Here is a 60,948-nt window from a genome sequence, read left to right as displayed (position 1 = left end):
GCCGCTCTCTCTCTCTGCCGCTCTCTCTCTCTCCCTCTTTCTCTCTCTCTCTCTCTCTCTCTCTCTCTCTCTGCCTCTCTCTCTCTGCCTCTCTCTCTCTGCCTCTCTCTCTCTGCCTCTCTCTGCCTCTCTCTCTGTCTGCCTCTCTCTCTCTCTGCCTCTCTCTCTCTCTGCCTCTCTCTCTCTCTCTGCCTCTCTCTCTCTCTGTCTCTCTCCCTCTCTCTCTCTCTCTCTCTCTCTCTCTCTCTCTCTCTCCCTCTGTCTCTCTGTCTCTCTCTCTCTCTCTCTCTCTCTCTCTCTCTCTCTCTCTCTCTCTCTGTGTTCCTGTGTCTCTCCATTGGAATTGAAGGGTCTAAACCTCGATGGTGGACAGTGTCCAAATGATGATCCTGATGGTCAATAAATCACTTGGTAAAGCCTAAGTCACATTTGCTCTACGGCGAGGATACGGCGGCCGTACGCCCTCTGAATTGACAGAAACGTGCAGCGGCCGCAGAGTTTCTGCGGTGGCCTCAGGATGGCCCTATGCCGTTTGGCTATCTTTTACAGGCCGTAGGGGTCGCCGTGGAATTATAACGCGAAGTTATAACTTTTTTCATTTCTACGTTCGCAGTAGCAATTCGACAAGCCGAAAAAAAAAACTGGTAAAAAAAAATTAACCCTTTCGTTACTGTCCTTTTGGCCGCACATTCGCCTTAGGGCCCCCCTGCTGTCGCCTTGCGGGCACCTTGAGGCTTCCTTGCGTCTGCCTTGAAAATTCTATGGCCGCCGCAGGGCCCCCTTAAGGTCACCATGCGACATCAAATCAAAGACCATATGGCAACCCCACGTTTTCGGTCTCCACAATTTCTAAATACGCCGTGCGGCTCCCCGAAAAAAAATATGTGACTGCTACATTGTGTGACCGTGGAAATACTGCGGCCGCTGTATAATTGCGAGTGGCCGTACATTTTGGAGACCCCACGGCCATCATGGCGAATGAGACTTAGGCCTTAGCTAAAGAAATTATTTGGATATTCAGCGATATCTCTCTCTCTTTTGCTCTCTCTCTGGAATTGCAATGAGTGGTTTTCCCCTCCATTTTCAGAAGTCTTATGACAAGGAATTACACTGGATGGTTTGCCAACAGTCGTTGTGGCAGAAACTTGGCCAGGTTGATGGTGACAATCACCCATTGTTTGTGAAAGACACCTTTGGATCTTTAACATCCAGCAGCAATCAGTCGGCAGACGATTCCCCAGCTTAACATCACATCCAACGGATAGCGTCAACGACTGACACATATACCACCCTGTTGTTTATAGTCTGGTCGGGAAGCAAACCCAGCTGAAACATCTCAAAAGGCGAGGGCACTATCTCTACCAACCCGTGATTTATTAAATTACAATCCAATTATTACAGAAGTGCTTTCTTACATGCTATGTCAATTCAGCAATTTAAGGAGAATTCTCACAAATATAACCTTTCTACTGCAGGCTAAACTATAAATTACACTTCGCTGATGCATTGCATGGATTTTGTGAAAACATGTGCAATGTACTTTTAATTAGAGGTTTAGTTTAAGAAGAGGTATGTAAAGGATTTTTCAACCACGGTAATGTTGTTTGTGGAGTAGATGGAGAAATTTCAACGGAAAGGTCGGATTAGGATTGTATAGAGTAGCATCGTCTGTTGACGAGCAGCAGACATCTCGATGTAAATTAAGTGGGAAAACTGTCAGCTTAAGATTGTCACGTGTCACCACACAGGGGACGGGGGCGGTGCTGTCTTAATTAGGTCAGGATTCTGGGCAATTTCTCGCAGTATGTGATTGCGCCCGTGACCTTTTCCTACATTTTTGCATTTACAAAGCCGGCTATAAAAAGGAACGACGCTTTAACAACAACAACCGACAGGCCATGCCCCAAGGATGGGGATTGGTTAGGCCTAAGTCACATTTGGCACGGCGGCCGTAGGGTCTACAAAATCTACGGCCACTAGCAATTATAGGGCGGCCGCAGTATTTCCACGGTCACACAATGTAGCAGTCACATATGTTTTTATTTTTCGGGTAGCCACACGGCGTATTTAGAAATTGTGGGGACCGAAAACGTGGGGGTGCCGTACGGTCTTTGATTTGATGTCGCACGGTGCCCTTAGGGCATCCCTGCGGCAGCCATAGAATTTTCAAGGCAGACGTAAGGTAGCCTCAAGGTGCCCGTAAGGCGACCGCAGGGGGGCCCGAAGGCGAACGTGCGGCCAGACGGACGGTAACGAGTGGGTATATATACCAGTTCTTTTTTTACTAAAATAAAAATATAACAGTTCAGAATATACTTGTACGGTATATATAACTGAATATACTATAACTATATATATATATATATATATATATATATATATATATATATATATATATATATATATATGAATATACCAGATCAGAGTATAGGCAAACACCTATACTCCGATCTCTAGCGGTAGCGCACGGTGGACGCACGGTCGATGCAGACTGCCACGGAGGCCGTACGTAGGACGCACGGCAGGCGTAGGGGAACCGTGCGTCGACCCTGCGTTACCCGCAGGTAGTCACACAGACCGCAAGGCCATCATACGTTGAACACAGGGACGCCTTAGGACTACCCTACGGCGACCGTGGAAATAGTGCGGCCGCCGTAATTTTTTGGGGGTTGGCAAAATTCATTTTTCATTGATAAGAGCCTACGGCAGCTGCACGAATAACGCAAGCCCACCGTACGCCCTAGGTACGGTCGACGTGGAACACATCTACGTCATAGCTTGGCTTGGCGAATTTCTACGGCCAAAGTAGAAATGAAAAAAGTTATAACTCCACGCTATAATTCCACGGCGACCTCTACGGCCTGTAAAAGATAGCCATACGGCGTCGGGCCACCCTGAGGCCACCTCAGAAACTCTGCGGCCGCCGCACGTTTCTGTCAATTCAGAGGGGGTTCGGCTGCCGTATCCTAGCCGTAGAGCAAATGTGACTTCGGCCTTAGTGTGATGTGAGAGGAGAGGAGAAGGCATGATCGAAGAGGAGAGCAGGGAGTTGTGTGAGGTACACAATGGAGGCAGAGGGTCTCGCTGGCTGGCTTCTGCTCGACATGCCGAAGAAGGCTATGTGATTCTCGTGTCTGTGCTTGTGAATTTGCCTGTCTGCTGGAGCAGGACGCAAGACATTTCTGTTCGACGGAGTTAAAAAGTTGTACGTTTCTAAGGAGAGGAGAAGAGAAGCAGATGGCGCCTCATTGCCTTATCTGGAAGGCCTCAGAAATTGTCCCGTCGTATGGTCAAGGAGAAAGGCGGCGACCATTTGCGGTGAGTGGACCTGGTATAAGAGAGGAGCTGGGGTCGGCATATTCGTTCATGAGAAGAAACTGTATGAAGGATTGTGGTCTCTTAACAAAGAAGGACCACCCGCATTAATTACCACGTAGGTCTCCCGCTCAGAGAGCAGCCTGGCACCATTTTGGGTGCGGCTTCCCACGCGCTGGCTACGCAGTTTGACGGCACCAAGCTCCTAAAAGGATCATCTCTGGATGAAGCTATGTGCCAGAATAAAGGGAGGGACTTTCTTTTATTTTATCTTTCCTCTTGTCTGTTTTTGCAACTGTGTATGGAGGCATCTCAACTTTAGGCGTTAGTTTACCTCACATTATAATTATTACTCTTTTGACTTATTTCCATTATAAATATTTGATTTATGTTCATTAAACCCTTATTTATTAAAGATTGCTTAAGTCTGTCTATTTATTGTGGGTTCGAGTATAAACCCTCGTCCTCCATCCTGGTGAGCACGTCTGGTACGTGTTTCACCGCCTCCCATCCCACATGCACATTAATCTCGAAGGATCACGTGTTCACCTCCAAGGTATAACTGTTCGGCTATCCGTCCAGCTCGGTGTTAACGACCCGTCCACTACATCTGGGTCGGTGGAATTAACTTACCACCCGGACACGACAGTGACATGCCAATTTTATTTTTAAAACCAGAATTGGTCTGGATAATGGTTTATAGTTTGTATTTATTACTTACAAGTCAAGGTTTAGATGGTTGTGAAGATTTATAGCACAGTTGTAATGATCTTCTGCCTAATTAGCAACGACAATAACAGAGGAATAAATCGAAAATCAGGATTAGATTCTGCATAATCATAACCAACCACCTGTGAGGTCATAAAATGCCAGCAAGTGGAGAAATCAGGGAAACAGGTTACAATGTGTAAACAAGACCAAGCAATTAACAATGCATAGCCCTGTTGGGGGTGTATGTAGATTACTGTAGATCTGAGAATGAAAGATTTATATTAAGGTAGATCTGTGTGCACACTCTTACATCGACACTGCACACAGATGCAAAGCTAATAAATGAATTCGAGAGTGCTGTCATAAACATCGCATGCAGCACAAGTTGATTCAGCTTCACCTTCAGGTGCAACTGATCTTCATCGTGCTTTCCTTAAGGGATTCCAGGTAAGGTCTCCACGTATCCCATTGCACGCGTGTACCAAATCCCTGTCTATTTGCCTTCTTCTGCCAAAACCCATTGAGGTTAGCACTGCCACATCTACAGGAGAGTGACAAACAGGGAAGAGGGTAGAGAAATGGAGTTGGGGGCAGGGTGACACGATCGTCAATTCAAACTTCAATTATATTTCATTCCCAAGTAATAGATTATAACCTTTGATTATGGCATTGGATTACTGGGAGTGCAATAACTTCTAAAATGAACAACAATATCTCAAGTATATCACCATTTGGCACAGCCTATGAGTAAACAGCTATATCAAAGATTCAAATGAGTTACCGGCTGAACCACCAACCACCTCCATGCTCTTCAACACAGCTGTTAAAAGCAATGTCTCCATAAATGCAAGGGGAGCAGCCATCGTTGTCTCGATCTTCCGTACTGAACCCAAAATGATTCTGGTCAACCCCAGGAAAGGCTCCACGGAAGGCATCACCTGGAAGGTTGCATCAGGACGTGCAATGGAAATGCCAAAATCAGTACCAGTTGTTCCTGCATAAAAAGTGGACTGCTGGTCTTCAGACCCTAACATTGTACTTGGAACTTTCTCCGCAAGTGTTTCAAACTTTGGGTGTCAAGTTATAAACCTTTAAAAGTACCTTTTAAACTGTACCTGCAGAGATTCCCTATTGCTTTATGGCTGCAAAACATCGGTTTATAGAATGCCAGAGGCAGTACACTTGCAAATGTGCTTGTAAAAGTGGCTGCAGAAACTTTTCCTTTTTGAAAAGCCAGTCTGCATTGTATTACACAATTGCCAGCATAAGAAACTTTAAAATTATTTCATATCAAGAGGTCAAAGCACATATACCACGTCTCCCCCCGCCCCCCCCAATCCCTCCCTCATCAACCCGTCACTCACACACACAATTGCCAAGAATTATTTTATTTCTCATGACACAAACTTGAATGTAATATTTTTTAGCTTTCTCGAGGGAATCTCATAAAGAGGGAAAAAATTATAGAGTGAATTTTAGCAACAACCAACGTTATCACTCATGCAAAGTCTCACTTCCATTTTTGTCAGTCTCACCCAACACTTTTAGGAATCCTCACCTGCATCACCTGAGTAGTTTCCCAAAGTAAGCCGGTAGCTTGCATCCGCATCATCTACATGAAAGAGACTGTATTCAGCATGGGCAGTCTGGTTGTCAAAGTCCACAAGATCGACCCGCAGGTGACATTGCTTTCCTTTCGTCAGCAAGTGCAGTGTATTCAGACCAAGCCAGTGCTCTCCTGGATCACACAGCAGGCATGTGCACCATTAACTGGGGATAATTAGTCAAACTAGAGAAAGCAAGAGCATTTCAGGGCATTGGTAAAGTTTGAACTCAGATTAAAATATAAACAAGACTCTGGTCAGAATAACGATTACCGTCCGTGTTCGTGCATGATGACTCAGAAATGCATCAGTAATCTAATATCAGGGATGCTGAACAGGAACACAACACAAACAGAGGAGCTCATGAGTAGCAAAAGGGCGATAAGCTTGACATTAGGAGGACTGTACTACTCAAAAAACTTTGTTGGGAGCATTAAGTAATGCGAGAATGTTTGTAATTGTCCAACTGATGAAACCAACAATTTGGTTTCTAACCAAATAAATCTCTCAGTCACACCATGCTCATGTCCTCAACTTTAGTGTCGCTGTGGGTACTTCCTTCACCGAGATATTTGCAGCACCTGGATGTGGGTGCCATTACTCCCTGTGGCACGGCTACGTTGCTGATGAAGTGTGGCCTCTTATATATCAGGGCAGGGATTTGTAATTTGGCCACGGTGGCAACACATAATTGCCTACTTTTTTAAAAGAAATGTTCCAAGAGATGTTTTACGTCCACCAGCAAAATCTTAGAGCAGGTGGGATAGGCCAGCTTAACTTCCACCCTGAAACGCCGTGTCCATCAATGTTCATATTCATCTACTGGTATGTATTCAATCATCATATTCGTTCATGGCATTCATCGATAATCTTTGCCTTTTAAGCACCAATTCAACATTTAATATCGGTCAGACAGACATTTTTGGTCAACTTCCACCAAATCTCGGACTAAGGAACTGTCTGTCCAGTAGCCCTAAATGTAGTTGCCATTTTGGAAAAATCAACCAGGTATGTTGTCCTCAAAATTATCACATAACAATGCAAGTTACAAACCCATTTGAGAACCAAAACCCTTCCTGTAGTCTTCCCAAGGCCTGTCGAAGTTCTCGGATCCATCCTTTCGTCTCTGGAACACGGTCCACCCGTTCTTTCTCTCCATGGAGCAGAATGCCTGTTGATTAAAATTTTTGCAGATAGCAAGGTGTCACTTCATTATCATTGTCACGGTGCTCTGCAGGTGAGAAAACACAATGTCATTGGTTTCCTAACAGGAGCAAAACGTATGAACCTGGATTCTTTTGTTTTATCTCATCCCTTAAAATCGGGTGGTGTGTGCCAATCTTTGTCCCGTGCATGAAACAAGTCATTTCAGTAATCTCGTAAAGCCTTCTCATCTTCTGTCACACAGTTTGCTCATTTTGACGATGTCCTTTCAACAGAAGCAATCTCAATGTTCTGTGGAGACCCACTAAGGTGCTTTAAGGTTGCTTGGCCTAAGATTTATCTGCGATGAACATCTCAGTGAATGTTTTTTGTATTATTTGAAGGATTTTGTTTGAAAAATCTCTTTCTTTGAGGAATGCCATTTTCTATGCCATAGTTGAGTAGGATTTTCAAGTATAATTTAAAACAATAGGAACGTACCTGAAGAGGAGGTTAGTGCAGTAAGCCAAGTTAAAATGAGTGTAACACCTGCAAGTGATATTTTGGAGGGATTGTTAATTTTATGCCAAATTGGCAGGAAGTTGCAGAACGTTTCAATTGGAGTCCCTCCAGGCTCTCACACACTCAGTTGGCAATCATTTAATTTCATCCCCCATTCATACCCACTGTCTTTTCTACCCCCATGAACACAACACAACTTAAAGAACTTATTTACAGGTTACTGTTTCCTCCTCCCACCTCTCTGATTAGTTAATTCCCCTTGCTTATTGTGTCCAACTGTGGCCACATTCTCAGTTTGTTGCCATGTTTAAACACCTGTCAGAATCAAATGGAATTAATGTATTTGCATCTGGAAGCATGTACTTTAGCATCACACAAGTGCTTGAATCCGTGAAGGCATCAAATCGATAATCTATGTTACGGCCTGATAGTGATGGAGATACACATGTTGCTGATACAGGGGGTCCCCGCTATCCGTCCTTTTGCATGTAAGTCCATAAGTTACTTAGGAACATTTACATGATACATCCAACAATTCCCGCACTAACGTCCATTGGACGGAAGACCAGTAAGCACGCGTTCCTCCACACAATGCACTGCATCCTCTCCCTCTCAGACTATCTCATGATGTGCATTGTTGGACTTAATTCCACCACAAACTGCACAGTACTGCACTGTATTTTTTTATTTATCTTTGTGTACTTTACCGTGGTAATCGTTGAACAATGAGTGGTGAACTAAATGGTAACAAAAAGGGTGAACTTGCACATAAATGGCAACACAGTAGTGTAACTCTGGATGTCAAACTAGACATAGTGAAATGAAATAAGAATGGTGTATGACCAGCAGATATCGCTCGCTATCTTGGTTTGCCACAAACTGTTTGAACTATTTTAAAGAACATCGGGTAATGTAGCCTGTGCTGCAGGCATAGCCGAAGTGGGCGTGACAGCCATAGTGAGAGTAGCGACTGTGAGGTCCCGTGTGGACATCGTGACATGAGTGTATGTGCTGGCAGTCTGGCACAAAGGCTGGAGCGTGGGTCTGTGGGGGAAATCACGTACTTAGTGAGACCTGTAATGGTATTACATTGGTTTGAAATTGCTTTTGGATATGAAGCAGGAGTTCTGGGGCGCGGAGCATTATGGGTATGCGGTGGTGGGAGCACGACGCTATGATGATCCAGGTGCCTGAATAAACGATCATTCTCTTCAAACATGGCCTCTTTATATATTGTTGCGGTTATGGAAACCGCATGCCTCCAAGGCAATGGCATCCATCTTACAGTGATCCCCAGACAGTTATTTCATTCATACACGTGCAGTTAGAGTGTTAGACCTTTCCCTCATGTCTAATGAGTCAAACGGGACGAAGTGCGTTGAGTGGATCTCATAGTTATGTCCTCGGCCGGTCGCCAGAGCATGGCCCGGGAGTTTGGTGCAAGGCGATTCATGTCGCTGGTTTGGAGCGGGACAATTCCACAGCTCGGCGATGTCTCACGGGATGTAAAATAAGGCCGCTTCCGGCCGTGGCGGCTGGGTTGTGCGGTGGCCGGGTCGGGAGCATCCGATTCGGGTGATGACGCATCGCTTCGGGGTGGCACCCTGCCCTGCATCGCAGGGCTGATAAAGGACGGATCGCGAAGCCGTCCATAGTTGTCGTTGTCGTCCTCATCCTCTTTGTCTAGCCTGGGATTGATCTCTGCATACGCCTGCTGCTCCTCAACTCCCATCCGCCACTCCGCCCACTCACTCTCCACCTTTTCCGCCTACCCCTTGCTGCTGGCTCCACCCACCCACCTGATTCTGGCTGCCTCTCACTGCTGGACAACCCACTCGCCGCTGGCTCCACCTAAAGTCCTCCCTCATGCCTGATGGTCTCGCCCATTGTCTGGATCGGCGTAGACACTGCACCGGCACTGGAGCCAAGCAGGAGACGATGCGCCAACTATCAAGGAGGGATCGTTCAGCAGAGCGTGCCCCCAAAACGTACTGGGTAGCACGGTCGGTCAACCGTGCAAGGTATTGCGAACCTGTTAGCCTCATATCCTCTTCTATTTGCTCATTATCTCTTCTTCATCGGGGTGTGTGTGTGTATGTGTATGTATATGTGTATGTGTGTGTGTGTGTGTGTGTGTGTGTGTGTGTGTGTGTGTGTGTGTGTGTGTGTGTGTGTGTGTGTGTGTGTGTGTGTCATGACACCTGTCCTCGCTTAAGTTAAGATTGCAGAAGAATTATATCAGGATAAGTCTGCTCAGTGTCTGCTTTTGTAAGTTGCTTGTTTTATTGTCGCACCACACTTTTCTTTCCATCTCTACTTACATACAACAATAAACTTTATTAATTGTTCCACATGTTTTTCCTCGCCTGCCTGTTAATAAATGATTGTGTAGAAATGTTCCCAGCTCGTTTTTGTCTTTTCTTTTATTGATCCAGCATGGTCCATATCCTAGCCTAGCCAGGACTTTATTCCCAATGATCCGTTATTTTAGCCGGTACGTCCTTGGCAGTGTTGCTCGACTGCATCTGATCCGGTAAAGTGATCCGGTTCGGACAAGACATGCCGAGGGCATGTCCCCCGATAATTATGTCACGTGATTATAATTGGTAACCGATTTAGACGGAGGACCCTAAGGCACGTGGTTAAGTTATTGGCGTTCACGGTCGATTAGCGACCCGCCACATCACAGAGTTATCCGCTTGCGACGCCGTGCAGTTCCGGGAAGTCTGGTGGGAACCCGAGATAGCTTCCCCCCCAATTGTTCTTCTAACCCAGACCCCCGACCACAACGATAGATATATATATATATATATATATATATATATATATATATATATATATATATATATATATATATATATATATATATATACATGTATTGTCTAAGATTGGGGCAGTTGGGATTACACATTTTTCAAGAAGAGGAAGAAGAAGGCGAATCCAACCAGAAGTAAAAGCTTGATCGACTCCGCTAATTTGAGCAAAAAAGTGAGAGCAGACCCAGTCTCAGGGCAATGTTTCGCCGGCTTCATCAGGCACAATGGACTATATTTGGACATATATGTGTATATATATATATATATATATATATATATATATATATATATATATATATATATATATATATATATATATATATATATATATATATCACTAATAGCCTGGTGTTGGCGCAGTGGTTAGGGCAGCGGCTTGGGATCCAAAAGGTCCTGAGTTCAAGCCCCGTTGGGCCACTGAATTAATACACCAGGGGGTTGACTCAGCCTGTCATCCTTCCGAGGTCGGCGAAGTGAGTACCAGTGTACTGGGCCGGTGTATACCTAGTTAAAATAGGTGTACCATATCCCTGTGTCGTAAGAGGCGACCAGGGTTGCGTCAGGAAGGCCATCCAGCGTAAAACTTGTGCCAAATCACTATGCTGATCATACGGATGATCCGCTGTGGTGACCCCTAACGGGAGCAGCCGAAAGAAGAAGAAGAAGAAGAAGAAGAATATATATATATATATATATATATTTAAAACTCTCATCTTGTATGTATATATGTATGTATGTATGTATGTTCCCGAAATACAGCCAAAATGGTACACAATAGCACAAAAATTTAGGGCCACATTAATCACCATTCTCCTGTGGTGTGCAGTATCAAGTTTCGTTCAAATCGGGCAACGAAAAAATTATTAAAAAATCAATTCCCGATTCAGTCAAGTACTCTTCGGGAGAATTTAATCAATGCAAACAACCTTCGCCCCCTCACTTCGCCTCAGAAACCGCCTCACTTCATTTCCGGCAAGGCCATCCCAGACAGTGAACATATTGCGCTCCGACCCCACGACATGACATGAATCGCCCACACCGAAATTGGCACGCGAATCATCCTGCAAAATCCCCGGGCCGTGCCCGGGCAACTGCTCGAGGGTCCGCATGCCCGCTCGGGTGTTCGACCAGCATCGATCAACGCGCCCGCATAGCGTGCGCCAACGTGGCCCGCACTGTACATTCCTCGGCTCGATTGCAGCTTTGCTGGCCATAGAGACCAGAAGACGTTCACCAATCACCATCCATGGAGAATCCACTGCTGCCAGTGAGAACTGAAGGTACATCGCCATGGATAAATCCATGCACGTTTCACGAGCGGCGTATTTTTCTGCTTTCGAGCACATTCCATACAGTGCGCACGGTTCTGCCATTACACATGTGGTCAGCACTCGCATTCACACGACTCCGCTAGCGTGTGCATGGGGCGAACACCAATATGTCGGATAATGAGGTTGAAAAGGAACAAGCCGCTTCTACCCGCTCACTCGTATCCTGCCCAGCATGGCGTGGAGTCGGCTTTATCGGCCTCCGTACGCGTTTCGTGCAGCGTGGGCGTCATGCTGGCCCTGTTTCCCGTGCTGTGAAAAACACCATCCATGCAGCCTCTAAAGAGGTATTTATTCGCATGCCTTTTTAATGCAACCGGCAATCTTCAACAGACCATCGGAAGCCCGAGTCGACAACCCCGCACTGCCAAGTGCATATCACTCGCCGCACATGCCGGGTTTAGGGCTCGCCCGGGAACGAGGACCTGTGCAGCAGTTTCCTCACCGTGGCGCCGCACATGCTGATTTACCTCAGGAATAATCAGACGAAAAGAAGAGTGGGGATGAAATGAAGGAAAAAAATGATTGAAGCAACCCGAGCGATGAGGTCATCGCAACGCACTCCCTTGTTGTCCTGCGAAACAAAAGGAAAGGGGCTATCTACACGTATAATAATCGAATAACTGTCTTGGCACACTATCTGTTGTATGCATACGGTTCCTAGAACTGCAACAATATATATATATATATATATATATATATATATATATATATATATATATATATATATATATATATACATACATATATACATACATATACATATATATATATATACATATATATATATATACATATATATATATACATATACACATCTTCTTCTTCTTCTTTCGGCTGCTCCCGTTTGGGGTCGCCACAGCGGATCATCCGTATGATCCGCATAGTGATTTGGCACATGTTTTACGCCGGATGCCCTTCCTGACGCAACCCTGGTCGCCTCTTACGACACAGGGATATGGTACACCTATTTTAACCGGGGTATACACCGGCCCAGTATACTGGTACTCATTTCGCTGACCTCGGAAGGATGACAGGCTGAGTCAACCCCCTGGTGTATTAATTCAGTGGCCAAACGGGGTTTGAACTCAGGACCTTTTGGATCCTAAGCCGCTGCCCTAACCACTGCGCCAACACCAGGCTATATATATATACACATATATACATATATATATATATATATATATATATATATATATATATATATATATATATATATATATATATACATATATATATATATACATATATATATATATATATATATATATATATATATATATATATATATATATATATATATATATATATATATATATATATATATATATATATATATATATATATATATATATATATATATATATATATATATATATATATATATATATATATATATATATATATATATATATATATATATATATATATATATATATACATATATATATATATATATATATACATATACATATATATATATATATACATATACATATATATATATATATATATATATACATATATAAATATATAGATATATATAAATATATATATATATATATATATATATATATATATATATATATGTATATATACATATATATATTGTTGCCGATTCGCGCCCGCGGGCGTGCGAACGGCCACGTAACTCGAATCGCGGCACGTCGCCCACCGGACGGACAATCCCGTCGTGACCCTCTCGGACTAACGCCAGGAACTTGTCACGGGTGGGCCTTTCAGCCTCACCACGATCATGCCAATCGGCCCTCCGCGTGGGATAGGGTTGCTCGCCAAATTCGACCTACCTAAGTACCCACACGGAGGGTAGACCGGGCGATCGCACCTCGCCGCAGGTCGACTTCGGACACGGGCCACTTTAAGCGACCCGTTCCGTACTATCGGGATAACCGAGCGGTGTTATCGTCAACCCCGGCGGTTCGATTAATTATCGGGCGTTTTAGCCCACGACCAACCCTTTACGTGAAGCAAGATGGAGATTCAATAAAGGAAAAGACGAAGCGAAACGGGAAAAACAGTTCAACATAAAGCACATTTATTTCGCGATGAACGGAAAGCACACATATACAATTACACCAAAAGCAAATGCAAAAGAAGAAGAAACACACAATAATACACAAAAAGCAAATGTAAAAGCAAAACACAATGCAGATATACCACCGACTACCGAGCACACGGCAACACTTATACAGTTTTACTTCACAGACGGTGCCGACAACACATATACTCAAAGCAAAAGAAAAGGACCACCCTCAAGGATGATGGGGGCAGACGGGCCTGGGGCCGAGACCGCGTCGGGCCTACCCGTCTGATGAGCCGCAAAATGGTGGTGGCGCCCCGACTCCGCGGGCCTCGCGGACAGTGTCTGGAATGGGGTGGGAACGGGGCCCCCTTCTCGCACTATCTCAGCGCGGGGGGAAACAGGAGGGGGTTGTTGATGCTCGGGGGGGATGAGGATATCTCGCTGGCTCGGGTCCCGCGACGAGCGTCTCCACCGCGACCTCGGTCGCGTTACCGGCCTCTCCTCTCCGCAGCTCCCCGACTCTGACACGAGCACCCCCTCGACTGCCTTCGCCGCCGCCACCTCTCCAACTCTCCACAGCTCCGTCCAACTGCCTTCTCCGGCTCCTCTCTTGACTGGCTCTTCCCAACTCAACTCCGAACTGCCTTGACTGACCCAACTACGAGCAAACGCGGCCCTTTATAGCCCCCGTGGCTTCGCTCCTTCGCCTTCGACCCTTTACCTTCGACCCTTCACCTCTGGCTGGCTCCCCATTGGACCGAGGAAAAGTGGGCGTGAATGCTTTTTGATCCACGAATCTGCATATAGCGACCACACTCCGACGCACCTGGAGGCGGGGCCAAATCGCCCCACGCTCGCCGATAGGACGGAACAGAAGTGGGCGTGAGTCGTTTTTGATCCGTTTTCTTCGGAAAGGCTGTGCCTCTGCACCCGCTGCTCGGTGCGCGCCCTGCACGAGTCCAGTATCGGTGCCCACAAGCGGCGCGGGAATGGTGGTGATGCGATGGTTGCGAGGGCGAGTTGTGACGGTAAAGGTCGTGGCTGTTGTTGTGAAGCGGCGTTGCGGTTGGTGGTGGTAGTAATGGTAGTAATGGTAGTAATGGCGGCTGGTCCAAAATAAAGACAGTATAAGTAAAAGAAAAACGGCTATCTAAAAGGGTCGCAGCCCGCATGAATGACATTTTTTCCTCTAAACAACGGGTTTGGGCCTAACTACACATATACTTACAGAGATATCTCACCTAAGGGACCTGAAAGGTGGTTTGCGAATTTCGTCAACCACAACAATATATATACATATATATATATATATATATATATATATATATATATATATATATATATATATATACATATATATATATATATACATATACATATATATATATATATATATATATATATATATATATATATATATATATATGCCTGGTGTTTGTTTAGTGGTTAGAATGGTGGGCTTGGGATCCTCGAGTTCGAAGTTCAAATCCTGCTTGGCTCTTGAATTAATACCAGGTGGGGTTGACTCTGCCTGTCATCCTTCCGAGGTCGGCAAAATGAGTGCTGGCTTGCTGGTATCCTTTGTCGGAGTGGCAACCTGTCCAGGATTGTGCCCACTTGCCTGGGAGACTGCTTCGGCAGCACCAACACTCTGCACAGAGCATGGTCCCGAGGGATGTATGTATGTATGTATGTATTTATGAATGTACGTAGTATTAGCTCGAAAAAAAAGAAACTGATGAAAGCACAGGATCAAACACATTAGTTCAGTGACAATGGTGTAACTGCAATAAGCACTTTAAGCAATAACAGCTGTTCTATAAGAATAGAATCAATGCAATCTCAGGATCGCTTCAAGCCTTGCACAGTGCATTGTGACATCGTGAAATAAAACGATGGAAAATTGTTAAAGAATAACATGACCTTTCAAAAGAACTGTAAATACCAGCACATTCCTGGTGGGAAAGTAAATCAATAATAAACTTTACCCTCAGTTAAAATTGAACACCGATTTCAACATTTCTACATCGACTTACAAAGTCCATATCGAGCCCCAGCTAACATGAAACATTTTCACAATGCTTCGAAAAGGTTGTCACCAAATGGTATTATTAGTCCCCTCCTGGTTGCACCAGAGGGGACTTGTAGGTTTGGCTGCCATCAGTCCTTCTGTTCTTCCTGTGGGTTTTCAGATCTTTTTTTCGCAAACCCTTTAACATATTCAATTGAAACTAGGTACATCACAGTGAATATTGTATAGCGCTCACCAAGTGGCTTAAGCACTTCAACGAAGCGGTTGATAAGAAACGCTGGCTTGGCACGCAATCAGCAATCACCGAACCATCATATTAAGCATACACCTCCTGGAGATGCCTGAAATGTCAAATATGTCCGAATTGGACAAATTAACACTTTTCTTGGAGTCACAACTGCTGCGAAGTTCAATTCTGGAGCTTAAATTTGGTAATTCAGCTTAGTTTACGAGATTCTCAGGATTATCGCATGTGCGGAAATTAAATAAAGCGAAGAATGCTGGCGTCTCCAGGTGTTTATAAACATTGTAATGTATCCAGCGATTTGCAGCTATGATGAACAGACATTCGATAATATGAGTGAGGAAAGTGGGGGAAAAAAACTTTATCGTTCAGAAATTGTTGCGGCCTGTTCCAATTCAAGGCATGGTTGAGCGGGCTAAAAAACATGGTGGATTCAATCCCCAGTTAGGTAACCCAGGATAGTGCCCTAAAACCCCAGAGCGTGAGGTGGCCGAGGATCACCTGATGAAGGATATAATTAAATAAGGCTGTTAATTATCTTCAAAAGTAGTGTTTTAATTAACCCAAACACCCAATTTTTACTCTTGCACTTCCTTGGAGTTGTTTTGCGTATGCATGAAAAGTTTCGGGCTGATAGGTTTCATGGTTTTGGAGTTATGGAGGACACACACACACACACACACACACACACACACACACACACACACACACACACACACACACACACACACACACACACACACACACACACACACACACACACACTTATTACATTGATATTATAAAGCACGAGTGTCTGTCTCTCTGTCCCCGAATGATTCCTTCAGTTTGGGGCTAGCCCTGCCAAACCTTCTGTGGAACGTTTTGGGGTCCAACAGATGTCCTAAGGTGGGTGGGAGGTTTCGTAAATGCCTCAATACAATTATGATTTTGACTTTCGATCCATATGAAGCTACTCCCAATTCAGAAGTAAACACAATCAGGGGTTTGGCAGAAACTTTCTGTGATTTCGCAATATCTCAATACAATTACGATTTTGAGTTTCCACCTGAACGTCCCTGCTTTTATCCATTCTAAGGTGGGTGGGAGGTTTCATTTTTAAACGATGCTCACTGCCTCCCCAGTGCACATATTATGTACAACTTATCTCTGACATGTCCCTATTACATGAGAAAATATAATCTCCATGAGCACACAGACCATGCTATCGTAACATTTTCTAGCTATGGTCCCCTGCCCCCCTCGCCTCTCCATGTAACAATATAAAGAAGTGAATTTGAATGGGTGATTTGAATGGTGTTCTGCTTTTCTTTTTTTGACGGGTAAACAAAGCTGGGTGTACATCTATTCGCCACTCAGTAGATCTTTCTATTCTCATAAATAAAGACAGAAGAATGAATTTTATTTTAACAGCTCAATGGAAATTACCAGTTTATTCATCATTCGATAAAAAATAAACACCGCAGCACTGATTGCAACAAGCAATTAATAAATGCAATATTAATGGTCACCAAATTTGCATTCAAAACGTGCTTACCTTTACAGGGTGTGTCCCTGGAAAAATGTGATATGGCCCACTGCATGAATTGGGATACTTCCTCTTTATTTCAGTACAATCTTGCACTGTGGGATGAGATGTCGAGCAAACAGGAAGATTGGCAAATAGAAAAAAAATTTCCAATTGCGAGGTTGAGATATGTTCAGGTTGCCAAACATATAGATGCATCGTAATCACATGTTGTGTCAAGTTAATGCTCAGACTTGTTTGTGGTCCAAAATTAAATGCAAGATAAGCTCATTACAATGGAAGCCAATATAATACAATGTTCTTTGAAGAAGGACAATTAGGTAAGCAAATCAGAAGAAGGAATGGTTAAACGATGTTTCGGGCATGCGCCGCTCCTCTTGAAGCAAAGCAAAAGTCCTAACATTATATATATATATATATATATATATATATATATATATATATATATATATATATATATATATATATATGTATGTATATTAGCAGATAACCCAGTTTCACTGGGATGTTATGAAGGAATTCATTTGAAATAGATTGTGGAATATTTGGGGAATTTACCATGAATGTCCTTGGATGGTATTCTGTTCAGACTGCTGAGGTTTCTCGGTGAAGTAGATTGACAAAAGGAAATTATACGTTGGACGGAATTGACTGAATAGTTTGTGATTATATTATTTTTTACTTCCAGTTGGCATACGATCCAGCGACTCTTAGCCTATACACCGCCCGTGTGCGCAACCTCGGCACAAAAATGTATGCTAGTCAAAATTGCTTGAATATCGACATTTGTAGACCTCCACATGCAGGGTCCAGACCCAAGAGCTCTTAAATGAGGCATTATCGAGCATTATCCATGCTGTGGTTATGATGTTTACCTCATTCAGACAATCATGCAACTTGTATTTATTTCGGTATATAGATATACTGTATTAGTAAAGTGCCAAAACAAGGAATTACGATGGTGTCCTCAACTGATAAAGAATGGATTACATCAACAGGATGTTGATCGAGATATGTTAATCATCATGGGAAGCAAGGAGAGACTGATCTTTTGAGTGTTAACCCTTTGTCAAAGCAAAAGAGGGTTTATTTTGAATGAGGCTCTTTTGTTCTGCTGAAGGGTTAAAGCCTGAAATGTCAGTTTCTCCTTGCTTCAATATTGATTATAATCTCGATCAACATCCTGTTGATTCCATCCATTGTTCTACCTGTCCTCTGATGCAGATTGACCAGCAATACTAGTTCTTAATTCCCCGAGTGATGACTCAGACTCACAAGACATTTTTGTTATCGTGTCTGGAGGCATGTCAATAAGATTTCGATATTATTTTGAATGTGCTGTGAGGATGGAAGTTTTTTGCATTTTCTTATACTCCGTGTGCTTTGTGCTGTAAGAATTTTGAAAATTTCAACATTTCAGAGACATTGGATTTCCTTATTTTTATGCAAATGCTCCAGTTTTCTACAAAGACCATTTTTCCATTCCATTAACACAGTTTTCCAATTTAGATAGTGCATTGCTGTTTCATTCCAAGGACCATATTCTTCAAGTATAAATAGTTCTCTTTCAATTTTCCATTTTAATTCCCTCTTTTTCGTACCCTTTGTTTATCAAATCCAAGAAATCGGATTCTCTCTGTGGGAGGATTATAATTTCCATTGTTCACCCCATCATTTTATCTGGTTAGTGCAGTTCAGCTTCAGCAAGCAATTGGATGATGTATTGGTAATTACACTAGTTCCTGCGATCGGAAAAGAGCTGGTATTTTTTATGATCATTTCCTTTTTTGTATGGTTCATAAAACTGACCCTTATACCCAAATTTTCTATTATAACTCAAGCCCATCTCTATTAGGACAGTACTTCTTGATTGGTTTATATGGGGAAAAGGAAATGTCTATCATGGTTCATACCTGTGGATAGAGTAGTCTCCTCCTGAAAGAAGCCAAAGGGACAAACAGTCAAATCTCTAGACATTAAAAATTCAATGAATATCCATGTTAAAATCAAAGGAGTTTTCCAGATAAAGCAAATTTCCCTGCTGATTGCACAGCTTGACTTACCACAAGGAAATCATCCGGAATGTGGAATGGAGCCGCAACGCTATCATTCAGGTGTTTCATAGAGGCAGTCAGAACCTGTCAATATATGATAAATGTTGCTTCTGGGACGCCCATTCAAATGAATGGGGAGAAAGGGAAAAACTATTTGACCCAAGCCCCAAAATCTCAAAATGGGAGACACACTTACTCCCCATCTATCCCGTTCCCTCCCATACAAGCAAATGAAAAATTGAGACTTACTGATTAAAGCACTTCTTCCCCCCAACATAATCACAGTCCTTTTATACTTTCATTATACTCAGAGCGAACCAAAGAATATTTGCCCACGTTCTACTTTTGGGAATAACTTAATTTTTTGATAACATTCATTTCCATCGAGTATATTCACAAAGAATAACTTGGAACTTGGTTATTGGTTTAAGTATCTTTGTTGAGCAGAGATGAAATGATAAACTTCTCTTAATGCTCTTGTCTGACCACCTCCTGAGCCACATATCATTTTCCATAAACCACGCCCACTTTCCCACAAGCTCCACCCACTTTTCCATAAGCCACACCCACTTTTATACGCCCCACCCACTTTTGTGAGGGCCACCAACTCACATTATTTCCAGTTAAGCTCTGACTCACAAGGCTTGCCCAGAGAAGTTCCAAAGGAAACCACACCCACCAGTCATTCTTATATAAAGGCTTGAAACCCAGACTGAATTTAAACATTTTTATTTTTACTGAGAATGAACTGCTGTGCCTTGAGTGGGATGATTTTGGAGTTCCACTACTTATATCAATGGAACTAAACCTTTTCAAGTTGATGAACTGGATTCAAACCTCTTATCTATTGAGGTAAGATTTTCTTGTAATATTTACAGATTAATTTATACATATAATAATCTTACATTAAATTAATACATTGTTATTTTCTCTCACAGGAAATTGTATCTGAGATGCAAAATGAAAATATTGCTTTTGCCACAACTTGGGGTGCAATTGTTAGTTTGGTTGAAGACATTGTGAGCGACCAAGACGCACAAAACGAGCTCTACCTCGACCACAAAACAACTCGAGTCTGTGGTTGATCAGTGCCCCAGACGAGATACACTTCTAGTCTTGGGAGATTTCAATGCATCGACTGGAACTGATAGGGATGGTTATGAGGTGTGTGTTGGTCCCCATGGGTCAGGAACTATGAACCAGAATAGCACTAAGTTCCTTGACTTTGCAAGAAGTCATGGACTTAGGGTGGCTGGTTCATGGTTTCAGCGCCCACAAGCTCATCGCTGGACTTGGTATTCCAACGCTGGCGGTGTGGCAAAGGAGATTGACCATGTCCTCTGTCAGGTCAGGTTCGATCTGTGACCTGCTACAGGTACCATGTAAACCTGTACTAACCTGTTCCATGGTCGGGTTGGCGGCGACTAAATCGTCTCCCCCACCAGGTTTTCTGGTGAGGAGGGTGTTTGGATATGGACACCCAGCAGGATTAAAAACAAAACCTGTCAAAGGGCGGAGGAGCTCCTTGTGAGCCAACGGCCATCCATATCTAGTGCCCAACTGTGTCTGCGGATGTCCTCCTGCAGTTGGGTCACTTCTTATTAGGAGGTTGGTGGCAGGATTTGCACTCCGGCCACCGTAAAACCCTTCATTCCGCAAAACGCAAAAACGCAAAAAAATCTGAAAACCTACTCCGTGGGAGTACCTCCTGTGCAGCTTCCCTTCGCAGGGCAGCTCACCGGATGACGGGATTGGGGCAAAGCCTTTGGGACCCCCAATCTTTGATAGGAGGGAAACCACGGGGTAACATCCCTGGGTCAGATTGCGAGAGAGTGTGTCAGAGTGGTGCTGAGGTGTCGTCCACCAGACGGCGGTCTCCTTGGGTTAACCTGAGGCGGTCCCTTCGGGTGGGTGCCTGGAATGTCCTATCCCTAAGAGAGGATGATCACCTGTCTCTGTTATCATCTGAGCTCAAGCGTTTGGACATCGGGATTGCAGCTCTCTCTGAGGTTCGGAGACCGGATTGCGGCGAGATAATGGTGGGTGGTTACACCTACTATTGGTCTGGTCGCTCTGATGGTTACCATACCCAAGGAGTTGCTGTAGCTGTGTCCAATAAGCTGACCCCAATGATAATTGAGGTAACACCGGTCAATGAGCGTATTATGAGATTAAGGATTCGTCACTCCTTAGGTGTCATTTCCCTGGTCTCTGTTTATGCTCCGACTGAGGCGAGTGATCTCACCGTGAAGGATTCATTCTATGCCACACTCGAGTCTGTGGTTGATCAGTGCCCCAGACGAGATACACTTCTAGTCTTGGGGGATTTCAATGCATCGACTGGAACTGATAGGGATGGTTATGAGGTGTGTGTTGGTCCCCATGGGTCAGGAACTATGAACCAGAATAGCACTAAGTTCCTTGACTTTGCAAGAAGTCATGGACTTAGGGTGGCTGGTTCATGGTTTCAGCGCCCACAAGCTCATCGCTGGACTTGGTATTCCAACGCTGGCAGTGTGGCAAAGGAGATTGACCATGTCCTCATTGACGGTCGTTGGAGGATGATCCAGAACTGCAGGGTCTACCGGAGTGCTCAGTTCCTCAATACTGACCACAGGCTTGTTGTAGCAACTCTAAAGCTGCACCTTAAATCCTGGAGAATGGTACCATCCCAGCCTAGGCTGGATGTTGCCAAGCTCAGGGATGAGAGAGTCGCTGAGGAGTTTGCGAACAGGCTGAGTGGACACTTGGGGGGTCTGGGTGCTTTGGGGGGTCCTGAAGAGTTGTGGAGCGCCTTCAAGGCCACCGTCCTTGATGTTGCCGGTGGATGCCTTGGAGCTCACCGCAGGGCAAAGAAGAATTTTGTCTCTCAAGGGACACTGGATACCATTGACCAGAGTCGCAGGGCCAGGCTGAATGGCAGAGCTGAGCTGTACAGGGAGCTGAGGCGTAAAACTGTACGTGCACTGAGGGTGGACAAGGAGGCCTATGTGCGAGGAATCTGTGAGGGGGTAGAGCATCACCTGTGGACAGGTGATTCTCGTCCCGCTTACAGGGGAATTCGCGCATTACGTTCATCCAAGCCCATCCCTCGGAGCACTACAGTTCGAGCAGAGAGTGGTAGGCTCTTGACAGAGGAGTCTGAAGTGAAGGCCCGCTGGGCCAGTTACTTTGAGCGGTTGTACCAGGCTGATCCCCCAACTGTCGAGTTGGACGTCAAGGGTGTTACAATCCCTGTTGCTGAACCTCGAATCAACTGTGGTCCACCTACACTTGTGGAAACACGGGCTGCGGTGAACCAGTTGAAACGGGGCAAAGCTCCAGGGATCTGTGGCATCCATGCCGAACTTCTCAAGGCTGGTGGAAATGCTGCACTCGTGTCGTTGCATGCAGTTTTGTGCTCTGCCTGGAACACAGGCATCATCCCAACTGACTGGAAGAGGGGCCTTGTTGTCCCTCTCTGGAAAGGGAAGGGTGATCGCCAAGACTGCAACAACTACCGAGGGGTGACGCTGCTCTCAGTGCCGGGCAAGGTCTTTGCTCGGATAATTCTCGATGGGGTTCGCCACCATCTGCTTGAGCACCAGCGTCCAGAGCAGTCAGGCTTTACACCAAAGAGGTCAACGATTGACCGTATCCTTGCACTTCGTGTCCTCACCGAACGCAGACGAGAGTTTCGGCAGGGGCTGCTTGCAGCCTATGTTGATCTCTGTAATGCGTTCGATTCAGTGAATCGGGATGTCCTCTTGAGGATTCTTGGTCTTCGTGGGGTGCCACCAAAACTGATCGATCTGATGTCTGAACTCTACTCTGGTACTGAGAGTGCTGTGAAGTGTGGTGGTACCATCTCTGACTTATTTCCAGTTGTTACTGGAGTTCGTCAGGGATGTGTACTTGCCCCCACACTTTTCAGCACTTGTATGGACTGGATTCTAGGGAGGATGTTGGAGAGATCAAGTTGCGGTGCATCATTTGGGAATGTCAAGATCTCGGACCTTGACTTTGCAGATGATGCAGTCATCTTTGCGGAGACTTTAGACATCCTCTTGGGGGCCCTCGAGGTGCTGAATGAGGAGTCGGAGCCATTGTGATTACGGGTTTCTTGGGTCAAAACTAAGATCCAGGCTTTCGGTGACATCTTGGATGCTGCTGTCCTGTCTGTGTCTGTTTGTGGTGAGGATGTTGAGGTCGTGGAGAGATTCACTTACCTTGGCAGTGATATTCATGTCTCTGCTGGCTGCGAGTCAGAGGTCAATAGACGTCTGGGTCGGGCCTAGGGAGTCATGGATTCACTGGATCATGGGGTGTGGCGCTGCCGGTACCTGTGCGGGAGGATGAAAGTCCGAGTCTCCAGGTCCTTGGTACTTCCAGTCTTGCTCTATGGGTGCGAGACTTGGACTCTGACCAAGGATCTGAGACGGAGACTTAATTCCTTTGGTACCAGGTCTCTTCGGAGAATCCTTGGCTATCGCTGGTCGGATTTTGTGTCCAACGAGCGGTTGCTGAGAGAGACTCGGATGAGATTTGTTACCTGCATAGTCCGTGAGCGTCAGTTGCGGCTGTATGGACATGTGGCTTGTTTTCCTGACTGATCCTGCTCACCAGATTCCCTCAGCGAGGGAGTCTCATGAGTGGAGGAGGCCAGTGGGTCGACCACGTGCCTCATGGTTGCAACAGGTTGACCATCATCTCAAGGAGATGGGGATGGGCCTGGCATCTGCCTGGGGGATGGCCAGACGGAGGCCCCTGGAGTAGCGGCGGAAAGTGGACGCAGCGATGTGCTGTTCTGGCACATGCTCCCATACCTGACCTGACCTGACCTTGATGACCCAGCCAAAGAGTTATACCTTGGAGATCCGCAAAATCCTGAAAAAGAGTTTTACATCAATGGTACTCATTGTGACTGTGAGTTATCAAGACAATACCCACTGAACAAGTTATACCTTAATGAGCCAGAATATGTTTTACCTGGAGACTCACAATTTTTTTTTTTAATCAGTAAATGAGTTATCCTTGGTGGTTTTAAATATGAAACCTACCTCTGAGACCTCATAAATTTTGAAAAAAAAATCAGTAAATGAGTTATCCTTGATGGTTTTAAATATGAAACCTACCTCAGAGACCTCACAAATTTTGGAAAAATCAGTAAATGAGTTCTGCCTTGATGGTTTAAATAAATACCTTGGAGACTCAGGAAAAGGATTCTGCCAAGATGGTTCCAAATATGAAACCTACCTTGGAGACTCAAATTTTGAAAAAAATCAGTAAATGAGTTTTCCTTGGTGGTTTTACATATGAAACCTTCCTCGGAGACCTCACAAATTTTGAAAAAAAATCAGTAAATGAGTTCTGCTTTGATGGTTTAAATAACTATCTTGGAGACTCGGGTAAAGAGTTCTGCCAAGATGGTTCTAAATATGGAACCTACCTTGGAGACCCACAAATGTTGAAAAAAATCAGGAAATGAGTTAGCCTTGGAGACTTTGTAAGTTGGTTTTATTTTGGAGACTTGAAATGTGGGTGCTGGCTTGATAACTCACAATGTGATACATATCTTGGAGACTCAACAGGAATGTGGTTATACCTTGGAGACTTGGAAAGTTGGGTTTATGTTGGAGACTTGAAATATGGTTTCTACCAACAAGACTCTTGGGGATCTAAACCTATTGGTGTGGTTCTTTGTTGGATGGTGCTTGATGAGAACAATATCAAGAAAGTTCTGAGAAGAAAGTGCTTGAAAGTTCTTTCTCCCCCTTTCTACTTCATCAAACCTGAAAGCCTTAAAAGACAGAATTGGAAGAAGAGAAAAAAAACATTAAAAAATATATTGTTGAAATAAGTATTAAAAAAAAAAATCATGTTGGGTGAGGGTTGGGTTGGGTTGGGGGTGGGATTTTGAATATGAGGGTTAGGGTGGGTGAGGGTTGTGGGTTGGATTTTGAATGTGAGGGTGAGGGTTGGTTAGGGTTTGGTTGGGGGTGGGATAGGTGAATGTGATGGTAAGGGTTGGGGTGGGTTAGGGTTGGGTTGGGGGTGGGATTTTGAATGTGAGGGTTAGGGGGGGTTAGGGTTGGGTTGGGGGTGGGATTTTGAATGTGAGGGTTGGAGTGGGTTAGGGTTGGGTTGGGTGTGGGATTTTGAATGTGAGGGTTAAGGTTGATTATGCTCCCTGTTATATTATCACTCACTCTAACACATAAACACACACACACACACACATACACACACACACAAAAGTTAAGCCTTGACTATGTAGTTGAGGATTATGTGTTTGGGGTTCACAGATCGAAGAACGTCCCCCATTGCACACACACCAACAAACAAAAGTTAAGCCATGATTGACTATTCATATCAGTTGAGGATTCTGTGTTTGGGGTTCACAGATCTAAGAACGTCCCCCTTTACACACACATATTATACATAGTATTGTTTATTTATTATTTTTAATTTAATACCTCAGCAGATAACCCTGACAATACTCCACAGAGGTGTATAAGTGGAGGCTTGTGAAAAACTATTGCTGCCATGAGTATTATCTGCTTAGTTTTGTTTTTTGTAATTCCTGTGAATAAAATGAACCTAAAATCTCTTCCCCCTCTAATTCACATAATTTGTAAGTCCAAGAAACTGCAGTGTGACCACTCCTTGGCTTTTTTTCACAAGATCTTGGCTATTCTTTGTTCACCTTGGCGTCTTGGTTTTCTATAGGTTTTCTTGGCATATAGGTTTTCTATTATCATTGCTTTTCTGAAACCTTGTGAATTCTTGGCTTTTTTCATTGGCTCACTTTGGCATTTATGAAAATGAGGAGTGGTCACACTGAGGAACTGTACAGATCACATCAACAATTTTAAAAAGTTCATTTGTCCATCACTTAGTACAACCTTTTTCAAAATGAGATTTCCACCTGTATATTCTTACTATATCACCAACTTTGAACTTAGGCTTTATGTCAATCTCTTTTTCATATTTTAATTTTGTGAATGTTTCTGATGGCTTCGTTTTTGTTGAGGTGTGAATCGTGTCGTTGTACTTATCTACAATGTCCTGAATTAACGATAACCATTGTTAAGAACCGAGTTGAGTGAATTTTTTTATTGTCTCTCTTTTAAAGTGTAATTGAAACACTCAATAACAACTGCTTTTCCTTCATTAAAGGTGCTGTATAATGTAATACTGTTATTTTAAAGTAAATTCATAAATGTTTTGTTGTAGAACTCTGTACCCTCATCAGTCCACAATTTTTAAGGTTTTCTCTTGCTTTTATTAAATATCTGTTGAAAGACTAACGTAAGAGTATTTCCTGTTTTGTTTTTCAAAGGGACAACCCACGCATATCTACTCCTCAAATCAATAACGGTTAAAACATACTTGTACCCCTTATCATTATTGAGTTAAATCAAATCAGCGGACCAGATATAATCAACTTCCTTGGAATAAATCTTCCTTCTATTAAACTTTGTGATTATTGGTTTACGTAATTCATCAGCTAATAACCGGGCGGAGTGGCGTGCGCCTGTAATCCGGCTACTCGGAGACTTGGGATGGAGGATCGCTTGAGGATGGGCGTTCTGCACTGGGCCATGCTATGAGAGGGTGTAGGGCAGCTCGGAATCATGGTGAAACCCAATCCTTATCACTGTGTCATAAGAGGTGACCAGGGTTGCGTCAGGAAGGGCATCCGGTGTAAAACCTATGCCAAATCAGTATGCGGTTCACAACGGATGATCCGCTGTGGCGACCCCTAACGGGAGCAGCCAAAAGAAGAAGAAGAAGAAAAAGAAGTAATTCATCAGCTAATTGCTCTTCAATCTTAATGACATCATTAGAGCCTATAAGTTTTTTGAATTTCCAAGCCCAAGTTTCAATTTAGCATTGATCATCTTCGTCATGATGAACCTATTAACTTTTTCTCTCAAGGTTGGATTTTGTATAAAAGATAAATTATACAACATTTCTAGATCCACTTCATGTTTTTCATCCAATGTTGTGCTATTTCCATAATCAATATCATGCCTCATGCACACTTCATCAACCCTATTGAGAGGTTTGCTCCACGGTTTAGGATTGTCAGCCTCATCTAATCTTTTATTCAAGTTTTTCCTGGACCACAGAAAGAATACCCTGGTAGATGTAATTCCGCTGGTATTCCAGTTGTTGTAAATTTACTTCCTGATTAAAACTTTTGTATATCTCCCCCTCGTTTGTGTTTGGTGATGAATTTACTCTTTTTAGAGCCACATCCAAACATGTGCCTTTTTGTATAACCCTATTATTTTTTTACATATGAGATACATATGAGATGAGACATATGTTTTAACATATGAGATATTTTTACTCTTGGTTTTCTTTTTATATTTGAGACCATAACTAATTCATTTATGTGAAAAATTCCTGCAGAGTGTGAAAACCTTTTTAGTTTACAACATGCACATTTGAATCTTAATTTTTAAAATATAAAGAATCTTTAGAAATGTCTTCACTCTCTCCTCCATTTATTTAAGAAAAAAAAGTAAAATTAATCAAAGTCAATTACACCAACATCATCAATTTAATATAATCTTTTCCTTCTTTCTTTTCTTTATCTTCACTTTCTCATTTAAATCTTCTCCCTGAAATTCCTGAAATCGATGTTAATACTCTTGACGCATATATTTTTACACAAGACTTGTCAATTCTTTGTTTTCCTCCTCAGTGCGTTGAGATAGATTTATTTTCTGTAATACCTCCAATCTTTTTTTAATCTCACTGGTTTCCATATTTTTATATTTATTCATTCTCTCTCTTTGCTGCCTCTCTCTTTCCTCTTCCTCTCCTCCTTCTCCCTCTGTCTCTCTTCTCCCTCTCCTCCTTCTCTCTCTTCTTTCACTTTTCTCCCTCTCCTTCTCTCTCTTCTCCCTCTCCTTCTCTTTCTTCTTCCTCTCCTCCTTCTCTCTCTTCTCCCTGTCTTCTTTCTCTCTTGCCTCAGTTTCTTCAACTTCTTCCTCATCCCTTACTATCCTTGAACCACTTTCACCCCCATAGAATATCATACATATATTCATCTGGATTCGTAGCCTGGTGTTGGCGCAGTGGTTAGGGCAGCGGCTTGGGATCCAAAAGGTCCTGAGTTCAAGCCCTGTTGGGCCACTGAATTAATACACTAGGGTGTTGACTCAGCCTGTCATCCTTCCAAGGTCGGCGAAATGAGTACCAGTGTACTGGGCGGTGTATACCCCGGTTAAAATAGGTGTACCATATCCCTGTGTCGTAAGAGGCGACCAGGGTTGCGTCAGGAAGGGCATCCGGCGTAAAACATGTGCCAAATCACTATGCGGATCATACGGATGATCCACTGTGGCGACCCCTAACGGGAGCAGCCAAAAGAAGAAGAAGATATTCATCTGGATTCTGTGATACTCTTGTATCCATAATTATTTTTCTCATAATAGGAAACCAATAAGATTTGTTGATGATTTCTAAAAGAGTTTTATATTTCATCACCTTCAGAAGATCATTTTTATTTAATATTTTAATCAAATCTCTATTTGTGGGTTTTTTAATATCAGTATAAAGCCAGTTCTTAATTGAAAAATGCCCGTGTCGATATTTCAATTCATAAGGAGTGTAAAATCTAACACCCTTTTCTTGTAGGTATCCTTGAATGCAAAAATTATAATTTTCTTGAAGCCTTCTTGTTGTCATTTATGTATCAGAAATATATGATGATGACACGTAATACCATCCCATCTTCCTGTTGTTAAATCATTTTGTATTCCTCGGCTTTGTATAATTATCCAATTTCCTTCCTTCTTTGTTGTATAAACTATTGCTTCACCATCATGAATTTCCATTCCCGAAATTGTATATTTGTTCATTGTGCTTCCACATATCTCCTGATTCTTACCAAGAGGGTAATATTCTTCTTTACGAGACTGATTAAAATCGTGGTCTTCCAGGTTTAATGAAAAAGACCAATTATATCCTAAATCACACATATTATATCTCCATTTCTCTATTCTCATATTAACTATACTTCCTTCTTTATAAAATTCAATACTAAGCAGATAATTGAATTTAATAAGAAAAGGTGTATGGTGTGTTGAACCAGGTGTTGTGGTTGTAAATTCCACTTGTTTAACAAAACGTGCTGTTTTATTTAAGGATATATATATATTGTTATAAATCGCTTAATCTCACCAAGTCATTCACATCAGTCGGGCTTGGATAATTTATCAATTTATAAACATTTTTCATATTAATATAGTTTGCTGTACTCTCATTTATTTATCAAAAAAAATTACGTGAGACGAATCACAACACCATTATCTGTATTAATCTGTAATTCTGTTTCTTCCAAAAGCAAACAATATGTATCAACTTCTCCACTCTCTCCTCTTTCAATGCATAGGGAAGTATCCACTCTATTAGACTTTATGGTTTCCTTTTGAGCACTCAGGTCAATCGCATAGATTGTATACAGGCATTTGAATGCTGTCATATCCAAAATGAGTTCTTTATTTCCATTGCTTTCACACACCTTTTGGTAAGACTTGTATACTTCAGCATAATCATTTTTTCCCCAATTAATTTCCAATCTATCTCGTGGATAAAATGTTCTATCCAGAGAAACGCGAAGTTGTTTCACGTTAGTATAATCACTCAACACATTATCTTATCAGTCGCAGTATCACCATCTGGCTTTTAAAAAATGAGCCACAGATATCGTGGCATTCCTTCCAGAACACACAAATTCCACGTATAAGTGGTTTGGTTCTTTTACCATGTTGGCATCTTCTTTTAAGGTATGATACATTGAGTGGTTTCTTTGATTTAAGTTCTATTCAACATCTCTTCTGTTTAAAGAATAGGAGTATATTGACTAATATACCAACTAATTTCATCAATAACAAATTTATTCTGAGGAGCAAAAGCATTAGCAACACTAAAAAGTAATCTATTTTCATTATTATTCCTTTGCAGGTGAAATCTAATTTTAAGACCAGACAGAACTTTATCATGATCACAAAATCCAAATATACCTGTCAGAGTAACTGTCACAGTAAAACTATTACCTGCTTTTTTATCATCATTATACATTCCTTTTCTTTGACTATATCCAGGGTCTGTATTTGTTCCCATTACCATATCAGGAATAAAATCTTTGACGGCTTCCTTTCCCATTCTATCACTAAATGAATTTTGTGTAAATTTCATCATTTCAGATGTAGCAGAGACATAATTATCAACCGCTTCAACTTCTTGTGTTCCAATATACAAATGAACACTATCAAATATTTTCCAGAAGAAATCATTTACGAGTGTAGCGTTTGTGTTATTCGCAGCCTTAGTGAATGTAAAATTACACAAGAAACTTTCGGCTTGATTCAAATACGTTTGTTGATTATTTATTTCAAAACTTTTTGTTCCATTTGTATTCCAGTCTGTTCCAGTTATAGCATTTACCTTGAAGTAGTCTTATTTTTTAGTAGGCTTTGAGATGACAATGGTATCATCCAAATCATAAATACTATCCATTGCTTCCATACTTGTATTTATTTCGGAAAATATATATTAAAACTTTTGAAACCCTGACTCAAGTATTTGAATTATTTACTGTCGTTCTTGGGGAGACAACTGAGTTTTGCCCTTCTTAATTTCTTTTATTGCTTGTAATTTATGAGATTCCTTTTGGGCATCTTTTATGCTCTTTATAGCACCCGCTACATTTCCCACAGCAGAAGCAGTTGAACCAATTAGGTCTTTATGTTTTAGAATAGTTGAACCTATACCCATTGGAGTATCAATTATCCCATCTCCTTTTTTCTGAATTGATGTCCTCCACCCCATTGTCTCTTAGGTTTCTTGCATCCTCTCCCAAGATACATACCTTCACCCTTATAGTTAGGGGAAAGGAACATCCCATCTCCTGTAATTATTTTACATTTTCCCAACTCGTGTTTCCTCACAATAACCATCGTATTTATTTATTGGAAAACTTCACGTTGGTGAATCCTGATGGATATAATTTCGCCATTAAAAGAAATCATGCGATTATCTTGGTCGGATATCCTAAAATTTACTCTGTGTATGGTTTTTCCAGATAAACCACATTTTTTGGTTCCATATTGAATTTATAACCAATTGGGGTTGAGTATGCACTGAATGAAAATATTGTATTTGTTCTTATTCCATCATGATAAGCACCATCAATCAAATCACAGTGAGTTAACACCGAATTTATGCCTGAGGATATTTGAATGACATCATCACTGTAAAATGTCCCATTAGTTTCAATCTTTTTTGAGGAGAAACCCAATAACTCTCAAAATGAATTATCAATTGTGAAATCAACCTTGTAGTTACTTTTAAGTGTAATCGTTAATTTTGAAGCATGTTTTTGAATATCTATACCAATATTTTTTGGTCCATCACCCTGTTCTTTCATAAGACGAGCAATTTTAGAAGATATTTGAGAAATCTCATATGCTCCGGGTGAAACTGTTATCGTTTTGTATCCACTTCCCGGATTATAACTAAACTTATCGTTTTTCTCTGTGATATTAAATAAGGTATTAGAATTTTCCATAGACAGTAAAGACGCATCATATTCTTTTGTTGCATTTCGTTGTCGTGGGAATGGAAATGAAAATGTGTGGTCACTTGTTGTGAAATTAAAACTAAGGATTGTGTTTCTCATCTTATTTAATATGGAATAAAATATCTTTGTATTGACATTTATTAATTCTTTTCATGTTCATCAACTGGTCTAAAATGGCTGATGCTTCATTTAAGCAATTGTTATTTCTAGCCTTCTTAGTACCTAACAGCAATAACAGTCTATTAACTAATTGTGATGGGTCATTTGGGTCAAATTAACACCTGAACCAAGCCTACTTAAAGCCTGAATAATGTGTTTCTCCTTCTCATTCTTCCTACTTTTACCAGATATATTGACCCGATAATTAAGAGTCCAGCAAATCAATGTATACTCTCATCCTTATTTTTCATATCCAATGTTTTATCAAAATACTTTGATTCATCGCTCACAGTTGAACCTTGTCTTCAGTCTTTTGAAATAAGAAACATTAATCTCGGAGTTAATTTAACAGGTGGTTGAGCAGAACTCAAGAACCTTAATTTATCATTAAATATCAATCCCTTTTCTTGAACAAGATGGAATATTGCTGGTTTTTCTGTTGGAATGAGTCGTGCTTTGGTTTTGAATCCGCTGAATATTCACTGTTTTGAAGAGCCTTCATAATTTCATCATGGGGTTGATTTATCTCTTCCAGTTGTTGAAATAATCCTTCATCATCATATTCAAATTCTCCTATATTCTCTAATTCTTCCTCCGTCATTTGACTGAAATCTTTTTTGACATTTGAAGTTTTTTAGGAGTATATTCTATTGTGGGAACTGTGGAAGCATTTATAATTTTTTCTTGGGAAGTTTTTAATCAGTGGTTTTTTTTTTTTGTTTTTTTTTTGTATACCTTGGTCAAGGCTCGTATGAGAGCTAACACACAACTCACAGCAAGGAGGCATGAGACAAGAGGGGCGGGAGTGGAAGGGACAAAACAGTGGGGAACAGACACATTAGGTGAACATTAGGTGAACAGACACAATAGGTTTAAAAAATATCTCTTCTTTACTTTCAAATGCTTCTTCACCCGTTCGTTTCTGTCTGCATTTCTTCTTTATGTCATCTTGTTGTTTTACAACTTTTGAAACCAACTCTTGATGTTCCTTAAATCTTCTTGCTCTTTCTTTGGCATCCATTTATTTATTGGAAAATATAATTTACTGAATTGAAAAGGTCAACGGGGAAATTTTCATTTTCTTCAAAATAAAAGTAGATGTGTTCAAATAAATCCTTTTCTTTCAATATTTCATCAAATTCTTTGTTAACATGAATACGAGTTGTAATTTCTTCTTCACTAATACTTGTATCTCTGCTTTTCATACGTTTGTGCTTAGTTTCTTCATCAACATCAAAACCGAATTATAAAATCTCAACCCCATTACCATTCAGATGTTTAATAATTTGTCTCATTCCTTCTGGATTAGTTTCTAATATCCCAAGACCACCAGATGTTACTTTCTTTCACTCACTCTTACAATGTGAATATTTTGTTGTACCAACAGAGACCTCCTCAAATATTTGACCTTCATTCCTCAATCGCATATGTTCCTCCACTGAAATATAGTAATAATCTTCACCTTCGACTTATTCTGCTCGCATTGCTCTGGTTGTTGTAGATACAATACGAATCACATGGTGTTTTTTTTATTTAACTTACAATATTTTCATTTTTACTTTCAAGAACCTTGATTTATGAAAGTTTTTTCCAGAAGCAGATTTAGCCACAAGATTAATAATAATAGTTGCCATTTATATATGTAATTGTTTTTAAAATAAAAATATATATCCCTTAATATCTCATCTTGTTTCACAGCATATTTATATTTTTTAGTCGTGTGCTTCATATAATCCCCAAACTATTTTTTACTACATAATGTACAACAATTATCTCTCCAAAAATTGTTTATATCTATTGAATTTAACTTGAATAAAATTAAAAGTATTAGCATTGTTTCTTATTGAGCGACGAGGGAGTTGAAAGTATGATTGACTAAGATAAATACAATTACAAGAAGAATGTCTCCCTCTTGTGTCGTAGCAATCCATTACCATTTGGTTTCTCTCATTAACACAATCATCAAACATAATGAGGTTCTTTTTTGATTTATCCAAATCTTGGGTGAAGGTATATCATCCGTATTATCACTAAGAATGCAAGTTATAGGTTTTGATTTCTTTTTACATTTCTGTGTATCACAAAATAGTTGTATTATATCTTCAATGTTTTAATCATTTTGTTCATTTTGAAGTTTATATAAACCGATTATATCTTCTATTTTGAGACCCGCATTAAAACCTTGTGAGAGTAGTTGATACTCAGATTGAAAACTTGACTTTATAAAAATTATTAAATTATCATAATCTAAAAAGTTGGGAGTAAGGAGCATCTTTAAAAGCAGGCAGGTATTTCCACATCCACTTGAACCAACTATGAGACATCTTAATGAATTTGGAAGATTTTTATGGTTGTTAAATTTTATGTTATTTTCCCAAATGGGTAAAAAAAATCATTCATTTACAGATTTGGAAAAGAGATTATTTAATTTTTTTATTGGCTTTTTTAGAAACTCTATGCTTTATCCGAAGTTCAGGTTTAATTTCAAGATCATCCATTATTTTATTTTTCCAATCTCTTGTGTTGATATTTCCCTGAAAATGACAATCGTTAATAATATAAATCATCAATCCACTAAACATGGTCGTCGTTTGTTCAGTCTCTTCTCTTGTAAGAAAAGGTGTATTATCACCCTCATACTTTACATTCATTTCTCGAATCAATCTTGTAAAGTAATTAATTTTTGGTGTAAATCTCAAAGAAATATATTCTTTTTTATATTTTTATTGTCATTAATGAAAAGATAATCATGGAATATACATTGTTTATAGGCTTTTGACTCTGTGTTTAATCCCCATTTTTCACATGCAGGACAATTCTCAAATTTGTCATGTGAAGAATCAGGAAATTCAAGAGGCTCAAAATCTAGTAAACTATTCATATTTATAAAGTAAAACTTTGCTTCAAATAAAATTCATCTTCGGTATCATCTTCGGTACTTTCATTGGTGCTTTCACAATCATCTATAAAACGACTTTCATAACTATCGTTTGAACACAAACTCTCGGTATCATAACTGTCTTCTGTTCCAACAGAGATACTATCATCACTCTCATTATCTTCAAAATCTTCAGTTGAATAATGACTCGTATTTAATTCGTAGAAAAAAACATTACCATATATATCTATATACTTTTTTTCATGAACAGATTCAACTACTACATTTTTTATATTAAAGGTAATTTTAAAATGGTCCTTATCTACTACTAAACGAAATGTCATTTCACCTGATATATTACCATCCTTTATTTCATCAAGATTTACATCTTTAGGGTTGTTTTAAAAAAAATACAAATTTCTCTTTGCATATTGCAGATGGTCTTATCTTTTCGTTTTTGATACTTTTTCTTGTTTCATTGGTTTTTCTAGTTTTGAATATATTGCCAGAAGGCGAGGAGAAACTTTTGTTGGAGCGACTTCAATTGATGTTCTTCCAGCTTTCCAAAAAGCTCTTCCACTGGGGAAATTGAAGAACTCATATTATTTGTCATAATTGTTTTTATCCAATGGTTGTTATGTTTATCTTTATTCAATTTTACATCCTCGACATATTTCTCAGTATCTTTTACAAATGTAGAGGTTGAATGAAACTTTTCTTTTGTGTCTTGATACATTGTATTTATGAAGTAAAAAAAGTTGGTGAATAAAATGGTTTTAAGCACAGATTCACCAATAAATTAAATGAAATTTTCATCAAGAAAATTTTTGTTTTAGCAAAGTTTTGCAATATAAATATGATGAATACAATGTACTGCTACGTTTGTAATCATGAATATAAATGTGATAAAAAACACCTTCAAACCAACAAACACACATTCAATCTTTTCAGACAAATATCTCCATTTGAACAAGAAACAAAACATTGTGATAGATGTCATATTGTTACGAATTCTGGTCCACCCGGCGTGCGATCGGCCACGTACTCGAATCGCGACCGTGTCGCCCACTGGAACGGATAATTCAGTCGTGACCCTCCTGGAACAACGCCGGGAGCTAGTCACGGGTGGGTCTTTGGTTTTAATCATTTTGTTCATTTTGAATTGGCCACCCGCGCAGGATAGGGTTGTTCGCCAAATTCGACCTTCCTAAGTACCTGCGCGAGTAGTTAACCGGGCGATCGTACCTCGCCGCAGGCCTGCCTTGGACACGAACCACTTAAGCGGTCCATGCTTCAGTGATAACCGAGCGGTGTTATCGCTGACCTCGACGGATGTGATTCTATTTACTGGGTGCTTACACCCTTCTACCAATTCCTTCCGTGATGCAAGATGGCACTTTCAAACAAGGGAAAAGGATGCACCGAAACGGGAACAGTTCAACAAGCACGTTTATTACACACTCAGACAAGGCACGTATTTACAGCCATACAGTGAATCATGCACGTATATGCAGTGATACAGTGAAAGCAAGCAATTGAAGAGTTACAACCGAATAAATGGGCTTTTATTCACACACAGTTACTTAGACAAGTCCACTGTTCAAGACGGCATCACCACATGCACTTATACAAAAGCAAAGAAAAGCCACCCTCAAAGACAAGGGTGGCAGACAGGTCCGTGGACCAAATGTACGTGGAGCCTGGATGAGCGGCCAGCTCCACGAGACCGATTAGTCTTACCCGCGCCCTCGTGGCGCGATGGCGGGCAAGCCACAATGTCAGCGCAACCGCGCCTGACTTTGTGCCCCTGGCGTGGCCGGTGAGCTCTCTCCGCGTTCTCCGCGCAGGCTCGCGTTACACAGTCGGCACCACGGTTGGGGAGGGGAACAGACAGGGTTACCGGCGCTTTCTCAGCGCAAAGCTCGGTATGGGAGAGGGGAATTGCTGACGCTCCCTTCCGTGAGCACTCTGGACTGCACTGGCTCCGGCAAAACTCATCCTGGCTGTGGCCTCCACGACGCCCCTTTCCCGGCGGTGGTCCCCACTCAGCCCTCTGACTTGCCCCTGAGCCCTTCTCTGCATCCCTGCTCCGTTCACCACTCTCCCTCTTCTCGCCTCTCACTTCTGACCCGAGCTTCGTCCTGTTCGTCCTTCCTCTCCATCGACCGGCCACCGTCTGCCCCCGCCTGCCATGAGCTCCGTTGTGCTCACCCTTATATAGGCCGGGGGAGTGGAAGAATCCGACCCCTGACCTTTAACCTCCAACCTCTGGAAAGCGTACCTGGTGGAAATCATCGGGGCCTCGCCCTGTCAGCTCAGCTTCATCCCCCCGAGCTGATGGTGGTGTTTAGCCCCGAAGCTTTGCCTCGACCGCGCGGTTTCGATCCGGCCGAGCTGATGTGTGTGTGAGTCCCGGGGCTTCGTCCCGACGAGCCCATGGGTGTAACACACCGAGGCGTTTGCCTTTCGGCGCAGCTTCGTTCCCGCGAGCCGGCGTGTGTGTAAATCATGGAATCTCCGTCCGCCAATGCGGCTTCATTTTGCCGACAATCCGATGAGTGTAACACACCGAGGCATTTGCCTTTCAGCGCGGCTTCGTTCCTGTGAGCCGGCGTGTGTGTAATGCATCGAGTCCGTTCGCCACACGGCTTCGTCCCGCTGAACCGATGCGTGTAATGCACCGAGTCCGTCCGCCACACGGCTTCGTCCCACCCGACCAGCTGACGTGTGTGTGTGCGTGTTTCGCCGGGGCTTCGTCCGGCTGAACCGATGCATGTAATGCACCGAGTCCATCCGTCACGCAGCTTCGTCTCGCCCGACCAGCCGACGTGTGTGTGTGTGTGTTTCGCCAGGGCTTCGTCCGGCCGAACCGATGCATGTAATGCACCGAGTCCGTCCGTCACGCGGCTTCGTCCTGCCCGACCAGCCGACGTGTGTGTGCATGTTTCGCCGGGGCTTCGTCCGGCCGAACCGATGCGTGTAATGCACCGAGTCCGTCCGTCATGCGGATTCGTCCTGCCCGACCAGCCGACGTGTGTGTGCATGTTTCGCCGGGGCTTCGTCCGGCCGAACCGATGCGTGTAATGCACCGAGTCCGTCCGTCATGCGGCTTCGTCCTGCCCGACCAGCCGACTGTGTGTGCATGTTTCGCCGGGGCTTCGTCCGGCCGAACCGATGCGTGTAATGCACGGAGTCCGTCCGCCACGCGGCTTCGTCCCGCCCGACCAGCCGATGTGTGTGTGAGTTTCCGAGGCTTTTGCCTCTCGGCGCGGCTTCATCGTCGGCGGAGCGGACGTGGTAGAAATCACCAAACGGCCCTGAGACAGCACGACTTCGGCGTTGACAGAGCGGACGTGGTAGAAATTACCAAACGGCCCTGAGACAGCGCGACTTCGGCGTTGACGGAGCGGACGTGGTAGAAATCACCAAACGGCCCTTAGACAGCGCGACTTCGGCGTTGACTCTGGGACGAAGGCGATGCCATGTTTGTGGAGTAGCGTTGTTGATGGTATGGGAGGGAGAAAGGCGAAGATGGTGGGGGTTTGGTTGTGGTTGTTTGGGGGCGTTGTGGGTGGTGGCGATTTGGTTGTTGGGGGATGATTTGGTCCAAAATAATGATAGAGAAAAGAAAAACTATCTCAGCCCTGTGAACACGGAAATTCCCTCTAAACAACGGTGGGGAAATCTAACTACACATATACTTAGCGTCATAACTGATCTGAGGTCCTTTATGGTGTTGTGCAAATTTCCACAGCCGTAACAATATTGATATTCTTTTTAAAAAATTATAGTAAACACCTTCAATCACGCAAACACAAGAAGAATGAAGAAAGGGAAGGGGCAACTAAATTCTCCATTGAAAACACTGATGGGGCATTTAAGGGACATATAAAAATAAGATTGTTTCACTTTGAAGACCCTGGACCATCTTCAATCATTGAGGCTGTTGATATGGTTAAACAAAGTATTGAAACTAATTGAAAACACATTCAGTGAAATGAAAACTTTTAAGTTTTATATAGGAGTAAAATTGAATATGGGAAGAGAAGGTGTTGAAACTACTCCCTATATGAGGACAAACCCTCAATTTATCACATCATTTCAATATTTTGTAAGACGTGATGTTTGCGATGAACTCCAGAGACAAGAACAAGATGTTGATTACACTGCAGTAGGTCGTGGATTTTCTATTACAAACATAATCTTTTTAGATATACACATCTTAAAATCAGATCCTCTTAAAGCTTCTTCTTTTATTGATTTACCAAAAGAAATAAAACTTAAGAAAGCGGTTGTTAATATTCAAAACAAAGATAATAAATGTTTTATATGGTCTGTTCTTGCTCACTTTCATCCTCCACAATGGAAACCTGAAAGGGTTGAACATTATAAGAAATACGAGAATACACTAAATGTTAAAGATTTAAAGTTTCAAATGTCATTGAGAGATATTCCTAAATTTGAGAAAATGAATAATCTATCTGTTAATGTGTATGGATTTATATATACAAAGTTAAAATATTTAAAAATTCAAATAACGATGAAAATTATGAAACACACATTGACCTTCTATGTTATAGTTCAGGGAAAAATTCACATTATGCTTATATCAAAAATTTATCAAAATGATCCACCTCACAAGTATTCAATATAACAAATAAAACATATCCCTGTAAAAGATGTCTCAACTTCTTTCATACAAAAGAATGATTAAATCAACATTCAATATACTGTCGTAATCATAAATCAACAGTAATTAATATAGCAAAAGTAGAAAAGAAATTATCATTCAAAGATTACAACAAACCTAACAAACATCAATTTGTGATATATGCTGATTTTGAAAGTATCCATGAAAAGATAGATACTGTTTCTCCAAATCCAAATAAATCATACACAAATAAATACCAAAAACATACTCCTTGTGGTTTCTGTTATTATATCAAATCATCTGTTGGTGATAAATACAACAAGTTGGTACTTTATAGAGGAGAAGATACCTCAGAGGAGTTTGAAAGACAATTGGAAAAAGAATGAATAAGACGAAGTGAAATAATGGTTAAAACCTACAAACCAATGTCATTAACAAAGGGAGAGAAAAAGGAATTTAGGAAGAACAGTATCTGTCATATTTGTTTGAGGGAAAATTGAGGGAGAGGTAAAGGTTAGGGATCATTGTCATCTTACTGGTAAATATAGAGGTCCAGCTCATTCCCATTGTAATCTTAATTACAAGCCCCCAAACTTTATTCCTGTCTTTCTTCACAACACTCACGATGACACACATCTATTTATAAATGAACTTTCAAAGACATCTGGGGATATTTCTGCCATTCCTAACAGATCAAAAATACATCTCATTCACAAAAACAATTTATACATCCCCCATAACCCATATCAGATTTCTTGACACATACAAGTTTATGGCAAGTCCATTATCTAACTTAGCATCAAATATTAAAAAAAAAACTTACCGAATCTTAAATCACATTTCTCAAATCAAGAAGAGATTGATCTCTTATCACAAAAGGGAATATATCCGTATGACTATATGGATTCATTTAAGAAGTTTAAAGAAACACAACTTCCTTCAAGGGAAAGTTTCTATAGCAAGTTAAATAAAACTCATATTTCCGATAGAGATTATACGGAAGCTAAAAAGGTTTGAGAGAAGTTTAATATAAAGAATCTTGGAGAATATCACGATTTGTATCTTAAAACTGATGTATTATGATTGACTGATGTATATGAGACTTTTAGAGTACTGCAGCAAAGCAAACAAATTGTTCGACTTTTCATAAAAGCACCAAAATTGGTACATATGTTGACTAATGTATTCTGAACAATTCTGGATATGGAGCCACTCGAGATTTTGCCTTGGTCACCTTTGACCAGCTGACCTTGCAGAAGATGACCAGCCTCCTGAGGACTTCGAAGACTGGTGTCATGAGAAAGAGAACAGCTCTCCCTAGTTTTTGTACTGGGCAACAGTCCTGGATCTGGAGCTCTCCATCCTAATCTACGTGCAATCTCTGCGAGAGGGAGATTTCATCATGTACCTGGATGCTCTCACTGAGATAGTCCCATGGTTCTTCGTGCTGGACCATATAAACTATGCCCGGTGGATACCAGTCCATCGGCGTGATATGGCAGAACTTCCACAACAGCACCCAGAGATCTACAATGAGTTCAAGGCAGGCCACTTCACAGTGCAAAAGACCAAGAGGGCATTCTCAGCAATTCCTCTTGACCAAGCGCATGAACAAAACAATGCCCGTGTCAAGGGTGACGGAGGTGTCATTGGCCTGATGGAAAAAGTTTTAGAAGACATTGTTATCTTCTCTCAAAAATAATTGGATGAAGCTGAAGTTGGATATTATTTTGAGGTTGATTTAAAATATCCAAAAGAACTTCATAACAAACATTAAGACCCACCCTGTGCCCCAATAAAGTCCAAGAAAAGAATGCATTTACTGAAAACCAAGATGGCGGCAAGTGTTGTAACCAATAGGGTGGAGCAGTAAATACTTTTGAAATTTTGGCTCAAGTCTGTTTGAAATTTGAAATGATTAGCTGTCGAAAATGATGGCAATTGCCTATCAAGGCCAACTCATTTGACTGGTGAAAGTCATTTAAAGGTGAATGTGAAAATCTACAGAATTAACCACATGGTGCAAAGGCAGCCATATATTTGAACAATACAAACATCGAAGTTGCAGATCTCATTTTGACTGACAACAGAGTTTATATTTCTCATATCATTTCAGATGTAAACAGGCCTTTTGTGTTGAGTCTGTCATTCATGAAGTTGTTTTTTAATACAAAGTCAAGGATCATGGCTTGGTGATGGAGTGGGTACATTTCTACATAACAGTTGTGTTGCCTTCGCCAATGTGGATTTGACTCCTAGAGCTTCTCATAAATCTGGTGCAGAGAGGAGATGAACACTATACTTGGTTGACTTGCCCTTAGAATCACCACTATGGCATAAGGTAAAACAGTAGGACAACGACAAACAGATGCACCACAGCTTGCAAGGGTTAATGCTGAAGGCAGAAAGATTTATAATCAAAGCTTATAGCCAGACTATATCAAAGACAGAGCTCAAATTATTGGGGATGCTGACTGGTCTGTATTTGAGTGTTTTTGATTTGGGATCCCTCTTGTAGATGGGGTGATGTTTGTCAATTTCCAAACAGATGGGAAGTTGTACAAAGTGAATGACCAGCTGGACAAAGACAGAATAGATGCCACTTCAGCAGATTATGTTTGGAGAACACAGGCACTGATACCATCAGTTCTCATGTGGGTATCAAAAGGTGGAACAAGGCCCTCATATGACCCAAAGTATCCAGTCTTCTTTTTAGAATTATATTTTGCAGAACAAATTGTGTTTTCAAGCAAAGTACAGGAATGTCTTTACATGTTCCCATCGGGCCCAATAGCAGAGATATCAAGGTCATGCAGAAAAGACATTCTCAGGTGGAAAACTGTTCCAGGCCTGACAATCAGTGGTATAGAAAAGGATTTGTTCATATCAGGACTCTCACTTTGGAAGCAAATACCAAGTTCAAACCTTCTGCCTTGTCATGTGCAATGTCTGCCGTGGAGTCATCTGTGCAGAGTAAGGTAAGAGAGGGAATTGTACAATGGAGACTGATTTTTATCAGCTGACACAAGGTCTTGGAAGAGAAAGACAAGTCAGACAATTCAGGTTTGAGATGAGCCTGTTGTATTTTGCAGACTTGCCTGAATACAGCATGAAATTAATTGCCGGCTCTGTGGAGTGACTGAAGGTTTTTCCCAGTGGAGTTTGCCTTCTAAGTTGAGAAAGTCAGCTATTCATAAGCAGTTGCCTTGTCAAAAGCAACCATGTAACAATGCCAAGATGATAGGCCTCACAGCTGCATGTGAGATGAAATTAATCTTTGTTTCAGAGAAAGCAAGACAGCATTTGTGAAAACTTTGAAAGGAGTAATCAATATCAAGCACAGAGCAGATTATAAACCAGTCCTTGTTTGCAAAATCAGATCAAAGACCTTGAAGATCAAAGACCTGTGTTAATTGTGAGAATATTATGACACTTGGACAGCTCTTACTTCAGTCAACAAGAATGCAACTTTCATGAGGATGTGATTATGAAAGCCAAGAGAAGATGAAGAGGAGTTGGAGAGGTTAACAGGAAATTTCATCATTACGGGGTCGAATAAAGATGACAGCACATTTGTGGAGACTCACAATGGAAATATTGACTCATTTGGTGACATGTGATGCCTCACATAAGGCCTTGGTAGCAGTGCCACACGTTGGTGTGGCATTATCGATGCCCCCATATTTCTGCTAGTGTGGTGGTAAATGAAGTCAACACATATAAGAAAAGACAGTAAGGATGGGTGGTTACTAAGAGGTACATGTTGGGAGAAAAGGGGGATATGGTATCATCATTGTAAGTGGAGGAGATTGGTTGGGGTAGGAATTGTATACCACATAGAGGAACAGCCAATGGTTATTGAGGAATATTCAGAGCCAGAAGTATTCTAAAGGATTAAGAAGGGTTATCATATAGTGGATGGAGTTTCTCACAAAGACAGTGATTCTCCCACCAGTGTTGGTGATGAACCCATCAAAGCAGGAGAGACAGAGACATCAGGAATGTGTGGTCAATGGTGTCTTTTAAGCACACAATATATCTGAAGAAGAAGTTGCAACCTCTAGAGATCTATCATGTTAGAACAGAGCTCTTTCGTGGTTGGGCCCCACAATAGAGGATATATTGGTGGAGGAGGAGGTGGAGGAGGAGGAGGAGGAGGAGGAGGAGGAGGAGAGCAGGGGCAAGGGAAGTGGGAAAGGCAGTGGTGACTGATGAAGAAGCAGCAAAGGAGGGCAAATTCATGGTACCGGTGAATGCCAAGACAGAGTAGGAGGGGTGTTTAAGGGATGGAATTATGGAATCTGGCACGAGCCTATAGGCACCATAAGATATGCTTGCACTGCATGTTCAGGTCAGGTATGGGAGCATCTACCGGAGTAGCGTGTCACTGTGTCCACTTTCTGCCGGTACTCCAGGGACCTCCATCTGGCCATCCCCCAGGCAGATGCCTGGCCCATACCCATCTCCTTGAGATGCTGATCAACCTGCTGCAACCACAACGCATGTGGTCGGCCCATTGGCCTACTCCAATCACGAGGCTCCCTCGCTGAGAGAATCTGATGAGCAGGATTAGCGTCAGGAAATGAGCCATATGTCCATACAGCTGTAGCTGATTCTCCTGCACTATGTAAGTAACAAATCTCATTTGAGTCTCTCTCAGCAACCGCTCATTGGACACGAAGTCCAACCAGCAATTGCCAAGGATTGTCTGAAGAGACCTGATACCAAAGGAATTAAGTCTCTGTCTCAGCTCCTTGGTCAGAGTCCAAGTCTCACATCTGTAGAGCAAGACTGGAAGCACCAAGGACCTGAAGACTCAGACTTTCATCCTCCTGCACAGGTACCAACACCGCCATACCCCATGATCCAGTGAATCCATCACTCCCCAGGCCTGACACAGACATCGATTGACCTCTACTCACAGCCAGCAGAGAGATGAATATCACTGCCAAGGTAATTGAATCTCTCCGTGACCTTAACACCCTCACCACAAATAGGTACAGACAAGATAGCAACATCCAAGATGTCACTGAAAGCCTGGAACTCAGTTTTGACCCAGGAAACCCATAATCCCAGTGGCTCCGACTCCTCATTCAGCACCTCGAAGGCCCCCAAAAGGATATCCAGAGTCTCCACAAAGATAACTGCATCATCTGCGAAATCAAGGTCAGAGATTTTGACATTACCAAAACGATGCACCGCAGTTCTCGGATATCCAACCCAGACCCAGACCCAGAATCCAGTCCATACAAGTGCTGAAAAGAGTGGGGGCCAGTAGACACCCCTGATGAACTCCAGTAATAACTGGAAATAGGTCAGGGATGGAACCACCACATCACACAGCACTCTCAGTACAAGAGTATAGTTCAGACACCACATTGATCAGTTTTGGTGGCACCCCATGAAGACTAAGAATCATCCAGAGGGAATCCCAATTCACTTACCTCTTTGGTGTAAAGCCTGACTGCTCTGGACTCTGGTGCTCAAGCAGATGGTAGTGAACCCTGTCAATAATTATTTAAGCAAAGGCCTTTCCCGGTACTGAGAGCAGCGTCACCCCTCGGTAGTTGTTGCAGTCCTGGCGATCACCCTTCCCTTTCCAGAGAGGGACACCAAGGCCCCTCTTCCAATCAGTTGGGATGATGCCTGTGTTCCAGGCAGAGCACAGAACTGCATGAAATGACATAAGTAGAGCATTTCCACCAGCCTTGAGAAAGTCAGCATGGATGCCACAGATACCAGGAGCTTTACCCCCATTTCACCGCAGTCTGTGTTTCCACAAAAAAAGGTGGATCACAGTTGATTGGAGGGTCAGCAATAGGGATAGTAACACCCCTGACATCCAACTCAACAGCTGCTGGGTCAGCCTGGTAGAGCTGCTCAAAGTAACCAGCCCAGCGGGTCTTCACTTCGGACTCCTCTGTCAAGAGCCCACCACTCTCCGCTCTAAATGCAGTCCACCGAGGAATGGCCTTGAAGGAACGCAATGTGCGAATCCCCCTGTAAGCAGGACGAGAATCACCTGACCACAGGTGATGGTCTACCCCCTCACAGATTCCTCACACATAGGCCTCCTTGTCCACGCACAGTGCACATACAATTTTACGCCCCAACTCTCTGAACAGCTCAGCTCTGCCATTAAGCCTGGCCCTGCGACTCTCGTCAATAGTATCCAGTGTCCCTTGAGAGACAAAATTCTTCTTCGGATTTCCAAGACATCCACTGGCAACAACAAAGATGGTAGGCTTGAAGGCACTCCACAACTCTTCAAGATTCCCCAAAGCACCCAGACCCCCAAATCTCCACTCAGCTTGTTCGCAAACTCCTCAGCTACCCTCTCATCCTTGAGCTTGCCAACATCCAGCCGAGGCTGGAATGGTACCATTTTTCTGAATTTAAGCTACAACTTCAGAGTTGCAACAACAAGCACGTGGTCGGCATTGAGGAACTGAGCACTCCGGTAGACCCTATAGTTCTGAATCATCCTCCAGCGACCATCATCATGCACATCGTCAATCTCCTTTGCCACACTGCCAGCATTGGAATAACAAGTCCAGCGATGAGCTTGTGGGCGCTGAAACCATGAACCAGCCACCCTAAGTCCACGACTTCTTGCAAAGTCAAGGAATTTAGTGCTATTTAGATTCACAGTTCCAGACCCATGGGGACCAACACGTCTCATAACCAACCCTATCAGGACCAGTCAATGCATTGAAATCTCCCATGACTAGAAGATTATCTCGTCTGGGGCACTGATCAACCACAGACTCGAGCGTGGCGTAGAATGCGTCCTTCACGGTGAGGTCACTCACCTCATTCGGAGCATATACACAGACCAGAAAAATGCCACCCAAAGAGTGATGAATCCTTCGTCTCATAATACACTCGTTGACCGGTGTTACCTCAATCATCATTGGAGTCAGCTTATTGGACACAGCTACAGAAACTCCTTGGGCATGGTATCCATCATAGCGACCAGACCAATAGTAGATGTAACCACCCGCCATGACCTCAGCACTATCCAGTCTCCGAACCTCAGGGAGTGCTGCAATCCCGATGTTTAAGCACTTGAGCTCAGATGATAATCGGGACAGGTGATCCTCCTCTCTTAGTGATAGGACATTCCAGGCACCCACCCGAAGGGACCGCCTCGTCTTAACCCAAGGAGACCGCCGTTTGGTAGACACCTCAGTATCACTCTGCCACACCACCACAATCTGACCCAGGAAGTTTATCCCGTGCTTTTCCTCCTATCATCAAGGAATGGGGTTCCTGAAGGTCTTGCCCAAATCCCGTCATCCAGTGAGATGCCCTTTGAAGGGCAGCAGCACAGCAGAATTGGCAGCTCTCACAGAGTGGGTTTTCAGTTTTTTTCCATTTGTGGGTTTTGCGGAATGAAGTGTTTTACAGTGGCCGGAGTGCAAATCCTGCCACGAACCTCCTCCAAAAAGTTGCCCAACTGCAGGAGGGCATCCCCAGACACAGTTGGGCACTAGATATGGATGGCCGTTGGCTCACAAGGAGCTCCTCTGCCCTTTGACAAGTTTTGTTTTTAATCTTGATGGGTGTCCATATCATACACCCTCCTCACCAGAAAACCTGGTGGGGAAGACAGTTTAGGTGCTGACAACCTGACCATGAAACAGGTTTGTTCACGTTTACACGGTACCTGTCGCAAATCACAGATCTAATCTGGCCTGACCTCACAATAATGCAAGGGTTGGCTTTAAATCCCGGTTATTGTGGCCTTGAAGGAATTGGTGGCTGTAGCAAAATTGTTGCACCGAGGCCGTTTGAGCAGGATGAGCTACAGGAAGTAAAACTTTAATTATGGACATAAACAAAAGTCCAAAACACCAGATTAGAGTTACAAACAAAAGTCCATCTCATATTTCCATCACTCTCATACTGAACATATCATTCACTCTCGTATTGATGTTGAAAGTTTACAGTATTAAAATGAAGTAAAGAGAGATTTTGATAATCAAAGCAGCTTATTAATTACTGTCATACAAGTCATGTTTGCATTACAAAAGCTTGGGCATTAAACCTAGGCCTTGAAGTACTCTTCAAGGAAGGTATTATGGAGGCCCGCGAATGAAGAAATGACAGTAAAATTGCTGAACAACTGAAACACATCCTGCTGATGGACAAATAATTGTGCTGATATGTGCTGATGAAACACATACTAAAAGTTGCTGCATGAGATTACACCTTGACATCGATCTTCGGCCTTCTTCTACTTCATCCTCCTGGAAAAAAAACAAATGGCTTTTGAGTCAAGAAGATGCGAAAATAGAAAAAACTTTGACATTCCTTCCACAAGTTAAAAGAGTACAACACACACCCTGATATGATCTTGTGATGGTGACCCGATGAGCAAGTATTCAAACCAAACAACCAATTAAAACACCAACAAGTGCACACACAGATGTTTAACTCCTTTCTTTAACCGAACTCTTCGAAAGGGACAGGGATAGAGACGATTATTGAAATACAGCCCACCTCACACAGAACTACAAATCAGATGTCCCAATCCATTCTGCATGATGCCGACGTGGCCAAGAGAATCCACTTTTGTGAATTCATCCGTCGAAACCATGGTTCACTGCAATTAATCTGCATTACATAAAACCGACTCCCGGACACTTTCCTACATTATGAATTTAATTCGCTCTGCTCCTCATGGAGGCATTGAAACCCCCCAGCGGTGTTTGCTGCTTTCTCATCGCCTGCTGTTTGTGGACATTCACAACCACCGAAATATATTTATTTTTGGTGGAATTTTAGTCCCATTGATTAACTCACTTACTCGACTTTATTAAATAAATAAAACAAAAACTTTGTTACTCAACAACAGTCGCAGATATGAAATAACTTTTTTTATTTTGTGGAATATTTGAACAATCCTCAAGTTTCATTACTGAAACGAAGTGTTCAGTATGACCTCTCATCTGCTCCAAACATTTTATTATACACAGCAACAGATTACGTACGCATCACTTTCTGAAGGGTGTCTTGCGTAACTCTTGAGATAATCTGAGTAACTGCATCTTTCAAATCAACAATAGCGGTTGATTTCAACTGAAACACTCTCCCTTTGACTAGTCCCCGAAAAAGATAACCCAGTGTTGACAAGTCCGAGGAGGTAGTGGGCCATGCGAAATCAGTTCTGTGACTGATAACGTGATTGGGAAATTTTTCCTTCAGCCAAGTGAGACAATCATTAATGGTGTGGGGTGTGGTGAGACATCTTGTTGAAACCACATATTTTCATTATTTCCCACCCTGTTCCATCAGAAAGTCTTCAACATGTGATGATAACGATCTGATGCCGCAGTTCCTGTCGTTTAGGTATTAGGGTCTTCAAAAAATAGGGACCGTAGATTCGTGATAAACTCAATCAATCCACACCAGACGCTGATTTTGGCGGATTGAAGTGATGCTTCGTCTTGTGTTTATGGCTTTTCCAATCCACAAAAAGTGCAATTCCGTTTATTAATTATCCCATTAATGTAATTATGGCACTCAGAGAAAATGTCATTACCTCCACCGAAGGTGAAGGAGGTTATGTTTTCACCCCTTTCTGTCTGTTTGTTTGTCTGTTTGTGTGCAGGATATCTCGAAAAAATTGTGGACGGATTCGGACGAAACTTGGTGGACAGGTCGGGCGTGTCGCAAGGACGAATTGCTTCGATTTCGGTGAAGATCCGAATTCGGATCTGGATACGATAATTATTTAATTTTTAAAGTGATTCTTCACCATTGAGAGACAGGGGGCCAAAAATGATATAGTACTGTATAGCATGATATTTCAAAAATGTAATCGACCCGATATGTTGTTGTGGATCAGGCATTACGTGGCGGAGGAATGCGCTCTACAGAGTGCCCTTCTTGTTTAATCATGTATTTGCATAAATATCTCGTTAATAATGTTTTTACTTTTTGTATTGTATTTCACTAGTTCTATTTGGTGTCGTTTTCTGATCTTAAAGAAAACTTATTTTAATCTGCTAACCGTAGCTCCCTGTGTTAGCATACATCTAACTAGTTGTTTTAATGTATTAATAAGTTCAATGTTGTACCGAACCTCTGCCCCCATTGTTCTTTCTTTTGCTCAGAGGAAGGGTAAGACCCGAAATGGCAGTTTTTCCTTTTATTCGAAGCAGATCAACCACCTTCCTTTGCTGCCCACACGGATCACTATTTGTGTGTTTATATTATAGAGATTATATTCTTAATATAAAACACATTATTGCAATAAGGATGTACAGCATGCCATGTGAGGCTGGGTGATCATCTAGATTCTAGAGGATGTTTAATCAGACTAATGAACTGTTAGATTTAGCAAATCAAGAAGTAACGAGTAAGGGTGATGATGTTAATCTTGGAAGATCAGGAGTCAAACAAACATTGCGTTCTTAGAATGGATTGATGCACAAGCTCATGTGTTCTCCCAAACTACCTTATTGGGTTGAGTCTTCGTGATGGTATATCTGTCAAAACATGTTTTGATCAGTGTCCCACCGGTAGTTGGGCACAGCCCAAATTGACATTATTTAGAAGGTAAAACACAAGCTATACTCGAGCACACTGATGTAGAGTAGTGAGTACTGCACAAAGCAAAGTATTTGGTGACTGGCCAGGGATTCATGTTGGAACACTATAACAAGCCAACACGGGTGATTTACTCCAATAAATTCAGTTGTCGATGAATCGACAGATGCTGTGATGTGTTTGATTATAAGAAAAGTGTTTGACAAATGTCAAATTCTTCCAGTGTAGCTCAATTAAATCACCATGCTAAAAAAATATGGGAAACTGATGATAATATCTATCAAAGTTTGACATACAATGAAGCAATGAACATGACCAGGAAATCTCTATACCATCAAACTATGTTTCCTCATTGTAGTTAACACTCACAGAGCTCTGTGATGAGGCATCAGTTGCCGAAGTAACGACAAGAAGCCACAGTACGACGGCTATCCTCATGATGATCACCTCGCTCTCGCAGCCACACCACTGTGTACTCTCTCTCATCTGGGAAGTAACTTCATAGGGACTGTGCATGTTTACACAATCAGCTTATCACAGAGTACTGCGTTTGTTGAATTATGCCGATGAGAGGGTTTTTTGTTTCATTCTGGATTGCACACAACTTGCAGCATCTATGTTCATATGTAAAACAATCACCATAATTAGCTATTGTGGTGAGACAAATTAGCACCTGGCCATCACCAAGCAATTTTGAACAAGCAGGTGTTGCCTGCCACACAGATACACAACATAAGTGTCAACACAAACAGCCAATGAAGTTAGTTTCCAGTGGGGAATGCTAATAAAGATTATACACACTGATTTTTGTGTATGTTTCCCAATCATTAACACACATATAATAGTTTATAGATGCACATATATGCTTGTAATATGTTGTAACAGTCACCGTATCATCCTGGTTGCCAGGTTCGAATCGAGTGAGTTGTGTCAAAACAACAGTGACAGTTCCCGTTTCAGAGACCTCCTGCTGGATCCCCGTGTCCAGATGGCGTTACCATGTAGATTTGAGGTCGTTGAGATGAGCGAGGGCTCATCTCATGCTGCACGTATCAGCATGATATGAGCGACATATCATGCTGGTAATCGATCATGTGGTCGACCTTATCAGGGCCGAGCAAACCCTGACCATGTGACATGAAATTCACTTGACCAATTTACCTTTAACAGGGAGCCACCAGGAGCCATCGGATGAAACCGTCAACACGAACAGGATCCACCCGGAGACCAAATCAGGTTTGTAAAATGTATTTGATAAGCAAAAGGGATGAGAATACATAAGAAGTAAAAACACAAATAGCCACTGTACAACTATAACCCCATTTACCCACTAGCAACACCCACGCCCACGAAACAATTAATTATCAGTTCACAGGTTTTCTTAGCAATATAACTTGGGCCCTTTTCTCATTCAACAAAAGGAGACAAATGGAGAAAGCACGAGACATATTGCTTGTCCTTGGCGACGAACCATGCAGAGCTCGCTGTGTCCCTCAATGGAGGTTGCATGAAGATGGAGGCCCTGTGGCACTGAGAGGTGTGAGTCACTACACGGCCACCGTGCAGGGTGTCAAAATCCCGCTTGTCTTTATTTGGCTACTCAGTTCATCGGGCATGCACCACAAGATGGCCGTGAGGTTTGTACCAATGACATTTAGTGCTTTTGAGACGATTCGGCGCTCCTCTACACCATATCCGCAATGTTCCTTCTCCGTCAGCCACCTCCATGAACACGAAATGCAGGGGGGGTCCACCCTGGGTGACAGCCGGGGGGGGGTGCAATTGGGAGAGTGGAAATACCAGTACGATGATATAACGATGGTTTTATTTGCAAGTGACATTATAATTTTATCATTTACCTTAAAATAAAGACAGTAACTCGGAACTAAAACCATCATCACATCATCGCACATGGAGCAGGAACAGAGCATTACATTACAGGGCAGGAGTTGGTGGAAGTGGTGGTTTATGGGGAGAGGAGGTAGGAGGAGGTGGAGCTGATGATGTGCTTGGCATGAGTTCGTTGATGGATGAAGCAGATGTTGATGGCTTAAAGTAGCTGTTGAGAGGAAGGAAGGGTCCGCCCCAGGTGCCAAATGCTCTCGGTACACCCCTGAGCAATTGTAGTTCTAATTCCTAAATCAAGTCAACCACGTCTGGGGTCTTGTTTTTACCTCTGAGGACAGAAGATACTGTTCTTCTGAAACATCAAGATTTTAACAAATTTTAATTCTTTTAGGCTTTGTATGCTTTTACTCTCAGTACAATATATATATATATATATATATATATATATATATATATATATATATATATATATATATATATATATATATATATATATATATATATATATATATATATATATTGTTACGAATTTGGAATTCGATCACACTCAACATACAGGTTCCTTTTGCTCAGATATGTCGATAACTGCATGTTCTATAGGTAGCTCACCTTCCATTGTTTAATAGGCAGAAATTAATTAAATGCGCTGTGATTTAATTTAATAGTTAGGGAGTGATCACAACACAAAGGAAGCCGACCCTCCCCCTCTTCTGGGAAGAGGAAGAAGAGCCCTCCCGTCCCATGATTCATGACGTAAGCAACTCCCTCCCACCCGCGGTTGTGCGGGCATGGGGGGATGAGTCACGACAGGAGCGGGGGAGGGGCGGAGGAGGATAAGGAAGAGATCCTCTAATTGGTTCATGTGTTTGGGCTGGTTCAGTAAGCTTCGGCTTCTGCTTGGCTCGGGTTAGGGTCGAGGCTTTTCAGCAGGCCTTCGGGTTCTGCTTGGCTCGGTTCGCTTTTTGGGCTCTGGCTTGGTTCGTGGAAGAGAGTCAGCTGCTTTGTTCATCAGGAGAGAGTTGAGCTGGTTGCTCGGCTCGAGCTACTGGTGGTTGCTTCTTGTTCTCGGTTCGTGTTGTGAGAGGCTTTGTTCATCGGAAGAGAGTTGAGCTGGTTGCTCGGCTCGGAGCTCTTTGTTCTCTGCTTGGCTTCTGGCTTGGTGCGACTCCTTGGCCTCATCTTGGAGGTGGTTCTTCGAGGAAGCGACGCATCGACAGGAAAGATCGGCGCCTCGTCTCACCAGCACGTGTTCGGAAGCGCGAGAGGATTCGCTGGAGCTCAGGAAGGATCGCGGCTCACGGCGATGGGATCCAGCTCGCGCTCGCTGGAGCCTGGGTCCGAGCAGCTTGAAGACCACACGAGGTGGAGAGGTTCGAGATAGGTTCTGGGTTTCAGCTCATCTGTCCTCGAGTTGAAGTCCTTATTAAAGGCATCAGCCACCATTTCTTGGGTGTGTGTGTGTGTGTGTGTGTGTGTGTGTGTGTGTGTGTGTGTGTGTGTGTGTGTGTGTGTGTGTGTGTGTGTGTGTGTGTGTGTGTGTGTGTGTGTGTGTGTGTGTGTGTGTGTGTGTGTGTGTGTTCGAGTGTTTGTGGGTCCATCTAATAAGTAGGAAACTGTTAAGTGCCTGTGTTGTATTTGCTTTACATTTAATAATAGAACTCGGCTGTAGGTTTTTGCTCGTGTCTTTTTCCCCATCCCCCAATTCATTGCATGTCTGTGTATGGAAATAAATGTTCCCCATTGTTAAATGTCACCTGCTCGTTGCGTCCCTTCCTCACATTGACTACCATGGAGCGTTCGGAATGTTAGCTGGCTGTTTATAAGCCGATAAAACGTACATCTGGTCCGACGGGGCTTGGCGATATATAACCGCTCAGCAATCGCAAACGGAACGAGCTGCTTAAGCGGCTCGTTTTCGTGCAGGCTCCGTTGAGGTGTAGATCCCCGGCATTTCTGTCTGCGCGAATAATTAGGTACATCGATAATTCGGCGATCAACCCTGTAGCGCGTGGACAGAAGAGTTGGCTGATCTATGCTGTGGTTTACAACACCCGTAGCTGGGTTTCGGTGTTGATCCGGAAGCTATGACTGGATTGCGCGTTCGGTGAGCGCGTGGCCGCAATTGGGCTCAGGCGGTCGTCCACACGCTGAACGGGCGGAAATCTTCAACAATTTTTATATATATATATATATATATATATATATATATATATATATATATATATATATATATATATATATATATATATATATATTATGTGTATGGTGTGTGTGTATATATGTGGTAGAACATTGTCAGTTGGGATTATATTTTTTTTTCAAGAAGAAGGCACTTCCAACCAAAAGTAAAACAAGATTGACTGCTAATTTGAGCAATAAGCAAGAGCAGAGCGACGTTTCACCAGCTTCACGGCCGGCTTCCTTTGGCCACCAGACCCCGAGCCTCGTCACGTGTCTGGTTTTTATTTTGATACAATCGCTCATTTCTGGTCATGTGCTGGTGCTCAAGGTCAAATGGAGGAGTGCTTTTTGAAAATCATTCTATTTTGCAAACCTCAAGCAGAATAAACATCAAATCACATCATCGATGGGCTGCTCTGCTCTTTTTTTAATTTTAATTTTACTTACACAAGATCTGGTATTGTATGTGTGTGCACTTGTTGCTGTCTTTGTGTTTCCGGGGCACGAACACAATTGTTTTTGTGTCCAGGTTGGGCATGATGAGTGTTGGGGTTCTCATTGGGTGTTGTGCACATGTGGATGTGGTGTTTGGGACTGTGTGTTGTTTGTTGCTCACCTTATCCAGCTGTTTGCACCATCCAGTTTTCACTATTTGTATACGTCCACCGTCCCCCCAGTTAGACCACCCTCTCGGCTCTTCACATGTCATGCTTCCAGTATCAACCTACGTCATTTGTTGGACGTCGTGTCTCAGATACGGGTCCCATAAAAGTCAAATTTATGGCCACATTGCAGGCAATGATGTGCTATGGCTGACTCGATCACCTTTCCAAGCCTGATTGTTAGATCATGTTCATCTCGCCTTTGTTTTAAGTTTCTTCCAGTTTCACCAATGTAGAATTGGTCACAGTCTTTGCATGATGAATGGTAAACGACTCCAGATTTAATCACCAGTTGGTATTGGGTCCTTTCGTTTTGAAATGACATTACGGATGGTGGGTAGAGGCTTGTCGGCTACACCAGTCCTTGCACCACGTACTATCCTGCCGATCCTTTCTGAAAGGCCTAAGTTGTATGGCAATACACAGTGCCTAAGCATGTCGAGCTCCTTCCGTTTTGGTTATTTCAATGTCCATTTCCATAACGGCCACTAATAAGCAACTTGGGCTTATGACAGCACCCTCCCTCTCCTGCCTACAAATATTAGACTATCTTCTACTATTATAACTACAACTATTACTACTACCACTACGGCTACAAATTTAATGGCCCCAATTATTACCACTTTCATGGGGTCGGCCAGGGAACGTTTCTGGTCCAAACCCTTCACGAACCTGCTGGCCATGTCTGACGTTCACCTAAAGGAATTTGCAATTTGTTCAGGCTACCTGAGATAACTCTCCTACTCTTCGTGAAAGCTAAAGTGGGATATTTGGTATCCGTCAACTACTCGTGCTGGTAGACACGTCCTCAGGCTTCATGTCCTTCCCCAAAGACAGAGCGCACATTGATGTCTCGCTTTACATGTGAAACACCAGGATGACAGTTTATAGCTCTGTGGGGATTATAACCCATGCAAGACAGCTCAAACAAGAGTGTGAATACTTTTCGGCAATCCTGCGAGCCCTCTCGTACTATATTCCCAAAAGCTTGCTATCACATTATCACAAATCGATACAATTAGCACCTTATTATCAAAGGTTTTGTTTTTTGTAGCACATCTTGCTTTTTACTGATCAATGGTGAAAGGTTCGAATCTTGATGCACTTTACCCCAAGCCAGATTGAACATTAATTTTCACTCTGTAAGACAATTGCAGAGCCATCGGTTCCAGCATCAATTCATACAACTAATAACTGATTTATAACAGTTTATTTTCCCAGAATTTTACATTATCTGGGTGAATGAATACCAAATATAAATCATGTGAAAAGTCATCAATATGGCTTCTTAAAATAGTGTAAATCGATTTAATTTGCGTTAATATGATAATGCTTAATCATCCAAACAAGCTGAAGACAAAGTTGTCTCACTTCACATTCTGTTCCATGAACATTTTCCATTTCTTTTTGTCTGCAGTGTACGAACACTGTAGATCCGATTTTGTTGTATTTTTTATCATATGTCCAGTTGTGTAATGTACATTTATTAAATGGGATGCATACTTCCAATGTTGAGTCGTTATCTCACACAAGTTAATGCTGCCAATTACTCGAGGTCATCTCCGTGTGCATCTTCTGGGAAGGTTATCTAGATCTCCGAAACTCCTGGACCTCACGTTCTTAGAATCTACAGCTCGTCTTGGGCAGATACCATCTCCAAGCTGGACTCTAAAGCCAACAAAGGGCTAGTCCTTCTTAATAAGTCTTGTTTTTTTAATTACAGAGTCAAGGCTCATGGAAGAGCGAGAACACAGAAGTGATCAGGACACAACATAACAAAATGAAAAGCAGAAAGAGAAGGGGGGAAATGCTAACAGCAGAGCTGAGGAAGAAAATGAATGAAGCCAGACAAACAATGGATGCGGGTAACGATGAGAGGTCGAGGAGAACACAAGGAGGAGAGAAGATAGACACAAAAGTAAACTTTGGGTGGGGGGAAGAGGGTTGGTGGGTGGGGTGGTTTAACGGGTGTGGAGAAGATCATGGTATTGGATGGGGGATGATCTGAGATGATGGTGAACAGCTGTCTTGAGTTTATTATAGTTTACAAGGCCTTCATCTAAAGTGCCATGGATCTAGTGAGGTTACACCTATATGGGCTGGTGCCTAGTGCTACTGCTTCGCTTCTTTCCCCTGTTGAGACAATGGAGTGGAAGGCATGCTGTGTCATTGGCATCTAGCGACAGGAGGCTTAAGTCTGAGGGTCTACTTTTTGTTCACCACAGGACAGTTGGTCACTTTGTAGTCTTTTACCGGCTGCATCCTGACCTTGTTACTCCTGCTCTCCCACCTCTCTGGCCAACCCCTGTCCCTCCAGGTCACAAGACTCCTACCAGTAACTTTTTGCTTGTTACCTCCTGGATGTTAAACTTAATATTTACAATTCACATATATATATATTCACTCAACCACTTCTCTGGGGGGGAAGATAGGCACCTTCACGTGGTCCCTCTGTAAGTAGCAAATACTATGGTATGCAAAACCAAGCCTGTCATATCCGAGCCTCCACCCGGGCTTTTCAGCAGCAGGTGGCAAGGGAACCGCCCTTTTTAGGGTGCGGCAGCGCCCATGCCGCCGACAAGCACCGTTGACCCACAATACTGCAGCTGAATGTCGAGGGCCTTACGACAAGCAAGATCAATGTCATCGAGCAGCTTGCCCATAAGAATCGGGCCCAAGTCATCCTCCTCCAAGAGACCCACTGCACCTCTGCAGATAAGCTAGTCTTTCTACACTATGCACTAGCTGGGTCTACTAAAAGCAGGAAGCAAGGCCTTGCCACGTTTGTCCACGAGAGCCTGAGCTGGACTCTCGTCAGTCAATCTCCGGCTGATGCCGAGATTGAGTGGGTGTGCGTAGACGTTGCAAACTATAACATCATCAACGTCTACAAGCCCCCACCCTCGCGGATATCCCCATCGTCGTTACCCACTTTCCCCTCCCCCAGTATCTACGCTGGCAATTTTAATTGCCAGCACATTGACTGGGGATATAACACCACTCGCAACGATGGAAAGCGTCTGGCTGCCTGGGCAGCAAAAAACAACCTTGCCCTCCTTTACAATCTGAAGGGCGCAGCCAGTTTCCTCTCTGGATGCTGGGGAATGGGGACGAGCCCCGATCTGGCCTTCTCGAGTGCTGACCCTGACAGATGTGTGCTTGAGAAGTTCCCGCGGTCCCAACATCAACCCTAGCTTATCACTGCTCCTAAGCTCGTGGCACCCGTCCCGAGCACACCGGTGAAGCCATGGAACTTCAGAAAGGCCGACTGGAATCGCAACAGCCTCCTTACCAACAAATCCATCACGGGTCTACCACCACCTGATACCATCAATATGGACGAGGCTTACCAGGACTTCTGCAACGCCATAACATCCGCGGCAAAGAAAGCAATCCCACGCGGCCGCCGAAACAACGAGATGCCGTGCTGGGATTCTGAGTGTGAGACCCTCTACCGCTCCTTCCTTTGTGCCCCACCGGGCACCACTTCCAATGTAGCCACCACCAATCTACTCGCGCGGCTCGACCAAAGGAAGCTTGAGCGGTGGACCAAAGCCGTCAACATCATCGACTTCTCGCACTCTAGCCGCAAAGCATGGAGTATCATTAACAACATCACTGGCTGGTCAGCACGCTCCCCTCGCCAGTGCCCCGTTTCTGTTAATGCCATTGCGACCCAGCTGGTGAAGAACGTGGTGTTCGAAGCGAGGGACCGCAAGTAATCTCAACTTGTGGCCAAAGAGGTGTCTGACCTCTGGAGGCTAGAAACACCAGACGGCGAAAGTATCTCTGATGACTTCACCCCGGATGAGCTCGCCACCGCCCTCCAACTACTGAAGCCACACAAGTCTCCGGGCCCCGATCACATCTGCCCGGAACTTAAACTCCATGCTGGCTCTGCATTGAAGTCCTGGTTACGTGAATTCCTCTCTTCCTGCTTGCGCCACCTCAAAATCCCCAAAATCTGGAGAAGAGCCCGAGTAGTTGCGATCCCCAAGCCTCATAAGCCACCAGGGGACCCGAAGAGTTATCGCCTGATATCTCTCCTTTGTGTCCCCTTCAAAATCCTCGAGCGTCTTATCTACGCCTGCGTCGAACCAATTATAGATCCGCTTCTCCCTCGGGAGCAAGCTGGTTTTCGCTGCGGGAAATCTACCATAGATCAGGTCACTCTTATGACCCAAGACATCGAAGACTGCTTTGAGGCTAAAAAGAAGGCCGATGCTGTGTTCCTCGATCTCACAGCCGCCTACGATACCGTATGGCACGGTGCATCAGGAAGCTCACCTGCAAGCTGCTCCGCCTGCTCCCAGACAGGCACATGGTCCGTATGATCATGGAGTTTGTCTACAACCGAAGCTTCACCCTCACCACCGGTAGCGGACAGCGAAGCAGATTATGATGCCTTAAGAACAGCGTCCCACAGGTATCGGTCCTCTTCAATATCTACACCAACGACCTGCTGAACATGGTCTCCGCCAAGTACGCATATGCGGACGACCTGGCGATCGTACACCGGCAAGGAAGTGGGAAGCACGAGAGGAGACTCTGAGCCAGGACATGTCTACTTTATCGGCATACCTCCAAAAATGGAGATTGAAGCTCAGTGAAACCAAAACAGTGTCGGCAGCTTTCCATTTGAACAACAGGGAAGCAAAACATGAGCGAAACATCAACGTCGATGGAAAACCCCTGTCCTTCTGCCCCGAGCCAAAATATCTTGGGGTAACATTGGACAGGTCACTCACGTACCGCCGACACCTGGAGTCACTATGCAAGAAGCTAACATCCAGCGCCACGCTGCTAAGACGACTGGTGGGTTCCGGCTGGGGTGCGGGTCCTGTCACGTTATGTACAGCAGCCTTAGCCATGGTCTACTCCACCGCCGAGTACTGTGCGCCAGTCTGGTGCCGCAGTGCTCATTCCCACCAGATCGACACCGCCGTCCACAGCGCCTTGCGTACTGTGACCGGATGTCTGCGTCCCACACCAACTGACAACCTTTCCATCCTCACAGGCATCCAACCCGCTGAGCTTCGCCATGAAGAAGCCACTCTATCTCTCACTCGCTGGGCACTGGAGCTAAACCATTTGCTCCATTTCAAGCTCTCTACTTCATCAAATGAGCAGCCCCGGCGACTGAATTTGAGACACTCATTTGTGCCTGCCACACAATCGTTACTGAAAAACGCCAACGACCTTAACATCAGTGCGGCCCACTGGGTGGATCTCAACTGGAGTGCGGAATGGCGGACGAACTATACCAGACTCCGCACTTTCATTCCCGACGTCGGTTCCCATACTACCGGAATGCCCTTGCCAAGACTGGCTTGTGTACGACTAAACCGTCTACGTACCGGCGTTGGACAATTCCGCTCAAATATGCACAGATGGGGTGTGGCACCTTCTGCGGCTTGTGAGTGTGGCATGGAGGAATAAACCACAGACCATGTCATCCTTGGCTGTCCCATATACCGTGCCCCAAACGGGGCACATGGTCTGTGTGTTTTGGATGACGATACAACCCAATGGCTGCTCAACACCTGCCTCGACATATAGCCCGGGGGCGCCGCCACAGCTCCGGGGTGGTAAAAGGCATAGACTCTCGGCCCCTGAGCGTGGCGAGAAGAAAGAAAACAAATATACCATCAGAGATAGGGAATCCCCCGCCATTGAATGAAAAAGGTCATACATATTCCAGAAAATGGAGGTGAATTGGAAACGACACCATTTGGTCATCATCTCGAAAAAGTTCCCCAGGGGTGAGGAACGTAGTAACCAAAAATAATTGAAATCAGATAAGCGGTTTTCCATTTATTATAAAAAACTTTTTTTTCAAGATGGCCGCCCCAGTCGGCCATCTTGGATCCGGCCACGCCCAAAATCAATAGGGTTCTTCCTTTTCAGGTGGTACATGTGTGACTCAAATTTCAAATCGATATGGCGAACAGTTTGAGTTATCGCACTCACAGCTATAAATGTTGACGCCCGGACGGACGGCCAGACGGACAGCCGGACAACCTGGGTGACAACAATATCCCCCTTCTGCCACGCGGCGGGGGATAAAAATCAAGATCAAGCTCGAAACGAA

At 43.0% G+C, this 60,948-nt stretch overlaps 1 protein-coding gene across 1 annotated transcript; it reads right to left on the bottom strand.

Annotated features, from left to right (window-relative positions):
• Positions 1-3,964: 3,964 nt before the first annotated feature.
• On the bottom strand, positions 3,965-50,676 carry LOC147011785 (fibrinogen-like protein 1). Its single transcript, XM_085856180.1, has 9 exons — positions 50,536-50,676; positions 47,799-47,861; positions 19,351-19,425; positions 19,201-19,222; positions 17,297-17,382; positions 6,684-6,801; positions 5,585-5,764; positions 4,808-4,964; positions 3,965-4,567 (listed from the first exon to the last, which is right to left on the bottom strand). The coding sequence occupies exons 1-9, from the start codon at positions 50,650-50,652 to the stop codon at positions 4,429-4,431; spliced, it is 957 nt and encodes a 318-aa protein (XP_085712306.1). The 5' UTR covers positions 50,653-50,676; the 3' UTR covers positions 3,965-4,428.
• Between the last annotated feature and the right edge of the window lie 10,272 nt (positions 50,677-60,948).

The sequence above is a fragment of the Eptatretus burgeri genome, chromosome 15, assembly GCF_056783735.1.
Source record: "Eptatretus burgeri isolate ZD-2024b chromosome 15, Ebu_testis_v1, whole genome shotgun sequence".
NCBI lineage: Eukaryota > Metazoa > Chordata > Myxini > Myxiniformes > Myxinidae > Eptatretus > Eptatretus burgeri.
Note: the sequence above shows the minus strand (reverse complement) of the source record. Positions and strands in the feature narration are given on the sequence as shown.

Excerpts from the sequence above, each read along its gene's own strand:
- LOC147011785 (XM_085856180.1), bottom strand. The coding sequence starts at position 50,652 with ATGAGAGAGAGTACACAGTGGTGTGGCTGCGAGAGCGAGGTGATCATC. Across the intron at positions 19,223-19,350 it reads TTCCGGATGATTTCCTTGTG|GAGGAGACTACTCTATCCAC; the intron begins GTAAGTCAAGCT and ends GGCTTCTTTCAG. Across the intron at positions 4,965-5,584 it reads AAACTACTCAGGTGATGCAG|GTGATGCCTTCCGTGGAGCC; the intron begins GTGAGGATTCCT and ends GCAACCTTCCAG.